Source organism: Saccostrea cucullata, unplaced genomic scaffold, assembly GCF_032062105.1.
Source record: "Saccostrea cucullata isolate Sc308-1 unplaced genomic scaffold, CSIRO_AGI_Scuc_v1 ctg1376, whole genome shotgun sequence".
Lineage (NCBI taxonomy): Eukaryota > Metazoa > Mollusca > Bivalvia > Ostreida > Ostreidae > Saccostrea > Saccostrea cuccullata.
This window is the reverse complement of record NW_026921539.1, coordinates 128,579-189,948: the sequence shown is the minus strand read 5'-3', so window position 1 is coordinate 189,948 and position 61,370 is coordinate 128,579. Positions and strand designations below refer to the sequence as shown.

General features: G+C 33.4%; 4 protein-coding genes, 3 long non-coding RNA genes and 1 pseudogene across 9 annotated transcripts; 5 read left to right on the top strand and 3 right to left on the bottom strand.

Annotated features, from left to right (window-relative positions):
• The first annotated feature begins 7,648 nt into the window (after positions 1 to 7,648).
• LOC134260233 (uncharacterized) lies at positions 7,649 to 9,694 on the top strand. The gene is made up of 3 exons (XR_009990498.1): positions 7,649 to 8,705; positions 9,060 to 9,186; positions 9,468 to 9,694. It is a non-coding gene; the product is annotated as an uncharacterized LOC134260233 (long non-coding RNA).
• A 3,232-nt stretch (positions 9,695 to 12,926) lies between these two features.
• LOC134260240 (uncharacterized) lies at positions 12,927 to 15,274 on the top strand. Its single transcript, XM_062742814.1, has 2 exons — positions 12,927 to 13,563; positions 13,833 to 15,274. Exons 1-2 carry the CDS (start codon positions 13,028 to 13,030, stop codon positions 14,968 to 14,970), a joined length of 1,674 nt encoding a protein of 557 aa, XP_062598798.1. The 5' UTR covers positions 12,927 to 13,027; the 3' UTR covers positions 14,971 to 15,274.
• Positions 15,083 to 17,559, bottom strand: LOC134260234 (uncharacterized). The gene is made up of 5 exons (XM_062742810.1): positions 17,013 to 17,559; positions 16,267 to 16,400; positions 15,879 to 16,042; positions 15,445 to 15,727; positions 15,083 to 15,138 (listed from the first exon to the last, which is right to left on the bottom strand). Exons 1-5 carry the CDS (start codon positions 17,381 to 17,383, stop codon positions 15,083 to 15,085), a joined length of 1,008 nt encoding a protein of 335 aa, XP_062598794.1. The 5' UTR covers positions 17,384 to 17,559.
• Positions 17,560 to 18,120: 561 nt separating this feature from the next.
• LOC134260232 (uncharacterized) lies at positions 18,121 to 25,672 on the bottom strand. Its single transcript, XR_009990496.1, has 2 exons — positions 25,263 to 25,672; positions 18,121 to 18,178 (listed from the first exon to the last, which is right to left on the bottom strand). It is a non-coding gene; the product is annotated as an uncharacterized LOC134260232 (long non-coding RNA).
• Positions 25,673 to 29,701: 4,029 nt separating this feature from the next.
• LOC134260243 (uncharacterized) lies at positions 29,702 to 31,978 on the top strand. The gene is made up of 2 exons (XM_062742817.1): positions 29,702 to 29,727; positions 30,265 to 31,978. The coding sequence occupies exon 2, from the start codon at positions 30,281 to 30,283 to the stop codon at positions 31,964 to 31,966; it is 1,686 nt and encodes a 561-aa protein (XP_062598801.1). The 5' UTR covers positions 29,702 to 29,727; positions 30,265 to 30,280; the 3' UTR covers positions 31,967 to 31,978.
• Positions 31,979 to 43,077: 11,099 nt separating this feature from the next.
• Positions 43,078 to 45,522, top strand: LOC134260239 (uncharacterized). The gene is made up of 2 exons (XM_062742813.1): positions 43,078 to 44,448; positions 45,373 to 45,522. Exons 1-2 carry the CDS (start codon positions 43,078 to 43,080, stop codon positions 45,520 to 45,522), a joined length of 1,521 nt encoding a protein of 506 aa, XP_062598797.1.
• An 864-nt stretch (positions 45,523 to 46,386) lies between these two features.
• Positions 46,387 to 61,370, bottom strand: part of LOC134260238 (nuclear pore complex protein Nup133-like) — a 115,551-nt pseudogene continuing 100,567 nt past the window's right edge.
• LOC134260246 (uncharacterized) lies at positions 48,798 to 52,942 on the top strand. Of its 3 annotated transcripts, none has more exons than XR_009990500.1 (6): positions 48,798 to 48,908; positions 49,321 to 49,449; positions 49,602 to 49,688; positions 51,789 to 51,867; positions 52,692 to 52,775; positions 52,875 to 52,942. It is a non-coding gene; the product is annotated as an uncharacterized LOC134260246 (long non-coding RNA). The 3 variants fall into 3 exon arrangements; XR_009990501.1 differs by having other exon boundaries at positions 48,798 to 49,144; XR_009990502.1 differs by lacking the exon at positions 49,602 to 49,688.

Sequence of the window (61,370 nt, the reverse complement as noted above, 5' to 3'; positions counted from 1 at the left end):
CAAATCGAGGGCATTTCACTTAAATTTCATACATCCGCATTAGAGAAAGGGTGTTAAATCTGAGAGGCTTACTTGAACGAGATGTTAAACTTGACTTTAATACCTGTCCTGGCACTGGAGACAGAAGAACAAGAGAACTAGTGGTGGTAGCCAGCAGACATCCAAACGGCTGAAAAATTGATATGTTTTATAAATTACAACTGTTCTCTTCATTATTAAAACAAACGTTTAGTGTTAACTTTATAACATGACTTTTATACACAAAAAGACTTTACATTAAGAGTATAAATTCTTCATGCACAAATTCCCGAGAAATATTGACCTCAAAGTTAACGACCATCAAATCTGAGCTCTGCGCTGATTTCTGTGGACGAGCCTTCGTAGGCGATGTTCAGCTAGTACCTGACGACGCCCTCTGGTGACACAGTGATACAGGACGCCGACTGTTTTCCGTGTGGCATGAAATGACACAGACTCGTTTGCTCTAACCAGATGAGCTTTGTTCATTGTATAAATTTATCTATCAGTGTTTACTTCAACATTTAAACCAGCTTCTTCTAAGCCACATGAAATATGATGGTAACAGTTATAAAACATTGAAGTCCTTTCTAATTAGAGGTTAGCTATAAGCAATTTGCAAATTGGAAGTTTGAATATGTCAGAAAGAAAAAACTTTCCCTGTCCCCGTAATGAACAACATAGTACAGATAACTTATAATGTATACACTGTAGTTTTATCATAACCTTACCAACATTTATTTGGACAGAAACTCTTTAAACATCCTCTCTACACCAATCTGGTAAAACAGCTGTAAAAAAAGAATTAAAAATTATAACATTACATTAACATGATTGTTTAATATACTCTAGCTGTAATCCAAACATTATACTTGTCCAATGTGTTCATATAAATCATAACACTTGTCCAATATGTTCATATAAATCATAACACTTGTCCAATGTGTTCATATAAATCATAACACTTGTCCAATATGTTCATATAAATCATAACACTTGTCCAATATGTTCATATAAATCATAACACTTGTCCAATGTGCTCATATAAATCATAACACTTGTCCAATATGTTCATATAAATCATAACACTTGTCCAATGTGTTCATATAAATCATAACACTTGTCCAATGTGTTCATATAAATCATAACACTTGTCCAATATGTTCATATAAATCATAACACTTGTCCAATATGTTCATATAAATCATAACACTTGTCCAATATGCTCATATCCAGCCTGTATCAAATACTGAAAGCCAGCATTATATTTAAGTTCTCTAAGTTCATCACAATTTAACACTGCCCTCAATTCTGGCATAAATGTCTTCACATCCATTCCTGAATAAAAAAAGTGAAGGCACCAGGCCCCAAGACCATAAACGGAGAACAGACTTAAGTCAAAATTTCAAACCAATATAACTTTTGAAATAATTTTGATAATAAAACAAGATTTTCATCATAATTTTAAATTTAAATGTTAAATATAATTGCAAAATTTTAAGCAAATACATTAAAAAAAAGCTCAAGATATTGAAAATCAAATTTTGACTTAAGTCTATTCTCAGTTTATGGTCTTGGGGCCTGGTTTATAAGAATATTACACAAAGTTGTTTGGCAAATTTAAGTTGTTTGCCAGAAATAAAACAGTTGCCTGTTTTGTATTACGATCTTAAAACTTAAACGACTGTTTACTGCAATTCCACGATTTCAAAATAACATTGCTTTCACAGCCATCTGGGAAAATTATGATTTTCTAAAGAATTTTTTTATATAGTTTTGACATATAAACAAGAGGCCCACGGGCCTTATAGGTCACCTGAGAATCATGCGACAACTTTCCAACAATTGAATTTGATTCATGTTTTAAACTAGAGGCCATGAAATTCACAATTTTGAAAGAGGCACCATTGCTCATCATAATTATGCACTCAGCATGCTTATTTTGGTTACTTAATACCCAGAGGTAGATCAGAGTAACACACAGAAAATGCATTTCCACTTTTAGTGAATTTCAGGGTCCCTGGGTCAGGGCTACTTGTGTTAGGGTTGGTCGACAGTTTAGCCCCCCATCCCAAAGGAACCACTGACCCCGGGGCCATATCTTTCAAAATTTTAGAATTTTTCAAAAATTTAATTTCACAATGCTGTTGATTAATACCAAAGTGCAGATTTCAAAGCATTAAATTATTTCAGACTATGTAACCACCCAACCACCTTCAAAGTACCTCTATCCCAGGGGCCAGGAAATTAACCATTTTTTGAAAGAAGCAGGTTTTTTGTCATAAATATATGCTAAGATCATTTGGCATTGTACCCTACAACAAAGGAAAAGATTTTCAAAGGATTCGTGCATTTTCACTATATAAACATTAGAGCCCTGTCCTAACACAAAAAACCCTTACCAAGGGACCCTGAAATTCAAAAATCTCAAAAAGACATCTTTACTCCTCATAATTATGCGCAAAGTTCATTGTTTAAATACTCAGGTGCAGAAAAGAAGAGTTTTAAAGAATTTATGCATTTTCACTTTATAATCAATACAGCCCCGCCCTAACACCAGAACCCCAAAGCCAGGGGCCATGAAATTCACAATTTTGGAAGAGGTAGCCTTATTCAACATAACTATGTACTTGGTTAGTTTATTTAATACTCAGGAGCGAAGAAGAACATATTCAAAGAAAGAATTTATTTTTTACTAAATTATCTATACAGCCCCGCCCTAACACCAGAACCCCTGACCCTTGGGCTATGAAATACAAAATTTTGGAAGAGGCAGCTTTATTCAACATAGCTATGCACTTGATTAGTTTATTTAATGCCCATGAGCAGAGAAGAAGAATTTCAAAGATTTTTTCATATCACTATATAATCTATATAGCCCCACCCTACCACTAGAACCCCTGATCCTGGGGGGATTAAATTCACAATTTGAGAAGAGACTTATTCAACATAATGTAATGGCCTGGGGTAGACTTTTATTAATTAGTTTATTTTCTTTATGATTTAATTGTGTCAACATTTATTGAAAATATTATCTTGGTTGATTTTATTATGCATTAACTACACTACTACATTTCAGTCCTTTGAATATTTACTCAACGTGGTATTGTCTATTTTTAGCACATTTGACATACTTGTTGTTTGGATTTATACAGGATATCCTACATTTTATGAATTCATGTGCATACCTTCAGAATCTTTGCATGTTGTATTTTACTTGATTATTTATGAGTCAAATAAGCGCTTGACATAGCCATAATTGCACACGATTGTTGGAGTCATGGAAGTTGTTTACATCCCGCCGACATCTTATTTGTGTTAGCCAGAGTTTCGTATTTGAGCAAGTTGTATTTTGTTATGCAATTCGTTGTTATATTATTTGCTTGTGAATATCCACAGAATTAACTTTAAACGAGATTTAATGGTAGTTACACATTTTTACTATGACAGGGCTATTTGAATATCGTCTGCTATACGATTGTAGTTTTCTATCATTAGTCAGCCCACGGGCTGACTAGTTATGGTACGAAGAACTTCCAATGCGCTTGCGTGACCTGGAATTCTGGGAGTGGTTCTGCAGTAAATCACGCCTGCTAATTTTATTTCAGTAAAATCAATTTAGATTGTAAACCAACAAATCCCTATTAAAGACCAAAGTAATCTGTAAATTTAATTCAAAAAGGAATTTCCCGATGCTTACTTTTGTAAAGAAAGTTTCAAACAGTTAACTGGTTCGCAGTAATTTATCTGGTTCGCACATGTGATCATGTGTTCTACGCAGTGAAGCATACATTTGCTACTGTTGGATGAATTTAGTGTTTGACGCGTAAAATGGAGCTCTTTTATAAAATATATTGAAAGTATTTTTACTTATGTATTTAAATCTACAGCACAAACATTGGTTTATTACATATTTTTAGCTTTTCAGTTTTTACTGCTTTTACTTTCGTTTTCACTACAAATCATTTCGATCCCGATGCTAAATAGTGGACAGACTTGTTAAGTCATACATCAGATACTTCGGAAAGAAAATACAACTGGCTAAGCTTGCTCGTTTGTTGCCCCCGCTGAAATTAGAGAATATCAATTTCAGTCTGTCGGACAGTCCATCTATAGTTCTGTCTGTCTGTAACATTTTCACTTCCCGGCAAAATTGCGTGAAGTCTTTGAGCTATTGCAGTGAAATTTTATTTTAAGGTTCAAACGTCAGTGTCATAAATTCATACTTCTGTGTGACTGTGTTAAACTTTCATTTCCAGTCAATATCTGAAGAAGGTTTTGAGTTTTTGCAATTAAATGTAAACCATAACTCCCTATGGCCCCGCCCTGGACCCCCCCCCATCTTAGCATGCTTTTTTTTATCCGTAAATTGGCTTGTTTTTCATAAACTACGACTTGATAATCTAGGTTGTGGCAATCATAATTATGAACTAATAGGCTTATTATATTATAAGAGATTTGATAAATGAATTTGTTTGTCTAAGTAATGTTTGCTTTATTTCAATTCTAATTTTTATGAAACAATTTTAAGCCAAAATTCAGCTAGTTACTAGTAAGTCAAATGACAATAGTTAATAAAATTAGAAAAAGCTCCTAAGCTATACCGTCAAAGCTTACATGTTACCTGTTTGAATGAACAATAAATGTTTATTTTTTATTATTCTAAAATGTACAAGAAAAGAACGAGGGCGCTTTTGAACCTGGACGTAATTGAAAAGTGAAAATTTTATTGACATGTCACATGAAATTTTAACATTTTTTTAATTTATCGGGTTCCTGTGCAACAGGAACGGAAAATAATTTCCCGAAATTGAGCTTTGATTTGCTAAAAAATAACTTGAAAGTTGGCCATATCAGACATTTGGTACAAAATTGTACATTTTGAAACACATTTTTCTAAAAATTTTCTATTTCTGGGTCTTCTCTCCATGATTTTGAAACGTTAGTTGTGTGTATTTTAATTCAAAGAAACGATTACACTTTTTAAAAAAATGGAGAGAAGACCCAGAGACCACAAAAAATGAACTTTTCCCCAAAAAATCCAAATGTGTCAATGTGGTGCGTCTTTGTCCTTTTAAAGACATATGTTTATGTGTATCGGTGATAGCTCAGAAAGTTAGGCTACCTGATCAGTGCACTCGAAGCGAAAAGTTTTTGGTTCGAGCCTGGCATGGGGCGTAATTTTTTTTTTTATTCAGGCAAGCAACCATTTGTTTTGTCAGTTTCGTTTTAGGTACTGATGTATTAAAATTTTGAATTAGATAAATTTTGGTTCAGTTTGGTTCTCAAGCGAAATCAATTCTTATCTTCTATTTTATAATGCACATGTACACGTACCATGCATCTATGCATTAAATATATTTTAGGTTTTATTTTTTGTGAAATATTACTATGTTATAGTACCCCCTAGAAAAAAATGGACATAAATGTTACAATTTCACAATGTCTTTCAAACTAAATGAAAAAAAAAACGATGGACGTGTTTGTAAAACCTGACCAGGTATGTTCAGCCAACCAAATCATGGACATTTAAACCATAAATGTTTCGTACAAATGATTCCTGCAGATCACCCGCCAAATGCGCCCATCTTCTTTACTAGGTATTTCAACAATCCTTTATTTGTATTCTCAAACGAAGGTTCAGTATGGCTGTTTAAGTATCGCAGGGACAAGGGTGTTCCCTTTTCTAGACGCCAAGAGTGATCAACCGGCGGCATGATAAACTCTAACAAGGATGATAGTGAAGCTCATTGGGCTCCGTTTTGTTAAAAATGGCATAATGTCCATATATCCCCTCCCCCTAAAATCTTATAGATCTGATAATGAAATTGTAGGTTTATATAACTTCTTTGATTAATGTTACGTGAATTGGAACTTAAATGTTTATACATGCTTTCCGTTCTTTTGATTTTGAGACAAAAATGCAAGAATCTGCATGCACAAACGCTTCTGTTCCTATGCAGAAAAAAATATGAAGACGATGTTTTAATTTTAGTGCCCAACTCTGCTACTGATTAAAAATTTGTTGAAGGCATTTTTTCAGTTCTCTATGATTGTTTAAAACATTATCACAGAGAAGAAAAATCCACTGGCTGACTCTCTAAGCTTTTTTCAAAAGCTAAACTTGTGGATACTTACAGTAGATGAAACATCTTTTGTAATCCATATTTATTGGTCAATTTGTATCACATGACTACTTCCGAAGGTTATAAATATAAGTGCCTCGCCAGTCTTTGGCAGATAAGTTGCATTGGCAACATAGAGCAGTTGTAGCCTAGCCCTAGGTGAGACAACTGTAAATTATCTCCCAACACACCTAATGTTAGATTTCTAGAGCTTTTTAAATTCAAATCAACTTTGTTACCATTTTATCCTAGGAAGTATGGTTGACAGTATGGACCAAAAATGAATATGTATCCAATATAGATGTGTGATTATCTACTGCTATTTCCTGTTTGATGATCAATTAATAAATAAATTATTCAACTGATACCAAGCCTTGTCCTTATTGAGAAACATGAAACAAGAAATAAGGAGTGACCTTGAGAAGTGTTATGTGTAATTACTTTGTATAGCCCCTCATTCCAGGATGGCCATCCGTGGGGAGCTTACAATAACTATGCACTTGGTTAGTTTATTTAATGCCCAGTTGCCCACAAACAGAAAAGAAGTTTTTCAAAGAATTAATGCATTTTCACTATATAATCTATAGAGCCCCGCCCTAGCACTAGAACCCCTGACCCTGGGGCCATGAATTTCACAGTTTTGGTGGAGGACTCAATGCTGATTACAATCATTTAAACGGTTTGACTGCTCGATGTCCAGGAGTAAGTAAGAAGATTTATAAAGATTGCACTGACTTTAGTGGTTTTAGCCCCACCCCAAGGCCCCAGGGGGGCAGGGACCATGAAATTCACAATTTTTGTTCCCCTCCACCCATAGATGCTGTGTGCCAAATTTGGTTGAAATTGGTTCAGTGGTTGCAGAGAAGCTGAAAATGTTCAAATGCACAACGCACGACGACGGACGAAAACAGATGGCAATAGGTCACCTGAGTTTACTCAGGTGACCTAAAAAAAGCAGGAAAAAGAGTAGATTCGTGTCTTTTATTGCAACAAATCCTTCCAACAAAATTTCAACTGACACTTTAAAGGTACTTGGACACAGATTTGAAGTTAATATTTTCTCATTTTTTCTGTATAATATCACGAATTATATATTTCAATAGCATTTCACACAAAAAATGATTAAAAATCTTTTTTCATTTAAAAGTTATTAAAACTGTTATTTTTTTTTTTGGCGGGTTTGATTAACACATCCTTGCACTTTCACAAATTTTAACTTTATTCTTAATCCTTAAGAAAAGTGGCACTTTTGATGTGTTTTAATGAGAAATATTAAAAGTTTTATCAAGAAAAATAACTTTATTCAGAATAGAAATGTTAGAAAGCAAAACACCTTCACAAGTATCGTAATTCTGTACTAAGAGATGCGTACAAAGTTTAACAAATCGAGCACACTCGTGTTATGTACACAGTTTTTGTAAACAGGACTCAAGTACTGTTATTGTTTATATTTAGAATTCACTGGGTGCGTTCAATCGTCACAGTCTGCTTCCCAGATAGCATGACTACGTTGGCCCAACGTTGGCCAATGGTTGGACCATTGGCCGATGGTTGGCGTTGGGTTTACAACGTTGGCCCAATGTTGGGCCAATGTCAACATCACACTATTTACTCAGAGGTCAAGGTTGGTTGGGGACACAACGTTGGCCCAACGTTGGGCCATTGTTGTTAGCTTGTCACCACTAAGTTGACGGATTTTGTTGGGAGTACAACATTGGTCCAACGTTGGGCCAACATGGTGAATCACGCTCTTATTTTGCTATAGTTTGTTGGACATACAACGTTGGCCCAATGTTGGGTCAATGTCAAGATAACCCTATTTTACTCAGAAGATATGAGGTGAGGACACTACAATGGCCCAACGTCGGACTGCTGTTTACAACGTTGGTTTAACAACGTTGGCCCAATGTTGGGTCAATGTAAATATTACAATATTTTACTCAGAGGTAAAGGTTGGTTAGGAAAACAACGATGGACCAACGTTGGGCCACTGTTGTTAGCTTGTCACCACTAAGCTAAAAGATTTTGTTGGGAGTACGACATTGTCCTAAAAAACACGCATAACGATGTATATCAAATTATATTTTTAGTTTGTGAAACTTTAAAATATGTGTACATGTTTAAACACTACTAGTTCTATGAAGTAAATGTTTAAGAGAAAAAGATAACATAAATTTAACTTAAAGTTAAACAAAATTTAGTATGCATAAAATTAACTTGTATATTTAAAAAAAATACATGTATAAGACCAACAAGACACACACTTTCTAAAGTGTTGCATTTAGGGGGCATTTTCTGAGATAAGAGAACATTTTCTGACCAAGCAATTAGGAGAGGGTTTTTCACAGCGTGAGACTGGCCAGTTTCTATGGTAATCGTGATATCTGATAGCACAGGATGGTCAAATCTGCAATCTTTTAACACGCGCCTAACATTTTATTCCCGGATGTTTCCTACAGGAGAACGTTAAATTGAAGTTTTTATGCTAAAAAGAAAGCTTTGATATGTGTGTTCTTGAATTTGGATTTTTAGAACTATGTCCAGACATTCACATACGGAAATGTAAGTATTATTTCAGATTTTTAAACACAAAATATAAATTTTGTTTCATGCAATCTTTATCTTTTTCTAAGCTTGCTTTCGTCAGATCAGTCGCTAATCACTGCATGTGTCCTATCTGTACAAAACGTATAAATAAAATGTATCATTGATCTATGCTAATTATTAGCTTAATCAAAATCTAATTTGTAAATTTTATTTTTAAATATCTTTGAAATTTTGGCTGGGTCAGTTTCATAAATTTCTCTTGTATTTTCTACCGTTAGGAAAAGAAAGTTTCGAATTGTTACTTTGTGTTTCACATGTTTCAGGGAAATCAAATCTCTTAAGATTAAAGTTCTAATTTTATTTAATTAGTGGAAATAACTTGGTAAATGAAGAGGAGAGTATTTGCTGCCATGTTTCTAAAACAAAATTGCAAAGAATTCCATTGGAAGACAGATAGAAAAATCCGGCTTTTTCAAAGAAGACCGGGATTTAAAAAGTAAGTAATAAAATTAACGTGCTCTGTTCCCCTGAAAAACATTATTAGTTATGCATTTTAATAAATGCAGAAAAAATTATAAAAAATATATCTAAGTTAAAAAAGAAAATGACACCCAAAATTAGTTTACACATGTTAAATCTTCTAATAATCGAAAATTCTATGTAGTTATAGCTTCGAATACACTGAATCAATTAAAAATACTATAAACTTGTGTAAATTAAGTACTGCATTTCTCTTTCTTTCTTACTGAATAAAATTGATTTATTTTTCATATATAGGAGCTGTTTGAATTAACCGCTTGTATGCCGAAGCAATTTCTATGGAATTTCACTACGTACGATCATGAAGGAAGATTAAGAACAGACAGGAAAAGAAAGAAGAAAATTCAAAAATACAATGGAGGACAGTGATTGGTTATTAACCTGTTAATAAAAAGTGTATATAAATAAAAAAAAAAGTGAAATACTTTGGAAATTTATTCTACTATATATATACAAATTTCAATCTAAATGATAAGGGGCAACTTTTTTTATTGTTTTAATTGTATAAAAAAATGTTATTTTTATACTTAGGAACAATAAATTTATCATTGATTATTTATTTTGTTTTGATACATTGTAGGAAGTTTAACAAGTCCGATAATATGTTGACGGTGCGACCGTTAGAGCGAGTGCAAACTCTTCTATATTGTGTTTATTTTGATCGGGCTCGTCAAACCGCACGTGACATTTGGTGCGTTTAGACTCTGACGTCACATAACGTATGTAAGTTGCAATATTCCGAGAAACAGCCTGAACAGTACTGAAAGTAAATGAAGAACGTTTTGTTTTCTATGTATCTTCAATATATATCCATTAAATCAATGCGAGTAAACTTTTTGTTGAACATTTGCCGTGATTCTCGCAAGAACGTAACTTAACAAGTGTTGCATTGTGGAGGACGAAATTCGGCCTGTTAAAAAATTATATAAGAATTAATGTGCTTTAGTCCGATATATATCTCTTCGCACAGGCGTTGCTTTAACTGTATCAAAAAAAAAAATGTTATTTTTATACTTAGAAACAATAAATTTATCATTGATAATTTATTTTTTTTTTTTCGATACATTGTAGCTCGCTATTACTTCTAAATTTACTTAAGCTATCTTGTATTTTCAAGTAGGACTGGTGGTAGATATTTTTCTGATTGAAGAGACGATCGGATTTGTTAATATACAGATTTGTAACAATAAAATGTTTATACACATTGGGCCAATGTTGGTCCAATATATTGGGCCAACATTGGACCAATGAGCAAAATGACATTGGGCCAACGTCATTTGCCAACATTGGCACGACGTTCTTGATGACGGTGGGCCAACATTTGCCCAATGTCGCATTCATTGGGCCAATGTTGGCGCAACGTTGGGCCAATATCTGTAGAAATAACAGTCTACATTGGGCCAACGTTGACCCAACATATCGGGCCAACATTGGGCCGATGAGCAAACTTACATTGGGCCAATGTCATTTGCCAACATTGGCCCAATGTAACCGATGACATTGGCCCAACGTTGGCCCAATGTTAGCATGCTATCTGGGTTACCACAACTGCACGGACTGACAATATATTGTGTGTTTGTTTTGCTTGCGAACGTGTCTACTCTGAATTTTCTGGATTATAGTATTAATATTTTTCATTTATACAAAACGAGATTGCCACTTTTCCTAAATCATCGTTTTCTTGAAAACTATTTGTGGTTTCCGTATGTACTTGACTTCGTCAATGCAGGGGTGGGTAGTTTTAGCCAAACCGGATGTTGGCTTTTTAATCGTAACTGCTAAAACCTATAATGGTTTTGACTTTTCCGGAATTTTTCACCAATTTTACAGATTCATTTTAAAATTCCAAGTGGGGCGCATTCCTCTCGGAAAAAAATTCAAGTATAAAATCAACTAGTGCTAAAAATCAATTATTGGTATCTTACGCGTATATTTGAACATTTTTTTTTTATCTCCGAGAGGAATGCCCCCATGTTTAAAATTAATATTTATGAATGTCGTTTGGTCAGCTGGTGCATGCAGAAGCAAATTTACATTCAATAATTTCATGTTATTAAAACCTTACATTGCAAGAATTATATCTTTCATAAGAAAAATTACTGTAAATTATATAAACGACCATAAACCCATTTTAGCATTAATACATTATTTATGCATGGTAAATAGCGTAGGCTAAACAGATTTCATATACCTCAGTTGTTATTTCAAATAAAAACATTAAAGAATGTAAAGAAATGTATTAGCGTTAGTCTATGCTTTCCATATCTGCATGTCTGTTCTGTACCATTGTTTAACAGAAGCCCTCCAAAGTAGCCAGGTTATAACCAGAATAGGTGTATTTATTTTCGTTTTTATGCCCCCGTTAACGAAGTTTCGAGGGCATATAGTTTTTGTCATGTCCGTCTGTCTGTCTGCCTCTCTGTCTGTTTGTCCGCAAACACTTTATCCTTGCCCATAACTTTTGATTTAGTGGAGTTATGACTTTCATATTTCATATGTGTATTCCTTGTGACAAGACCTTTCTTTGGGTACCACCAAATTTGACCTTTTGACCTTGACCTTGGAGTTTGAACCACTTTTACATGAAAATGTTAAAATTTTACTTTGGCCATATCTTTTGAACTGTAGATAACAGGACATTTATACTTCATGCAAGTTATGTTTGTTAAAAGACCTTTCACCGAAAAACAACAACCTTGACCCTTTGACCTTGACGATTTCCGTACTTGTGAAAAAACTTTAATCTTGGCCGTAACATTTTTATGGTAAAGGATGGGGCTTTCATACTTCATGCATGTAATCCTTGTGAAAAGACCTTTCATTGGATACCAAGAAATTTGACCCTTTGACCTTGACCTTTGAGATTGACCTACTTTTAAAAAAGCAAACCTTGACCATTACTTTTAAAGAGTTAGGGCCAGTGCTTTTATACTTACTTTAAATATTTGATCCTTATGACAAGACCTTTCTTTGGGTACCACCAAATTTGACCTTTTGACCTTAACCTTGGAGTTTGACCCACTTTTACTTGAAAATTTTAAAATTTTACTTTGGCCATATCTTTTGAAAAGTAGATACCAGGACATTTATACTTCACATATGTAATGTTTATTAAAAGACCTTTTACTGGATAACAACAACTTTTACCCTTTGACCTTGACCTTGTAGATTTCCTTACTTGTAAAAAAAACTTTAACCTTGACCATAACTTTTGAACGGTAAGGGATAAGGCTTTCATTCTTCATACATGTAATCCTTATGAAAAGATCTTTCATTGGATACCAAGAACTTTGACCCTTTGACCTTGACCTTTGAGATTGACCTACTTTAAAAAAGCAAATCTTGACCATAACTTTTAAAGAGTTAGGGCTCGTGCTTTCATACTTAACATATTTGATCATTATGACAAGACCTTTCATTTGATAACAATAACATTGACTTTTTGACCTTGACCTTGGAGTCTGACCTACTTTTTAAGAAATTGAACGTTGACCATACCCTCTGAACGGTTATATTAGGGCTAGGGCTTTCATGCTCTACAAAAGTATTTTATGTGGCAAGACCTTTCATTTGATACTAATTACATTGACCTTTTGACCTTGGAGATTTTTGTATTTAAAAAACTTGAACATTAGCTTACTTTCAAATTTCACAATTGTTTTCCAATGAGAATACCCTACTTTTGGTACTAATAGCGAATATCGGAACTCCAAACTTGTGGAACTCTTTTAAAAAAGAAGTCACGAAAATGACGCGTAACTTGGGCAACTTTTGTAAACAAATCGGTAGCTAATCTAATGGCAGAGAACGAATCATTTCTTGTGCAAAAATCTTTGCCCGATTTAAAGAAATTTTTGACAGATCGTGGTATAAGGGTATCGGGCTACAGGAAACATGAGTTATTAGACTTAGCTCGCGAAGCATGTAGACAAAATTTGCAGCCAAAATGCGATTTAGCACAAGAATCTGCAGATCGACTGAAACGTAGGACTGTCCATGGCGTAACATATCCACATCCCAATTCCCAAAATATTAAATGGGATGATTGTTTAGATAAAATACCGTCCATTGAGGCTTATGATATTCAGTATTATTTAAAAACCAGTTGCCTGTGGACAAATGAAAGACTGAAAAATTACAAATCCGACAACAGCTACCGCTTGCATTCAAATGGTCACATTAGTAACGTGGCCATGTCCAAACTCGACTCTAATCTCTGCTATATCAGAGGTTCATCCACTCCAGAGGAACGACAGACAGCCGAGCCCTACAAAATGTGGTTGTTGGTACAAGAGAATGGAACAATTGTCTCTGGAGAGTGCACATGTGTTGCGTATGTACTTGATTTTCTATCCAATGTTTTTAAAAGAAAAAAAATATCAGATTGAGGAAATAACTAACTGTTCTCTAGAAGAAAAGCTGTAATGATTTTTTAAATAAGTATAATTATTTTTTAAAGCATTTAACAATTTGCAAAATTAAAATTCTGCATGTATAAATGGTAATTTTTTTAAACGATAGCAAAGTTATCAAAGCATGAATAAAGATGGCAAATTTTGACTTCATATAAATATAAATAGCAGTACTATAAATTTTTTGTAGTGGTGATGGTACATGTAAGCATATTGCTGCTTTGCTGTTTGGACTTCAACAATTTTGCCTAGGACTGAATGATCGAACAGAGATTGGTGTCACTGATAAAAAGGCTAAGTGGACAAAACCTGTGAGGTCAACAAGACCAGTAAAAATTACTGACCTTGATCTAAGACAGCAACCAAACAACCAACCTCAGCCCATGGCATGTGATGAAGAATACACACCTGTTACTAATGAACAACTAAACAATCGAACTGAAAAAGAGATATACAAACTTTTAAAAGCAGAAAAATTGGCTGCATGTGCAGCATATACCCTATCTGATAGTTCTGATTCTGAGTATGAATTTGAAGAAGGTGTGTGTGAGAATGTGACTGAATTTGCTCAAAATTTTTATATGATAAATCCAAATGCTTCCTTTGAGGAATTTGTTGATGGTCTTAGAGTTTATTTTGACAGAAATCTTGCAGTCAAAATTTCAAAAAGTACAGTTGCTCAAAACTCATCAGATGTATGGCATCATCAAAGAGCAGGTCGCATTACTGCATCATCTGTGTTTAACTGTCTGCATTTCAGTGGTCGGAATGAAAATGGTAGCCTTGTTACACAAATTCTTTGTAAAAAATATGCTACTTCAGAATCTAATTGTATTCCTGCACTTGTACATGGTAGAAAATATGAAGCAAAAGCTAGAGATATGTATTTAGAGTTAAATGGGAAAATTCACACTAATCTTAGATATTCCAGTGCAGGCCTGATAATCGATGATGAGCTTCCTTTCATTGGTGCCTCACCAGATGGTTTACTAGAGTGTGATTGTTGTTTACCAGGGTGCCTCGAAATTAAATGTCCATACAAGTGTAAAGATAAAAATCCAAAGGAGGCAGCAGCATGTGATTTAAAAAATTTTGAACTAAGAAATGGATTTCCTGTTTTAAAGAAAAACAGTAACTCACCATATTATTGTCAAATGATGTGTCAAATGGCTGTTACAAAACGTACCTATTGTGATTTTATTTTGTACACACACTCAGGCATTTTTTCTGAAAGAGTGTTCTTCAATGGACAAATATGGGGATGTATGAAAGAAAAAATTGTCAAGTTTTATAAGACATTTATATTTCCAAAAATCATCATCAATTGAATTTATTATTATGCAATTTTATATTTAAAAAATTAAAGAAGTTTTTCAAAACATATCCAAATCAGTCATTTTTTTTCCTACATGCTTAGAATATTGCAGACTTAGTGCAGCATTACGGAACAATGATAAAAAAGATTTGTCCTTCATATAAACTTTTAATCAGTAAATCTGTAATAATAGATTTGTCAATATAACAGTACATAACACTAACATAAAACTTCCTTCATTCAAAACAGTGAACTATATAAATATCAAATAAATAATGTGAAAGAATGAACTTTTGCAACAAAATTTAAGTTGTTGCACTTGTAATGTTATAGCACTTGCAAACAATAATCATGGTATTTTGTTTACTTAGTTAGAAAATCTATTTTTTCTGAACTTTGCTGACAAGGGGAGCCATAAAATTACAAAAAATACCCGCTACTTGTAAGGCTTGATTTGCAACAGACAATGATTTTATGTACATAATACCATCAAAGAATTTGTAACTTTCCAGTCTCTGAATTGCACGCTCCACATGAATGCGCAATGAGGCAATGTTTTTTGACTCCTTAATTTGTTTAGATGTCAAGTATTTGCCTTTTCCATACTGACATGGCCGACAAAATGGTGGCATATTCAGCTGGGCTCCCCTTTGAAGAAGTTTGGATTCGACTTCCTTTCTTTGTCTTTCACTTTCATTTAACTGATTTTTCAGGAGTGTGTTTTCCTCTTTAAAAGCCACTATCCTCTCCTCGAGTTGTTCACAATGAACCTACAAAGTTAAGCACACTTTAAAATTTTTTTAAACAAACATTAAAAATATAAGAGAATACATATTTGCTCTAACATCCCTTACATGTATTTATGTGACATAACATATGAAATAATGAAAAAAAAAAACAATTGCTCTGCTGTAAAAATACCTTCAGATGCCTATTTTCATGTTCCAAATTTGTTATTTGGGTATAAGCATCTGCCCAGTCTGTGTCACTAAGATGAGATGAACCTGACACAGGACTCACTACATATGGGTGGTCATGTTGCATGATACCAGGTAGGGAATATGGTGTATCAGTTGTAATTGGAACTGTGAAAGAAAAATACAAATAAAAAAGCATATTTTAATGCATATGAAAATATACTGGTTATGATCTTTTTGGGTATATTTGTTATTATTGATTATGCAAGTTTCTTTAATCCAGACATTTCTGATAAAAGAATAAAAAATCACAGATAAATGACAAACTTTTTAAACAAAATCAAAGAAGTGTTATGTTTTTAGTTATTTTTAAGAAAACTATGTCTTCCAACCCTTTCCTCCTTCCTTGGCAGGAATAATGATTTCATGCTGTATGCCTTGATATAGCTCTGCCACTGGTACTGGCTGGACAAATACACTAGTCTGTGAAGTCCTTTGTTTTTTCCCTTCAGAGTGACTTTCATTTCTGCATGTAAAATGGTTGATTAACAGTTTTAGAGGCACAGTTGTTATTATAACATAATTCATACAATATAAAAAAGATATTTTTGTGTGTGTCTTTCTAAATGAAATTTAGATATTGATAATTCATGTAAATTATATTGAATATATTCTTTAGGCAAAAAATTTATATGTACTCTTGTTTCCTGTCACCGAGCTACCATAACTTTTTACCCTGCAACCAAAATTTTTTTTTTACATATTCATTTTGGGGGGGGGGGGGAGGGGGGCTATTTTCCTGAAATACTGAAGTCAACCAACAATATTAACAGAGCTAATACATCTTAAGTGCAAAGGATACCTTTATTTTATAAATCTTTATTAATAAACTTGCTCTGTAAAGTGTAAACATACTGTTTTCTTGTTATTAGATAATACAAATTCTCCATCCATTGAGCTTTGAAAATAATTTTTCCCTACCTAGCTATCCTATTTTTTTAATTTAACCCTATTTCTTTTTGATCAGGGAACAGGAAACAAGAATATATTTTCTTTTGGCCTTAAAAGCTGATAATAGAAATATGGGTATCACATTTTTATGTAAAATTATCATTGATCGAGAAGCCAAAATACAAACCCCTGGGAAGATGAGGTACTGTTGTATTTTGAAGTCAATGTTTTCCTCTTTCCTTGACCCTGGACCTGGTCATGCATGTAGTTATTATATTCAAATAAAGTTGGTATTGGGTTTGTGTCAGTGGGTCTTACATCTACAAAATGCCTGGAGCATACAGCGTGCCAATGATCTGTGTTACTAGGTTTGAAATTTTTACGACGTACCGCATTTATCCACTGGCGCCGAAGTTTTGGATTTTTAGTTGCGGAAGGCAATACATAAAAATTGACAACATTTCCATTTTGATCTACCATATGCGGGTATTTACTGAGTCTGCTAGATTTCCTGGAGTCATTGTTACATCCCACGGCAATACAATGGTAATTTACCATGGTTATTTGCAGGTAAGACGCGGTTATTTGACATCATAAGACATGACAAGTTCAGCAGCGCGTCCTTGTTTACAAAATGTTGCCCAAGTTCACGCCAAAAACGAGATCTCGTTAGACACACTAAATATTAAAACCGCGACGGAATAAAAGACGAAATAATGGTTCCGATGTTGGCTATTAATTAAATTTGCATTTAAGACAGACAGACAGATACACAAGTTTACCCTTTCTCCTTTGGAGTGGGTGTATAAAAATTTTTCACTATATAATCTATAGAGCCCAACCCTAACACCAGATCCCCTGACCCTGGGGCCATAAAATTCACAATTTTGGTAGAGGCACTCATTCTCATTATAACTATGCACTTAGTTGGTTTATTTAATACCCAGGAGCAGAGTAGAAGATTTTCAAAGAAATAATGCATTTTCACTATATACTTATTTAGCCCCGCCCTAGCACTAGACCCCTTGACCCCTGGGCCATGAATTTCATATGCACTAATTTTAGTGGTTTTGGTCCCACCCCTCAGGCCCCAGGGGGGCAGGGCTCATGAAATTTTTGTTCCGCTGCACCCATAGATGCTGTGTGCCAAATTTGGTTGAAATTGGTTCTGTGGTTGCAGAGAAGCTGAAAATGTTCAAATGCACAACGCACGACGCACAACGCACGACGACGGACGAAAACAGATGGCAATAGGTCACCTGAGTTTACTCAGGTGACCTAAAAAAAGCAGGAAAAAGAGTAGATTCGTGTCTTTTATTGCAACAAATCCTTCCAACAAAATTTCAACTGACACTTTAAAGGTACTTGGACACAGATTTGAAGTTAATATTTTCTCATTTTTCTCTGTATAATATCACGAATTATATATTTTAATAGCATTTCACACAAAAATTGATTAAAAATCTTTTTTCATTTAAAAGTTATTAAAACTGTTATTTTTTGGCGGGTTTGATTGACACATCCTTGCACTTTCACAAATTTTAACTTTATTCTTAATCCTTAAGAAAAGTGGCACTTTTGATGTGTTTTAATGAGAAATATTAAAAGTTTTATCAAGAAAAATAACTTTATTCAGAATAGAGATGTTAGAAAGCAAAACACCTTCACAAGTATCGTAATTCTGTACTAAGAGATGCGTACAAAGTTTAACAAATCGAGCACACTCGTGTTATGTACACAGTCTTTGTAAACAGGGCTCAAGTACTGTTATTGTTTATATTTAGAATTCATTTGGTGCGTTCAATCGTCACAGTCTGCTTACCACAACTGCACGGACTGACAATATATTGTGTGTTTGTTTTGCTTTCGAACGTGTCTACTCTGAATTTTCTGGATTATAGTATTAACATTTTTCATTTATACAAAACGAGATTGCCACTTTTCCTTAGGATTAAGAATATAATTAAAGAACAAAAGTCAGAAAGTGCAATATACGGCCAGTGAATCTCTTAAAAAATAAATCATCGTTTTCTTGAAAACTATTTGTGGTTTCCGTATGTACTCGACTTCGTCAATGCAGGGGTGGGTAGTTTAAGCCAAACCGGATGTTGGCTTTTTAATCGTAACTGCTAAACCCTATAATAATTTTGACTTTTCCGGAATTTTTCACCAATTTTACAGATTCATTTTAAAATTCCAAGTGGGGCGCATTCCGCTCGGAAAAAAATTCAAGTATAAAATCAATTATTGGTATCTTACGCGTATATTTGAACAAGTTTTTTTTCTCCGAGAGGAATGCGCCCCATGTTTAAAATTAATATTTATGAATGTCGTTTGGTCTGCTGGCGCATGCAGAAGCAAATTTACATTCAGTAATTTCATGTTATTAAAACCTTACATTGCAAGAATTAAATCTGACATAAGAAATTATATAAACGACCATAAACCCATTTTAGCATAAATACATTATTTATGCATGGTAAATAGCGTAGGCTTAACAGATTTTATATACCTCAGTTCTTATTTCAAATAAAAACATTTAGAAAATAGAAATGTATTCATGTTAGTCTATGCTTTCCATATCTGCATGTCTGTTCTCAGTGGCGGATTTAAGGGGGGCGCACCCGGCGCGCGCCCCCCTAAAATTGTCAAAGTTACCGTAAATCAAATATGTCTACTTGGTAGACCTCATTTTCACCCTTCAAAATCTCTAGAATCCAGGAGCTTCCGGGGGCTTCGCCCCCTGGGCCTCCATCAGGGCATTGGTAGACCTCATTTTAACCCTTCAAAATCTCTAGAATCCATGAGCTTCCGGGGGCTTTGCCCCCTGGGTCCCCACCAGGGCTTTGCCCTGGACCCACTGGGAGCCTCAAGGCGGCCCCCAGACCCCTTGCCTATTTTGGCGCCGCCCCCCCTAACTTCAAATCCTGGATCCGCGCCTGGTTCTGTACCATTGTTTAACAGAAGCCCTCCAAAGTAGCCAGGTTATAACCAGATTAGGTGTATTTGTTTTCGTTTTCATGTCCCCGTAAACGAAGTTTCGGGGGCATATAGTTTTTGTCATGTCCGTCTGTCTGTCTGTCTGCCTCTCTGTCTGTTTGTCCGCAAACACTTTAACCTTGCCCATAACTTTTGATTTAGTAGAGTTATGACTTTCATATTTCATATGTGTATTCCTTGTGACAAGACCTGTCTTTGGGTACCACCAAATTTGATCTTTTGACCTTGACCTTGGAGTTTGAACCACTTTTACATGAAAATGTTAAAATTTTACTTTGGCCATATCTTTTGAACTGTAGATAACAGGACATTTATACTTCATGCATGTTATGTTTGTTAAAAGACCTTTCACCGGATAACAACAACCTTGACCTTTTGACCTTGACGATTTCCGTACTTGTGAAAAAACTTTAACCTTGGCCGTAACATTTGTATGGTAAAGGATGGGGCTTTCATACTTCATGCATGTAATCCTTGTGAGAAGACCTTTCATTGGATACCAAGAAATTTGACCCTTTGACCTTGACCTTTGAGATTGACCTACTTTTAAAAAAGCAAACCTTGACCATTACTTTTAAAGAGTTAGGGCCAGTGCTTTTATACTTTACATATTTGATCCTTATGACAATACCTTTAGTTTGGGTACCACCAAATTTGACTTTTTGACCTTAACCTTGGAGTTTGACCCACTTTTACTTGAAAATTTTAAAATTTTACTTTGGCCATATCTTTTGAAAGGCAGATACCAGGACATTTATACTTCACAAATGTAATGTTTGTGAAAAGACCTTTCACTTGATAACAACAACTTTGACCCTTTGACCTTGACCTTGTAGATTTCCTTACTTGTAAAAAAAAAACTTTAACCTTGACCATAACTTTTGAACGGTAAGGGATAAGGCTTTCATTCTTCATACATGTAATCCTTATGAAAAGATCTTTCATTGGATACCAAGAACTTTGACCCTTTGACCTTGACCTTTGAGATTGACCTACTTTAAAAAAGCAAATCTTGACCATAACTTTTAAAGAGTTAGGGCTAGTTCTTTCATACTTAACATATTTGATCATTATGACAAGACCTTTCATTTGATAACAATAACATTGACTTTTTGACCTTGACCTTGGAGTCTGACCTACTTTTTAAGAAATTGAACGTTGGCCATACCTTCTGAACGGTTAGGGCTAGGGCTTTCATGCTCTACAAAAGTATTTTATGTGGCAAGACCTTTCATTTGATACTAATTACATTGACCTTTTGACCTTGACCTTGGAGATTTTTGTATTTTAAAAACTTGAACATTAGCTTACTTTCAAATTTCACAATTGTTTTCCAATGAGAATACCCTACTTTTGGTACTAATAAATTAAATTTGCATTTAAGAAAAGCTTAATCTTTTCTATGTTGCCATACGGGGGCATCAGTGTTTTACAAACACATCTTGTTTCTTGTTTGTTTCAACATTTGACAAGTCGTCAATTTTTTTTTCTCTTGACGTCACAATGTGCAGAAAATGAGGCCAAACTTTTTAGGGAACTTCAATATTTTTCGTACTCGTGATGATTGAGATCAATAACTCTTGATATTATAAAAAAATGTTAAAAATCTAAATAAATAACATTATTACTATTAAAGTTCGTACACATTTAACCTGAGGTGCAAAGTATTGGTAGACAAGGAGTTTCCTTTCGATAGGTATGGGAGATTTTAAAAGGGGGCATATTTTCAAACTCAGACATCTACAGTTTTAATTTGACCAGTGAATTTATTTTGTACATATATTACAGTTTATATCATGATGTGAAAACTACATAACAAAACTGAAAACTTAATATCTTTTTACTCGATATCTGCTTAGAAAAGAAGGAAATTTCCTTACTGAATAATCAAAATTCGACCAAAATGTTGAATTTCCTATTAACAAATATAAATAAATGCGTTATCATTTTTGTTTCCTGCAAATATTATGGGATCCTGTTGTTTTTGATCAAATTTTCTGATACGGACTTGATATATAAAACTCTTGTGCTTTGCCTTAAAAAATGTCAAGCTAAGGCCAATAGTTTTGTCCTTAAATACAAAGCAAAACTGTAAATATATTGGATAGGTATATAAAAGTGCGAATTTCTAGGATTGTTTTTTTTTTCATTTCCAACAAAATAAATTAATAGGTACGATTTATTATCAAATCCCCGCCCCTTTATTCAATCAATTTTTTTATTCTCGAGAAAATGATGTGTAGGCTACAGCCTTTTTGCCTACATGGAATGTACGCCACTGATTGGGGATGTCTATTAGTGACAAACAAAACAAGCATCCTGTTAAAAAAAACCCAACATAATATGTAATAGGTATACTGTAATATTTAGCCAGCCTTTACATAAATAATGAATTTATCATTTTATTATCAAAATAATCTCAAAAAGGAGGAATTGTTTCTATTCTATGTTTAATGTATAAATAATAATGAAATTTGTTATAAAAGAGTGGTAAAAAACTAGTTTCCGACATCGCTCACCATAGGATGTATTTACTTTGACAAAAAATGACTTATACGAGAGAACAATTTCCCGAAAAAAGTGACATTTAGATTTGATAATTTTGTCCTAGAAGTCTTTCAGGGCAGACCTGTCCCTAAATAAAATTGTGATATTTCGATAGATCGGGATGTAATAAATAATTCATGAATAATTCAAGTTTAAAAAAAAATCAGGGCACCCTGCCCTAGGGTTAAATTCACGAACACACACACCCTCTTCCATACATAATAAGGAAACCTGATTTTAATAATGTGTTTTAGTATAGAAAATCTTGCTTTAAACATTCGAAAAGGGGGGAGGGGATGCACACACCCGAGGCACCGGCCCTGGATCTGCCTCTGATTACGCGGCGTTCTTGCATTAGAAGTTTGCTAATGCTGCTCTCGGAAGTATTAGTTCAACGAAGTATAGGTATTGCTCGAAAATGCACATTGGTATGTAAAAAATCAAGTCCATATGATAAAATCTTGAATTTTTACAACCATTTTTACTATGGGGTCATGGGATTCACTGAGCAATCACTTGACGTAAGCGACGTGACAACTAGATTTCAACGCGTTAAGGTTTGTCGCAATTCTATATCTTTAATTTCTTCAGATTTGTTTTATCTGTTTTCTACTTTTAAATTGAATATCTATATCAAGACATATTACCTTTCTACTAAAATATATTTGTATTGATTCGGATAATTGAAATCTTATAAAATAAAAAAAAAGTCTATGCAGTTAACATAGTTAATCATGTATGGAAACTATGCAAAACCATATAGGCGCAACGCAACGTCCATGCGATAAGGGGGGTATTGAAGTATCGATGAAGTTATGTCTTTGCGCTACAATTGTTCAATTTTTAATTTTAATAAAGAGTCTTTGTAAACTGGACAATATGTGGCATGCTCCGTGAAGCAAGTTTTATCAAAATATAAAAAGCTGTATATTTTTCAATAATCACCGGAGAGCACCAAATTCTTGTATATCAATTGGAAAAAAGGTTAAGATTTTATCTGGAAAGTTTGACCGGTTTCGTGGAAATAGCGCGCTTACAATAGAACTTATCCGCAAACTTTTCTAATACCCCTCGTGCATGTATATATGAGGAAATTAGGAAATGAGGAAACATTAAACGCAGCACTTGTTCTCTACGTTATATGTGGTACCTATTTCTATTTTAACATTTATTATTTTAAAACATTATCAATGTCCATAATGAAACGTTACAATGTATCTAATTATTTACGTGTGCCGCGATAAACACACAGGCGCTAAACGGACACGCTGTCATTTTCACTTGTTAGTGTACCTAAGCTTGTTTATACCTGACGTTATAATTTCAAATTAAGTTATCTTTCATTAACAAAATATTAAAGTACTATTTGAATATATTGTAAAATACTTTTTTGTCAAATTCACATTAATTAATAAATACGAGGGCCGTTCAAAAATTACGCGGACTGTGCTATTATCAACTCTTACAGACGTCATAGAGTTATGAAATTTCACAGAAATATGTATCTCAAAGATTCCAATAAATTTTGGGCAAAATTTCTGTAGTTTAAAAAAATTATACTAAAATTATCGGTATATTGATATCGCTGATTTAGAGGTACGGAGCACGACAAAAAATTTGAAGCAAAAGCATGCGAAATCCAAAATTTAACTCATTTATTTTCTATAATTCGCAATATTTTTCGACAATTTTCTCAAATGTATCTTTAAATTGTTCTATTATTATGTATTTGGATTTCTGGCGTGATATTTGAAGTACTAATAGAAATGTAGTGATTTTCCTCTGATGCGATCCCCGTAAAAACGACTGTGAAAATGACGTCTCGTGAATTGACGGCGCACCACACTTTAGTTAAATTATGTGTAATGCTCGAGATATCGCCAAAATAGATCCAAAATATGCAAAATAAAACATGTAGTAAACTAGGGTATTCGTGACATTCGTCCACAAATAGTAAATAGGAATTTTAGACCATTAGACCTCTGTAAAATGGCTATACTGGAGGACGGGAAGAGGATTATCGACGAAAACTTTATCTGGAATGTAAAGAACGTGATTGAGAGTCATCAATATCACACTATATCTCATAAATACCTGCAGTTTTTGGTTTTAAAACAAAAAAAGAATATTCTTTACTTGTTTAATAGATTTAAACTTGACGCGAAATGGTGTTTTGATGTTGAGTAGATAAGATGACTCAAACTGTACAGATACTCTTGGGAAAATGTTGAGAAAATGAAAGCTCAATCACATATTTTTTTATAATGCCTGTGACGTCAAAGATTTTGCTGCTCCGTGACTTAATGATATGTCCTGAAAAATCACTCAAAATTGATACCGATTTACAACATTTTGATATAAAATTTTGTATACCATATAAGTAAAGATTCTTTTATATTATGTGCAACATTTTGCCCGATTATGTCGTCAAATATTTTTTCTGTGCAGCAAGTCCGCGTAATTTTTGAACGGCCCTCGTATTTAACACTTTATTTATGAGAACTCAGAAGTTTTAGAATTCACAACGTCATTATGACGTTCCGTAAAATGTACGAAATTCAGCCATATACATATGCTATTTTGAAGACCTCTTACAGAAAATATGAAAGAGATATTGAAAAAATAAAGTTGTTCTGAAAATATATAGTCAGTAGATATATCCAGGGGCAAAACTGTCCTATTTTGAAATCGGGCCAATTTGTGTAATTTTTGACTTTTCCTCTTTGTGAGAGTTCAAGGATATGTCAATCAAACCCGCCGAAAAATTTAAAATTTCAATATCTTTTAAACGAAATATGATTTTTAAATAATTTTTGTGTGAAATGCTATTAAAATATATAAGTCGTAATATTATAAAGAAAATAATAACTTCAAATCTGTGTCCAAGTACCTTTAATTCTACTGAACATTTCATTATTACTGTGCTACCTATTCATACTTTGAACATTAACTTTATTCCCTGAACACTTCTATTTCACTTAACATAAATCACAACACTTCATATCCAATATGTTCATACAAAGCTCGTATCCGATGCAGACTCATCTGTGACTCTACATAAATCATAACACTTGTCCAATATGTTCGTATAAATCATAACACTTGTCCAATATGTTCATATAAATCATAACACTTGTCCAGTATGTTCGTATAAATCATAACACTTGTCCAATATGTTCATATAAATCATAACACTTGTCCAATATGTTCATATAAATCATAACACTTGTCCAGTATGTTCATATAAATCATAACACTAGTCCAATATGTTCGTATAAATCATATCACTTGTCCAATATGTTCGTATAAATCATAACACTTGTCCAATATGTACATATATATACATTTGTGGTATCTTTCCATTATATAAACATACAGAGAGAAAATATCTTCAATTCTGTATGAAGTTTGTCAGAGGTCAGAGGTCAATACGTGACCTAATCACACAGTGCAATAATATCTACCAGTAATAGATTATAAACTGACCTGCTGTACCTGCTTTTCATGTATAAAAATGATCAAAATAAGGAAATAAAATGATAATTATTTTATTTAAAATGTAAACAAGTATTTCATACAGTTTTGTGGCTATCGATTCAACCTGTGTTACAGTATAGGCCCTTGGTCCTACATAGAGAAAACTAACGTTTGTTTACATTTTTTTTTTCACTTTTGTCAGCTGCACAGTCTCTAACGTTCATCCTTATTTTTCGGGTAGACCTTTGGTTAAATTTTCATGATAAACTATTATTTCATCTTTAAATTCTACTCACGATGAATGTGTAAATCTATTGGAAAATATTGCAATCGTGCCATGAACAGCTGCCAAACACCTCGGCGTTCTCATAGTTCAATGTAAAGCTGTTGCCACGCAGTATCTCTGTGTTTAACAGTGTTTGACGAAAAGTATGCTTTTAGTTACTGAAATCGTAGAGTGTTTTTGATCAAATTGCAAATTAACCGGCTCGGCCAAGTGTCTCAATCCATCGGATCCATCCCTCCTTTTCCAGCGACCGAAATTCCTCCAACTTTTATCATCAAACTTCGGACGTGTTTCTTGTGCCATTTCAGCATAGATTATCAATTTTCACATTTGAAATCAGGGTTCTCCACATTTGAAATTTAACCATGGAGGAAGCTGCGTGAAGACAAAATGTGACCGAAAACACGAATGCGTGTTACGGTGTTAGACTTCCTAATCTTCATTAATCAATGACTGGTTTTACAATTTGTAAACTTTACCATTGCAACACAAAACAATGGAATAACTAACTCTGTTTAAAGTAAAGAAAAAATTTGAATTAAAATTGAAAAGGATTTATCCTGTATTTTACCTCACAAATGTATCAGAATTTGCCAAAAATAGTAGTAATCTTCCGAAGGAATAAAAAAAAATACCAGGGCAATATTATTCAGAAATTAATAATTATAAGAATTGTTGAAGCCTGTTGTATGAAATATGAGATATGACTAAAACTGATGAAACTGATGAATGGGTAGTATTTTTTATGTAAACACACAAAGGAACAATTGGATAAGTGTCCTTTTTTCTAAGCATTCTATTTTTCTAGATAATCCGTTTTTCGCCAAGTTTTGTTTACTTCTCCACGTGCCCAGCGCTAAAAATAGCGCCACGCGACGTCTCATAACAAGGGGAAGTAACTCTAAAAGTAAGACGGCGATTGACACTTAGGTCCTATGCACATTTTATCAAAAACTATAATAAAGTTAAAGCTTAAAAAACATAACATGGGAAACTGATTAAATACAGAGGAATATGATTTTTTTACAGAGTATTTTTGGGCTAATATCATCAAGATTGCCGACATTAAAAAAACTAACTATTTTAAGTTATGACTGCCCTGGCTCGGATGCTATGTCTTTGAATTCTTGTAAATCTTTTAATTATTATGTAGTGAAGTGAAAACAGTTAGAATTCAACAAAATTGACCTCGGATTTTTTCCCGTTATTTCCTGATTATGACAACGAGCGCACGGCGGGTGTGACCGGTCGGCAGGGGATGCTCACTCCTCCATGGCACCTGATCCCTCCTCTGATGTTTCGGAGGTCCGTGTTTGCTCTGCTCTTATTTTGTATATTTGTTTAATGGACGTTGAGATTGAATACTGTTCGTTATTTCCATATCCTTCATGTAATACAAAAAATACAGAGCCCCGTTAACAGTAGTTTATATAGTAGATAACTACCCAATACTGTTAAAACAGCTGGCCAACCGACCTTCAATTCATGAATTCTCACGCTTCATGGCACATTCGCAGCTGACCGACCGTGGGTAATTAGCACTATTACCTGTTCCCGTGCGCTTGGGGGGGCTTCACACCACGTTGTGTAAACACAATTAACTACTCAGATAGTATATTGCAGGTGTCATGTCTGAAAATGCAAGTTTTAAATTCTAAAATTTAACCATGGCGGGCGAGGGTTTTAACTATGGTGCAGCAGATTTAACCATGGCGCACACAAATTTAACCATGGCGCACCTCCATGGTAAAACCCCTTGTGGAGAACCCTGTGAAATTATTCCCAGACAACAATCTGTTCACTTTTTCTGATCACAAGAAGTCTTTCACAAAACATTCCCTTCGAAATAGATCCTTTAACCTAGTGAATTCGAAGCGTAACCGCCATACAAGCCGATTTACACCTTGCGTCATTTTTCAAAATCTACGACGGACGGTTAGTGCAATAAATTGAATTCGAAAATATTCAATTGTCTGTCTCAAATGCATATATAAGTAATAAATAACAAGTTTTTAAACTTCAATGGGAATTGAAATGGGTCGGTACGTGATCAAATCTTCTGAGAAGGCCTTCGGCCTTCACAGGATTTGATCACGTGACCGACCCACTTCAATTCCCATTGAAGTTCATAAACTTGTTATTTATTTCTTAAATAAATCATAACACTTGTCCAATGTGTTCATATAAATCATAACACTTGTCCAATATGCTCATATCCAGCCTGTATCAAATACTGAAATCCAGCATTATCTTTAAGTTCTCCAAGTTCATCACAATGTAACACTGTCCTCAGTTCTGGCATAAATGTCTTCACGTCCATTCCTGAATAAAGAAAGTAATGCCTTTAATATATCAGAATATAAAAAAAGATTGTATCTTATATTCAACAGGTAAAGAAAATGTTTGCAAAAATATTGTTTCTTCACCAAAAATTCAAAAACAAAAACATTACAATTCCAATGATGCATACACAAAAAACCCTTGCAAAAAAGCTATTAAAATTACATGTATTAACAAACCTTATAACAAGATCAACACATCTTCACAATAACCTACCTTCTTTGTAAGCCAGGTCCACTGTTTTGAAGAGCACAGTATTCATGATGGTGTCCATAACATCCACTGAATCATCTTGCCAGCTGTTAATGTAAAACACAACTTTTGTTCTTTAATTGTATTTTGTTCAATAATAAAAAATAATTAATGCAAAGAAAATTGGTCATTTATAGTCAATCTTATTATCTTGATAATGAAAACCAAAGGAGACTAGAAATTCCACTCAATGTCTCCGGAAACTAAACAAGCAAAGTGGAGCAAAGAAACTTAACAACTTCAAAAAATACATGTATCTTTTCTATAGATCTTCCTGAGACTTTTTTTCTCTTCTTTTGTTCATTCTTTTATTATTACTATTTGTTTTGTACCTTGATCTAAATGTAGGGAGAGGGCTATAACAGGCTGCGCCTGCTGCCCAATCCCATTCACGTTGACATCAGTGAATAAAATATTGTTAAAAAAAATACCTGAGACCTTACCTGTCTCAGAAACAACTGGGCCCAAATGTGCATCCTTAAGATTTCATAGTTTATTGATGGGTCAGTCTGAAAGATTTTATTTAAATAATACAGACTAAAGTAGTGTACTTATCGTTTTACATTTGGATATCTTTGTTCTTACCAACCATGTAGTTTCAGATGTATACTAATTTATACTTATTGAAAAAAAGTGCTAGCTGTTCTTTAAATCTTCCTGAAAATCTTCCTGAAATGCTTCAAAGAAAAAATCCTCTCAGACATCTGATACAAAGACACTGTCTACCTTGTCATGCTTGTCTTTGTATAAATAATCATCTTCTTTGTTTTTTATATACTCATTATTATACCTTTATCTTATGCGATATATTTTTCTCCAAGTTTAAAAAGCACTTTTTACAAGTGTTTAGAGCTTCCTTAAAGTAACCTTGGCATAGTTTACACAAGGCAGGCTATAATTCCTACTATATATAGACCAGGAAGTTAAATAACTAGGTCACGCGACCAGAACACATAACAATACCCACTTTATTGGCAGCCATTGCTCACTTACACGTCAGGTAATGTTTATATTTTCTTTTAACGTTTTGATTTTTTGGTTAAAAGTTACCTAGTGAACAATAAATGCATGGAGAAAACATTTGATATCTAACTACTCGTATATATTTTTTATGAAAAAGAACCCTTCCAAGGATTTTTAAAGTGAATAAATAAAGAATGATTCATCTTGCTCAGAGATTAATGAAGTTTTTTCATGAGTCCAAATCAGCTCCCTCAGCCCATAATTTATAATTAAGTACAGGGAGAAGTGTTAATCAAAATAATAATGATGCAAACAGTTTGCTTTATAATAGTTCTCGAGACAAGAAAGTTTTAAAGATGCAATCAATGTATTTGCAATACATGTATGAGACCAAAACGGTTAACCCCATCCTAAGGCATGAACCCATGAACTTATGTATTTTCCAGTTGATCAACAATTCAAAATAAGAATAAAATAACAATAAAACTCTGTAACAAATAATTTTTCAAACAAATACCCCTCAACACAATAAAAAGTATGTATGTTATTTTTATCCAACTTAGCTTTTTTTCAGAGTCAAGAGTTAAACCATGGACCCCCGTACCAGTGCCCAGGACGTGTTGCGATGTGACCTGTGTAAGACCGCTGTGGTACAGATGCACTGTGATACGTGTCTTGTCAACCTGTGTACAGCTTGTGTAGGGAAACATATGATGTCTGATGAATCCAAGGACCACAAGGTCGTCAAATTTCAGTCAAGGAAATCCACCCCCCTCTACCCTGGATGTAAATCTCATTCCCCAGACCAATGTAAAATGTACTGTAATAAATGTGGCATTCCTGTTTGTACAAAGTGTCTAGTATCTGATCAACACCTGGGTCATAAGTTATCAGAAATCGTACAAATCGTGGAGGAGAAAAAAGACAAAATCACCAAAGAACTAACTGAATTAAATGAAACAATTTACCCCACCTACCATGACATTGCCTTTGATGTACAAAATAGAATGAGTCAGTTAGAAAAGGAATTTGGAGAACTCTCAACAGCCATAACAAAACATGGAAAGGACTGGCACAGAGAAATTGACAAACTTGTCAAGGAACTTAAAGCAGAAATTGATGAGATGAAAAACACACAGTTACAAACTCTACAGAAACATCTGGACGAAATAAACAAGACAATGTCGGACATCAAGGAAGAAATCAAATCAGTTGAAATGGCAATAGAAACACATGACTTGTCAAAACTGTTTAGAGTCGCTTCCAATGTAAATAGATACAAAAACCTACCACAAAAACTAGCATCTACTTTATCAAAATTCATTCCAGAAAAAATTCAAGGAGAGAAACTCAGTAAAATGTTTGGAACTTTATCATTTAGTTCTTTGACTTCAGATCAACATGGTTACAGCATGAAGACAACACAGAAATTACCAAAAGCTGGGTCCTCTCCTTCAGTCAAACAGCTGCTCGATGAACCAGAGACTGTCACCACCATAGACACTGAGTATGAATGCCTTTATGAAGTGGCTTGTCTGAATGATAAAGAAATCTGGACAAGAGGAAGTGGCTGCATGATGAAACTCTACAGCATCAATCAGGGATCACTACTCAAGTCAATCACAACCAAGTCAGGGAACATGCCATCTGACATAGCAGTGACAAACAGTGGAGATCTAGTTTATACTGATTACTGGGATAGAACTGTGAACATTGTGAAGAATGAGAAGATAGAGGAGATCAGACTACAGAACTGGTTACCTCGCAGTGTCTGTAGTACCTCTTCTGATGATCTCCTGGTTATCATGTACAGTGATGTGTACAAACAAACAAAAGTTGTCCGTTATTCTGGCTCCACAGAGAAACAATCCATTCAGTTTGATGATAAAGGTAAACCTCTCTTTTCATCTGGTACGTATTACAGATACATTACAGAGAATAGGAACCTGGATATCTGTGTGTCTGACGAGGGAGCTAAAGCAGTTGTGGTTGTCAATCAGGCCGGGAAACTGAGATTCAGGTACACTGGACATACTCCTACTCCAAAGAACAAACCATTCACTCCGGGAGGAATCACCACAGACAGTCAGAGTCACATCCTTACAGCTGATATGAATAATGGCTGTGTCCACATCATAGACCAAGATGAACAGTTCCTCCGTTACATAAACTGTGGACTGTTTCGACCATGGGGACTGTGTACAGATACAAATGACAATCTGTTTGTTGCTCAATGCAGAAACAAACAAGTGATGAAAATTAAATACATCTGTTGATTTGAGGGCTGTGTAAAGATCAAATACCCTATAAAAACACAAAACCTTGTCACTGTGTGGTAGAATACACAGTAGGAGTAGTATGCATTTTCAAAAAGAAACAAGAGGCCTATGGGCCTTATTGGTCACCTGAGCATCATGCAAGATTTTTCCATATGATTGAATGTGATACATGTTTAAACTAGATGCCATGACATTCATAATTTTGAAAGAGGCACCATTGCTAATCATAACTATACACTAAGCATGTTTAGTTTGGTTACTTAATATTTATAGACAGAGTAAGGGGAACAAAAAATTGCATTTCAACTAATCAGTTATCTTGAGCAATAATTAGTTGTGTCCTCACCTTTACAGAAATTACTGACTCTGTGTCAACTCAAAATAACGATTTTGGAAAAGGCACTTTGCTTAACAAAAATGTTTGATTAATATCAAGGAGCAGATTTAAAACAATTAAATTCATTTCAGTATATAAGTAGAGTTGCACCCCCTCTCTGGCACCCCTGACCCAGCAGCCTTGAAATTAACAATTCTAGAAGACTGGCCCTTGCTCATGATAGCTATATAGGTGGCGGTTTATAGAGAATTGACTGTATAATCAATAGAGTCTCACCCTTAAACCATAGCCCCTACCACTGGGGCCATAAATTTCACAGATTGAGAAGAGGCTTTCTTGCTTATCATAAATATGTACTTATTACATGTAGTTAGTTTGTTTTTAGGATCAACAAAAAATTGTCAACAGCGGGAATGTAAAAAGAAGAGAAAAAATTCATTTTATCTATTTTTTTTGTCCAATGTTATACAGAATCGGTTCAGGACATCCGCAAAACAAATTTAAAAAGGGCCTTGTTAAAACACTTTAAGTACTCTCAGTTTTCAGAATAAATTGATAGGTTTTCTCACCTAATCCAAAGTGTACAGTCAAGTCGACGTCCATATTGACACCCGCACCAAGAAATACAACACCCTGTCTGAAAAAAAATAGGAAAATAATCAGAGTTTTTTTATGCTATGGACTTGAAACAAAATTTTTACAGCTTGGCTAGAGCTAAATACTCATGGATTCATGATCACATTTTTGAGCTTGTTTCATAGGAATTATTTTTAGTCCAAGGGGCATAAAATTCTTGGCCGAATTAATCGATATAACCTGGTTTGGGTTAGTTTAGCTTTATAATCCGCAAAGGATTATAAAAAAAGAGTCGAGAATACCATGAAATGGAAATAACCCATTATGCAAATTATTCCAGGTTTCAAGCTATTATTGATGCCCTGGCATACTCTTCTTAATAGACTGTGATTCCTAAAATAACAAGAATAAGACAGGAAAACCCCTGACTTACTGAGTGGGCTGCATGTCTAATAACCAGGTCTTTAGTTGAGTCAGCTGACGTGAGTCCTGGTTCTACATAACAAAAAACAAATGGAATTTAACCTTTTGCATATTAGTTTTTTTTCCTTTTGCAGAAAATGATTGTCTATTGAATTGTTTTTACAGAAATGAAACTGGCTTAATGGAATTGCTGTATGTATATTTTTCTATCTATTTTTAATACTTTAAAGTTGAAACAAGCTTTCCTTTCTTAGCTACATAAAATATGGAGAAAACAAACAGTAATCAAGTACATTACCGACCAGACCCAACCTGACACAAAGCAATCCCACAGCGGTCCCAAAGCAGTCCCACAGCAGTCCTAGAGAGCAGTCCCAGCAGTCCAAGTGGGCGGGGCTTATTAATTTAATGGGCGGAGCTAACTCAGAAATGAAATTTGCAATAAACAATGGAACTATAATAAGCAGCAGAAATTGATTCTGGGTAGTATGCCAGGATTGTTACATGTATGTAAGCCTTTCAACTAATATTTCAAGTTGCACATAAGGTAAAAACATTTCGGAGATTGATTTACAGGTACATGAAATTATCAAAAAAGATATTAACTGATGTCTACCTTTAATTAAATCATTAAAACGTTTCATAATATGTAGTTGACTAGTTCGATGTTGTGTTTTAAGGACAAGTAACTCAGGTGTGAAAAAGGACCAACAAAGTGTCGATTTATGAGTAATCGTTTATAGGAATGACATATAGGCTGCTTCAGCATTGGTATTGTTATGTGCACAAAAGGGTAACCGGCTCCTTATATTGTTTTGTACACAAAAGTGTTGACCAAAAGAAGGAGAATGTCTTCACTCTATACCTGAAATAACAGGATCACATGAATGGAGAACAGACTATATTCAACATTTTTAACTCTCTTTGACGATTGTTATAAAGAAGAAAATATAATGTCATGTTTTTTTGTTCGCGCTTTTGCGCTTCTTGTATAAACATACATATTTTTACAAGTAAATGCAACAATTAATTATCTTATTTGTGTTACTATGCACGAAGAAGAACGACCGAGTATGAAAATCAAATTAGGTTAGAACTAACAAGGAGGGCAGATTTCACTTTTTATTTTAATTAAAAATTTTACTTATATGTACTTAAACGATGTCCGCAACTATATAGTAAATTAGTCTAACATTAGTGTTCAAGTTTAAAACGAATGGACTCTACTGACAGCATAATGCTAAAAACTGAAATGTGTATTAACTGTTTGATACCTCAGACCTGCTCTAAAAAAGTTTCAGCAACGAGTTATCATTCATAACAGCGAACCCTAAGGCCTAATGTATGCGAAGGTCATTTATAAACAGTACGTGGATAGACACAAATTGATTCATTATTCATTAAAGGAAAAAGGCTTTCACATGTACGTGTATGAATTTAACTGAACATGAACATGCTCTGCTCTTATTTTGTTTATTTGTTTAATGGACGTTGAAATTGAATACTGTTCGTTATTTCCATATCCTTCATTTAATCACAATTATCGGGTATATTAAATTATTAATTTAATTTCATTATTTCCTGTAATTTATACTGTTTCTCATTTATTTTTAATGCAGAAAATTACCATGAATTATTTTCCTCCAGTAAGAATTAGCTTTAAATTATATATGGAATTAAATTTAATTTAAAAAAAAGAATTAGCTATTTAAATAGATATCATCAATATATGGCCAATTTCCATACTATAGATATTCAAAAGGAATTTGGCTTTTAGAAAATTTTTTGTTAATTTTGCCAAGTATTATTTTTCAGTCATGATTATTTTTACTGACATATCAATTTAATTATTGTTAATTTCTCTATCTCTATAATACTCAGTTTTGAGGGTTTTATTTGTAAATGTTAGTATGCACATCTGTAAATCACCAGAATGAAACCATCAGATTATGTTCAAAATTAACTAATGCTGAAACAGGTCGAGGAAACTACCTTATATGGATATTGTTGCGATTGCGCACAGAGGTGCCCACAGCAAACAATTGTCCAATCCAGTGAATGAGCCGAAAAGCATGATGGTCTACTACATGTTTATTTTTACTACAAACACGTGGCTCGGGGAATTTTAGGACGCAATTTCAAACGACTGCAGGAAAGTCAGCTTACAATTTATTTTGAAATTTGTCATGAAAAATACGAATATTGGGTACTTATTAAGATTCCCCATGCTCACATTAACAAACAAAGTAAGTTATCCTTGTTAAATAGTACTTTGAAATACCGCTCACAAAATCATCACAAGTAAATAAGACAAGTTCTTTAACTCGATATATTCTTTAATTTGCCATGTTACTGGTTATATTTATTTAATTGTTGCTCAGTTATTTGTTACCAGAAATTAAAACTTGCATTTTATAAACTAAAAAAAGATTCTTAAGTTGCATTTTTAAAAAAATTATTTACCTGTTATATAAACCCTCATGCACATTGATCATAGAACATGAGAAGCATATATTTTGAAGTTCTGTACGTTATAAACATTGACAATACGTGAGCACACCTCAGAGTTGATTGTTTTGGACCAAGGAATAGTCACGTGAAATTGACTTTTCACCAACAGTACAGCTATACAGCACGGGGAAAGCTGTCAACAAACGGACTTGTACAACGGAGTGGAGAAACCCCTAATTTTTATCATTGTAAATCATTTGTATATAAATGTGAGCATGGAATCAGTAGATAATAATGCTCATATTGTATTAAGCGTGTAAAATGCTTGGAAAAATGCATCACGTTTTTCCGAGAGCGATTTTAAAAAATTAGTCTTATAGAAACACGCGTGTAGTATTTTTGTAGTAGACAATAATGCAACTCATTGAGCTGATTGGTCGATTTGTCAGTCACGTTGGTTCCACACTTAACATGTAAATTTATTCCGACGTCACAGAAAATAGTTTCCTCGACCTGTGAAAGAAATTCATACACATTTCATTCATCAATTTAAATTCTGCATTATATACCGGTAGATGGAAATTAGCGTCATTGTTGACCAGCATGTTCAATGATGTGAAAAGCTGATACGTATACCAAAATAACAAATAAACTGCGGGTGTTGATACCATGTAATTAACAGTGCATATAATTTTACATTAACTAATAAAATAGACCTACATGTAGATTTTTTTCTCATGAATCTGTAGTGTATTTTAGGGATAAAAATCTACTTCTAACTTCCTTATTTACTAACTTAATTTATTAAAAAAAATATTCTAACTACATTTGTGTTAAAGTACAGTCTCTGAAAATATTAATTAACTATAATATTCTCTACTTATCAAAAATTGTAAGAAATCCTTGCTATTTTAATAGTTTAAACTCCTCTCTGCTGTACGTAAACAAAACAACTGGGAGCCTGCAAATTCAGAATGCACAAGCTCCCACACACCTCCCACTCACAACGGCCTGCAGTGGCTAAAACAAAAAACAGTCCGTCAATAAAAATAGGGAGCTTAAATTTTCAATGATAGATTAGTAGTAATTTAATCAAAACATACTTATTATTAGAATGCTTAGAGGTCATTTATGTTGTTCTCTCGAACTTAAAGCATGACTTATGTACGTAATCAAATCATCTAAATGGAGTTCTCTGTTCACATGGTAGTTTAAGTCAGCCTTATTCCAATCTGGGAGCAAATCAAATAATATATCAGAACAGACTTACTGCCCCTGAGGGTTGTAAGGTGGAGGCCCCGAATATAAAGGACGACATTCGTCTCCTGATTTCTGAAAAATTCCTTGTGACCCCTTCAGAGTGTGGCAAGTCAACGTGTTCTACAAGACAAAGGTGTTAGCATGATTATTTATTATCCCTAGATCTTGTTCAATATAACTTAGGCCAAAGAAACATCAAAAGCATACCAGTGCATTTAGAAACAATAATTTAATATGATGCTACAAACATTAACGAATGGTCACAAGATGAATCTGAAAATGACTTGATTACATACCATTAATGGTGTGAATCATCATGACTTATCTGTACTAGAAGATAAATTCAACTTTCCTTCCCTGACTCCAGAGAAAGGGTATGTAATTCATAAAGGCTTACTTGGACGAGTTTAATAACTTTGATAAGATGTTAAACTTCACTTTCATACCTTCCTGGCACAAAGAGACAGAAGAACAAGAGAACTTGTGGTAATAGCCAGCAGACATCCAAACTGCTTAAAATTTTGATGTATGTTTTATAAATTACAACTGCACTCTTCATGGCTATAACAAAAGGTAAGTGTTAACTTTATAACATTACTTTTATAAATGAAAAGTTTTTACATCTAAAGCATAATAATATTTATGCAATAAATTCCCCAAAAATATTAACCTCAAAGTTAACGACCCTGGCACACTCGTCACCTCTGAGCTCAGCGCTGATTTCTGTGGACACGCCTTGTACGCGATGCTCGGCCAGTACCTGACGACGCCCTCTGGTGACACAGGGATGCAGGACACAGACTGTTTGTCCATGTGGCTGGGAATGACAGACTCACTCTAACCAGATGAGCTTTGTTCATTGTATCAATTTATCCATCAGCTTTTACTTCAACTTATAAACCAGCTTCTTAAACCAAATGAAATATGAAGGTAACAATCAACATGAAGGTAAACATTGAAGTCTTTCTAATTAGAGGTTATATTATGAGCAATTTAGAAATTGGAATATGTAAGCAAGAAAAAGAAGTTTTTCTTTCCAAGTAATGAACAAAAGAATTCAGATCACTTATAATTTATACACTGTAGTGTACCATAACCTTACCAAAATTTATTTGGAAAGAAACTCTTTAATCATCCTCTCTATATCAATGTGATAGGACAGCTGTAAAAAGAAATGAAAAATGTAACAATACATTAACATGTTTAATATAATCTGTAATCCAAACATTATACTTACTGCATTTTATTATGAATTTGAATTCATTTGTAAATCAATAAACAAAATCCATTTCTTGATGTTTTAAATTATATTTATTTGAATGAGTTAAAATATAGGATACACCTCACCAAACTAGATGAATCTTTTCACATTAAGTAAGATTCTGGACTATCCTCCATCCATTGCGTTACACATGTGATTGGCTGTTTTCCTGGATGCTGATTAGTTGAAAATTAATTTCATAACATGTACATGGTATTAGGCAGAAGACTTGATAAACTGCCTTGCAATCAAATTGCAGAGGGTGAAGATAGTAACATCTTTTATCTACATCGTCTATATCTACATGCTTTTTATTAAAATTGTCCATTAAAATGAGACTTGATGTAATTTACATTTAGGGGCCTACCTCATTTAATAAAACTCGTCACGAAACATAATAATTGCAAACTACATGTATATATAGAGAAAGCAACAATCTCTTCAAAGGTTAGGCTCGAAATTTACAATTTTCGCACGTTTTACAAAATACAACATTAATAATTATTAAAAATAAACAAGGTTTCTCAAGGATTCTCCTTTTATATGCTATAACCGATATAAAATTACGCTTATTGTTTGAACTCCATGTTTGGAGAAACTCATTTGCATGAACCCTTTGTAAAGAAATAACCGTCAAATTTTGCACCTGCATAAGAAACCGGCTATAGAGTTTGAAAGAAAAAAAGCAAGATAAAGAGTAAATTCGTGTCTTTTATTACAACAAATCCTTCCAAAAAAATTCCAATTGAAATCCTTAATTCTACTGCACACATTTTATTATTGCTGAGCTACCTTTCCATACTTTGCAAATTAAACTATATTGCCGCCTGTACACTTCTATTTCACTTAACATGGATCATCACACTTCATATTCAATAAGTTTATAAAAACTCGTATCCAATGCAGATCGACTCATCTGTGACTTAACATAAATCATAACAATTGTCCAATATGGTCATATAAATCATAACACTTGTCTAATATGTTCATATCCAGCTTGTATCAAATACTGAAACCCAGCATTGTCTTTGAGTTCTCCAAGTTCATCACAATTAAACACTGCCCTCAGTTCTGGCATAAATGTCTTCACGTCCATTCCTGAATAAAGAAAGTAATGACTTTAATTTATCAGAATATAAAAAAAAACTTAATAGTAGTTCACCCAAGACAAAACTACTGTCTTTGTCAGTAAAACTCATTGTTTTCAGCAATTTTATAATAACATTGCTTTCTAGAAAAAAAGATTTGTTTCTTATATTCAACAGGTAAAGAAACTGTTTTCAGAAAGATTGTTTTTTCACCGAAAATTCAAATACAAAAACATTAAAATTCCAATGATGCACACAAAGAAAAACCCCTGTGAAAAAGCTTTTAAAATTACATGTTTTAAAATAACTTATTACAAGACCATCTTTTTATCTTTATAATAATATTTATGCAATGAAAATTTGTCCTTTAAAATAAATCTTGTCATATAGAAAACCTCAGATGACATGAAATTCCATTCAATTTATCCATGTACTGCATCCTCAGACTTTCATTGTTTATTGATGGGTCAGTCTGCAAGAGAAATAAATCCTGAAAACTCCCCCAACTTTTAAACAGTTATCACAGAGAAAAAAAAATTAAAAATGGAAATATAAATCTATCATCCTTTCATTATTTATTATCATTGTTTATAATAAGCACACTGTTGTTTATTGAAGAGGTGGGGAAAACATTTCCTTTTTTCATAAGAGAACAGGTTTTAATGAGTAATAAGATATCAATTAAATGATTTATTATCAACAAAACCCTACCTTTTTCTTTGCCAGGGAGCCCTGCTCCATTTTGCCCAACTCTAAAAGAGTGGTGTGTGCCTGAAAATAAAAGAAAACACTAGATCAAACTTTCCATAAACACACAATGACACACTGATGCACTGTTAGGGCAAAACATTGCTAAGATTTAACCCCTAAGTCATATATGGTAAAAACAAATATTGGAAACTCCGTAAAATCTGCTGAAAAACCAACCTATCTAAAGATCTGGCAAACGTTACAATTTGTTTATGTTTTTAAGCAGGTCAAATTCCAGGATTAATTTAATGGATTCAGATGGGTTTCTTTGAGTTCAAAGGTAATTGGATGTCCAGATATGATTTACCTTAGAGAAGTTGTTGGTTTGTATATTTTTGTATATTGTGAAGCCAGCCAAGAGATTTAATGTAGAGGTGTGGTTTACCTTATAGAAGTTGTTGTCAGCTAAGATATTTAATGTAGAGGTATGATTAACCTTAGAGAAATTGTTGGTCTGTATATTACAGAGCCAGCTAAGAGGTTTAATGTAGAAGTTTGATTTGCATTAGAGAAGTTGTTGATCTATATTTTATGGAGCTAGCTAAGAGATTTAATGTAGAGGTAAGATTTACCTTAGAGAAGTTGTTGGTCTGTATATTATGAAGCCGGCTAAGATATTTAATGTGGATGTAGATTTACCTTAGAGAATTTTTGGTCTGTATATTATGGAGCCAGGTAAGAGATTTAAAATAGAGATATGATTTACCATAGAGAAGTTGTTGATCTATATTTTATGGTGCCAGATAAAAGATTTAAATTAATGTAGAGGTATGATTTACATTAGAGAAGTTGTTTGTCTGTATATTATGAAGCCAGCTAAGAGATTTAATGTAGAGATATGATTTACCATAGAGAAGTTGTTGGTCTGTATATTATGGAGCCAGATAAGAGATTTAATGTAGAGGTATGATTTACATTGGAGAAGTTGTTGGTCTGTATATTATGGAGCCAGCTAAGAGATTTAATGTAGAGATATGATTTACCATAGAGAAGTTGTTGGTCTGTATATTATGGAGCCAGATAAGAGATTTAATGTAGAGGTATGATTTACATTAGAGAAGTTGTTGGTCTGTATATTATGGAGCCAGATAAGAGATTTAATGTAGAGATATGATTTACATTAGAGAAGTTGTTGGTCTGTATATTATGAAGCCAGCTAAGAAATTTAATGTAGAGGTATGATTTACCTTAGAGAAGTTGTTGGTCTGTATATTATGGAGCCAGCTAAGAAATTTAATGTAGAGGTATGATTTACCTTAGAGAAGTTGTTTGTCTGTATATTATGGAGCCAGCTTAGAAATTTGATGTAGAGGTAAGTTGTACATTAGAGAAGTTGTTGGTCTGTATATTGTGGAGCCAGCTACGAGATTAAATGTAGAGGTATGATGTACCTTAGAGAAGTTGTTGGTCTGTATATAGTGGAGCCAGCTAAGAGATTTAATGTTGAGGTATGATTTACCTTAGAGAAGTTGTTGGTCTGTATATCATACAGCCAGCGAAAAAATTTACTGTCCTCCTTTATGCAGAAATCTTCAAAGTCCTATCTGTTGAGAAATTTACTAAATATACATTTCAAATGTTTGATTTTCATATACATGTACTCAACACTACATTCATTTTTTAAGAATAGATAAGAAAGATTTTGAGTGATTAAAGTGACTTCTTAGTAATGCTGTTCTCCAATTATTGATCTTCCATTGAGCAGTTTTGAATTCTGTTACCTTTAATATTTAACCATGCTGTGAAAGTTTCGTAATATTTATAGTGTGCTTTAACATGTTTAAATATCAAAATGTTTGCAGTTAGCTGTAGTAAGAAAAATTAAAATGGCAGAACTGAGAGCTTATATTTAAATTTCTACTGCACACAGACCAGGAAATCAATATTAAAAACAGTTAGGTAACACAGAGAAACAGGTCATGTGGTAAGAACTCATAACAAAACCTACATTATTGGCAACCATTACAGTCTTAGACGTCAGGTAATGTTTACACATTAAATTTTACATTTTGATTATTTTTTATAACAGTAAATGCACTACATTTACCATTGACTTTTAGCTGTCAGAAATTGGAGCGAGAAATTAAGCGATACCTAGGATTACATGTAAGATCAATGAATAAAGAATGACTGATTCTACTCAGAGTTTAATGTGGTTGTTTATAAGACCATGTCTTATGAGTTATGATGAGTCAAATTTTCAATCTCCTGTAAAATGTAAAATATTACTTATTGAATCAATCTTAAACTTTACAGATATCATTAGGATGTTTCACGATACGGGGGTCTGAATTAATACAAACATAATTTAACACGTCTACAACCATTCAAGTTTTATATCACATTGTTTTAAAATTCATTTACAATTCTGATATTTTACTTGATATATTGACCCAAATTACAATAAATTGAATAAGTTTGGAATTAGGCACAGATGTGTATGTCCAAGGCATGATTACTTTCAGTAGCAAAAATTTTAAATTTTACTATTGGTGATTGAAAAAAAACAACAATCATTGTTTGAAATCCAGCAAAATTTTCCTCCTACATATCTCATATCGATGAAAGATTAATTCATTTCTTAATATTATACGTACTTTATCTCTACCTTAAAGCCTTATTAACTCTTTACTTCAGAGTCAAAAGTTTAACCATGGACCCCCGTACCAGTGCCCAGGACGTGATGCGATGTGACCTGTGCGAGATTGCTGTGGTACAGATGCACTGTGATACATGTCTTGTCAACCTGTGTAAGGCCTGTGTGGGAGAACACATAATATCTGATGAATCCAAGAAACATGAAATTGTTAAATTTCAGTCCAAGAAATCAACCCCCCGATACCCTGAATGTAAATCTCACAATAAACAAAAAAGTACAATGTTCTGTAAAAAATGTGATATTCCTGTTTGTACAAAATGCCTTGCATCTGATCAACATCTGGGTCATAAACTATAAGAAATAATGCAGGCTTTAGATGAGAAAAAAGACAAAATCACGAAACAACAAACTGAATTAAAGGAAACAATTTATCCAACCTACGAGGACATTGCCTTTGATGTACAAAACAGAATGAGTCAGTTGGAAACGGAATATGGAGATCTCTCAACAGCCATAACAAAACAGGGAGAGTACTCGCATAGAGAAATTGACAAACTTGTCCAGAAACTTAAAGCTGAAGTTGATGAGATGAAAAACACACAGTTAAAAACTCTACAGAAACATCTGGATGAAATAAACATGACAATGTCTGACATCAAAGATGAAATCAACCTAGTTGAAATGGATATAGAAACATATGACTTGTCAAAACTATTTGATTTCACATCAAATGTAAATATATACAGAATTCTTCCACAAAAATTTGCACCATCTTTACCCAAATTTACTCCAGGAAAAATTCAAGGAGAAAAACTTGGTAAACTGTTCGGAACCTTATCATCAAGTTCTTTTACTTCAGATAAACATGGCTACAGCTTGAAGACAAAACAGAAATCACCAGAAGCTGGATCCTCTCCGCCAGTCAAACAGCTGCTTGATAAACCGGAGATTGTCACCACCATAGATACTGAGTATAAACAAATTTATAGTATGGCCTGTGTGAGTGATAAAGAAATCTGGACAAAGGGATATGATAGCATCATGAAACTCTACAGCATCAACCAGGGATCACTACTCAAGTCAATCAGAACCAGGTCAGGGAACATCTCAACTGACATTGCAGTGACAAAAAGTGGAGATCTAGTGTATATTGACGGAAGGGACAGAACTGTGGACGTTGCAAAGAATGAGAAGAAAGAGGAAGTGATCAAAATACAGAAGCACTGGGATCCAATTCGTGTCTGTAGTACCTCCTCCGGTGACCTGCTGATTATCATGTATAGAGATGATGAAACAAAAACAGAAACAAAAGTTGTCCGTTACTCTGGCTCCACAGAAAAACAAACCATTCAGTTTGATGATAAAGGTAATCCTCTCTATTCATTTAGTTATGATTATTATGGATACATATACATGACTGAGAACAGGAACTTGGATATCTGTGTGTCTGACTGTCTAGCTAGTGCAGTAGTGGTGGTCAATCAGGCCGGGAAACTGAGATTCAGGTACACTGGACATACTCCTGCTCCAAACAACAGCCAATTCACTCCACTAGGAATCACCACAGACAGTCAGGGTCACATCCTAACAGCTGATAATTACAATAACTGCGTGCACATCATAGACCAGGATGGACAGTTCCTTAATTACATACAGTGTGAATTATGTGGACCCTGGGTACTGTGTACAGATACAAATGACAATCTGTTTGTTGCTCAAAATAGCACAAGTCATGTAAAAAAAATTAAATACCTGAATTGATTGATTGTATATTGTTTAACGTCCCTCTTGAGAATTTTTCACTCATATGGAGACTTCACCGATGCCGGTGAAGGGCTTCAAATTTTGACCTATACTCGGCACTCAGGGCCATTGAGCAGTGAGGGTTCTTTATCGTGCCAACGCCTACCGTGACACGGGACATACGTTTTTAAGGTCATATCCGAAAGACCCGTGACTTTCACTTCCAGTGCCGAGCGCATGGCGAAGGAACATTCACTACCTTTGTTTACGTGTTAGGTATGACGCAGCGCCGCGATCGAGAATCGAACCCGGCCCTTCCGATCACGAAGCGACCGCTCTACCACTAGGCTACTGTGACCGGTAATACCTGAATTGAATCTATGGTAGTGTAGTGAGCAAATAAAATCCACACAAAATATAAACCATAATAATGAATTAAGCAAAATTTAGTAGAATATTAGCACTCATAACAATAAGGCGCAGAAAATTTTCAAAGAATTTGTGCATTTTCACTATAAGATCAATAAAGCCCCGCCCTTAAACCAAAACCCCTGACCCTGGGGCCATGAAATTTTCAATTTTGAAAGAGGCAGCATTATCCAACATAACTATGTACTTGGTTAGCTTATTTAATGCCCAGGAACAGAGGAGACTTAAAAAAAATAATGATTTTTACCTTTTATATATGTAGTCCAGTCAAATTAAAGTAATGGAACCCCTAACCCTGGGGCCATGATTTTCACAATTTTGGTAAAAGACTCAATACTGATTACAATCATGCAAACAGTTTGGCTGCTTGATGTCTAGGAGCAAAGAAGGAGAATTTTAAACATTGCTTTAATTTTACCCCTCAAAATTTCCCCGGGGGGGGCAGGAACTATGAAATTTACAAATCTTGTTCCGCTTTACCCATAGATACTTTGTGCCGAAATTAGTTTAAATTTGTTGTGCAGTTCTCTATGCAGAGAAGAGGCTAAGATATTTAAAAGGTTACGACTGATTGAGAATGGAAGACAACAGTTAGCAATAGGTCACTTGAGTGACTCAGGTGACCTTAAATCATAGAAATCCTTTCTAATTAGAGGTTATACTGTAAGTAATTTTGATAGTTGGATTATGTTAGCAAGAAAAAACTTTCTCTGTCCATGTAATGAACAAAATAGTTCAGATATCTTATAATATACTTATAATGTATATGCATGAATATAATATATTTGCATGAAACACTCAAAATAAAGAAAAGAAGATTATGACGTACATGTAGTGCATTGTGACATCATAATAGGCATGTACAAACATGATTGGAAAAGGTGAGGAAACATTGGAAATAATATTGTCGTTATCTATTCAACAGTAAGCATAATAAATACAACCTCCGGCTTGTGCATCATGTGTCAAACCCTGACTACTATTAAGGCAAAGTACATATCAAACACAACACTTTTATGTAAATCCAAACTTTTTACATGTATCTATTATGTCAAGAATTTATATTCATTTGTAAATCAACAAACAGAATATTCATTCCTTAATGTTTCTGATAAAGTCCACATGAAAAAAGAACACTAAAGTGGAGCTTTAATTTACATTTTCCTCATTCGGATAAAACTTGTCAGCATACATTAAAACATCTATATGCTAGCTATACAGACAGCAGCATCAATTTCTTCAAAGATGAAGCCCTAAATTAACTATTTTCGCAGGATTTCACACTAAGTACAAATAAACATCAAATTTAAAAAAGATTCCTAAAGCATTTTCCTTTTATATCTTTAAATAAAATTACACTAATGGTTTGAACTCCATGTTTGGAAAAAATACTTGTATGCACATGTACATGAAAACTTTAATCAATGAAAAAAATTAAAGTCAAATTTTTCATCTGCTCAAGAAACCTTCTATACAGTATAAAAAAAGCAGCAAAAGGAGTAAATTTTTGGCTTTTATTGCAACATTCCTTATCAATATTCCAATCTTCACCTTAATTCTACTGCGAATGGCATTATTACTGTGCTACCTTTTCATATTTTGCACATTTACTACATTGCCTGTCCTCCTCTATTTCACTTAATTATATCAGAATTGAAATTTTGGTTAACAACTATTCATAAATCCTAACACTTATCCAATATGTTCATACATGCAAAGCTTTGTATCTAAAACAGTCTGTCTCTCAATATAATTCATAAAACTTGTCCAATATGCTCATATCCAGCCTGTATCAAATACTGAAATCCAGCATTATCTTTAAGTTCTCCAAGTTCATCACAATGTAACACTGCCCTCAATTCTGGCATAAATGTCTTCACGTCCATTCCTAAATAAAGAAAAAAAGACTTTCATTTATCAGAATATAAAAAAAACTTAGTAGTAGTTCGCCCAAGACAAAACTATTGTCTTTGTCAGTAAAAATCATTGTTTTCAGCAATTTTATAATAACATTGCTTTCTAGAAAAAAATATTTGTTTCTTATATTCAACAGGTAAAGAAACTGTTTTCAGAAAGATTGTTTTTTCACCGAAAATTCAAATACAAAAACATTAAAATTCCAATGATGCACACACAAAAAAATCCTTATGAAAAAGCTATTAAAATTACATGTTTTAACATACCTTATAACAAGATCAACATATCTTCACAATAACCTACCTTCTTTGTAAGCCAGGTCCACTGTTACATGTATTAACATACCTTATTACAAGATCAACACATCTTGATAATAACCTACCTTCTTTATAAGCCAGGTTCACTGTTACATGTATTAACATACCTTATTACAAGATCAACACATCTTCACAATAACCTACCTTCTTTATAAGCCTGGTCCACTGTTACATGTATTAACATACCTTATTACAAGATCAACACATCTTCACAATAACCTACCTTCTTTGTAAGCCAAGTCCACTGTTTTAAAGAACACAGTATTCATGATGGTCTCCATAACATCCACTGAATCATCTTGTTGCCAGCTGTTAATATTAAACACAACTTTTGTTCTTTCATTGTATTTTGTTAAAGTATACAAATAATTTATGCAATGAAAATTTATCCTTTAAAATAAATCTTTATTGTCATATTGTAATCATCAGATGACATGAAATTCCATTCAATTTCTCCATGTAATTGAGGCAAATGGAGCAAAAAACTTAAATACCTTCGCAGCACTGTTAAGGCCTACTATGAGAAATCAAGGGAAAATATATGTGCTAAAAGGGGGATTTTATTTAAAATTGAATTTATATCAATTAAGCTGTTTTATTATCACAGAAATTAAATACCTATGGAAATAGCATAGCATAACCCACTGTGTACTGTATGAAGTTTAGTCCCATCGATGGGCAGTCACGTGATGAATGCATAGTACGTATACTGAATGTAGGTCAAAAACATATTTCAATATAGCAAGGGCAAACCCTAGTTTAAATTAAAAATTCAAGCTTTTAATTGTTTCTGCATACTTTGTAGTTTCTGAAAAGTGCTGCTGCTTTGAATAGAATTCGCGTTTTGATAGATAAATTTTCAAGCTTTTAATTGTTTCTGCATACACAGGTAAAATTGCAACGTATGTTCACCATATGTTTTGAGAACCATATGTTGAACATAAGTTAAACATATGTTGAACATATGAATTTTCCGCAGTATGTTTAATATATGTTTTAATCCTATGTTGAACATATGTTTAAAACATATGTTCAACATATAGCTGACTCAAAACATATGTTAAACATATGTTTGTGGTAACCATATGTTTAACATATGTTTAACGTATGTTCAACATATGATTATTTCAAACATATGTTTAACATATGTTTTGAGTTTGACAATTTTTACAATAAAACATCTCCAATGTCAGGAAAAGTTCAACAGCTCATTTTTCCTGCCAACAAAGTTGAGAGTTACCTTACATTTTAGATAAATCATAAATTAAAATCATAATAGACTAAGTTCAGCTATTCCATTAATTTCTGGGTTACATATTTTGGACTGGGTATACCATTCGTAGACACCCCCCCCCCTCCCGGCCTAGAGAGAAAGTTGTGGCCTGCTTTAAAGTCTAATATAAATTACACAAAATTTATTTTATGTTAATTTTAAGCAAATGTACTTCAAGTAAAAAAAAATTAAAAAACATATATATCAAGATGAATTTGAATGTATACAAATAGGCCTATTTATTTACAATCTTGAATGTAGATAATCATTTCTTGTAGACGCTCGCATAAAAAAGAAGGATGTCTACTCTGTTACTCTGCACCCCACCCTCTTCAAATCTTCAAAAATATTTTACTTTTTTAAAACTAAATTTATCAAGTGGAAACAAAAATTATTGTAAATTTTAAACCGTTTTCATTTGGTTTATTCCGGACCGGTTTTGGTTTATATCGGATGGAAGTGTACGTCACATTTGACGTCATTGCTGCAGCAGAAGTCTTGGGTGTTGGAAAAGGGTAAGTGCTCTCAGATATTTTTTGAAGACTTTTGGCCTAGTTCATGGTGTTAAAATCATTTCATTACGGTTACAGAGAAGCGAATAAACTTTGTGTATAGCGCAGCATTCCTATCAACAAGTACAGGTGCAGTTCATAAAAGCCGAACCTGCCTTACCTGGTGATCAAATAAAAAAAAGTGGATTTGTTTATGATAAATGAAAAACCATACGGATCCAGCATTACCAATTTTTCATGTAAATTTGTTTTCCTTTGGGCAATAATTATGCTGACATACATTGTATTATACAACGATCTCGATATGAAAGTGAAAGTAGAAACTTTGTGTAGCAGTTCAAGTAAAATGTTATGTTCAGATCGCTATCCATACGGCTCTTTCGTCAATTTAATGAAAACTTTTTGTATTTATTAGGCCTATGTATTGAGCAACCTAAGTTCAGCGTCCCAGTGCCGTTTTTATTCAAAGCCGATTTGAGTGATGATTGAACAAAGTTATTGACCCAATGCCGATTTTAGTAGCGATTGTGTGATTACAAATCAGGTACATACAATAATAATCATAGTGATTACCAGTAATGAAGTAATGACTATTCAAGGAAAGAATATTTCCTGAGAAAATTCTTTTTGTACTTGTATCTAAATTCATGATTTAATGGCTTTTTAAAAAATATATCCAACTCTTTTTTTTCACAGAGCAATATTCCAGCACATTTTCTGGCCATAAGACAACAAAATATCTACATGTTGGGGATAAATTTTCATCTAAAACAGACATACAAGGTACTACTTTATGCGTTCATGATTTACAATTGTCAAAAGAACAATAAGAAAAACAAGAGGCCCATGGGCCACATCGCTCACCTGAGTAACTTGGGTGATGCAGATCTTTTTAAAAGGTTTGTTCTATATATATTTCTATGTAAAACTTGGATTCCCTATTGTGGCCCCGCCCTACGCCCGAAGGTCATGATTTTAACAATTTAATATCTACACTACCCAAGGATGCTTCCACATAAGTTTCAGCTTTCCTGGCCAAGTGGTTCTTGAGAAGAAGATTTTTAAAGATTTGTTCTATATATTTCTATGTAAAACTTGGATTCCCTATTGTGGCCCCGCCCTACCCCCGGGGGTCATGATTTTTACAATTTAATATCTACACTACCCAAGGATGCTTCCACTTAAGTTTCAGCTTTCCTGGCCAAGTGGTTCTTGAGAAGAAGATTTTTAAAAAATTTGTTCTATATATTTCTATGTAAAATTTAGATTCCCTATTGTGGCCCCGCCCTACCCCCGGGGGTCATGATTTTAACAATTTAATATCTACACTACCTAAGGATGCTCCCACATAAGTTTCAGCTTTCCTGGCCCAGAGGTTCTTGAGAAGAAGTTTTTTAAAGATTTATTCTATATATTTCTAGGTTAAACTTGGATTCCCTATTGTGGCCCCGCCCTACCCCCGGGGGTCATGATTTTAACAATTTAATATCTACACTACCCAAGGATACTTCCACATAAGTTTCAGCTTTCCTGGCCCAGTGGTTCTTGAGAAGAAGATTTTTAAAGATTTGTTCTATATATATCTATGTAAAAATTGGATTCACTATTGTGGCCTCGCCCTACCCCTGGGGGGTCATGATTTTAACAATTTAATATCTACACTACCCAAGGATGCTTCCACATAAGTTTCAGCTTTCCTGGCCAAGTGGTTCTTGAGAAGAAGATTTTCAAAGATTTGTTCTATATATTTCTATGTAGAACTTGGATTCCCTATTGTGGCCCTATCCTACCCGAGGGTCATGATTTTTACAATTTAATATCTACACTACCCAAGGATGCTTCCACATAAGTTTCAGCTTTCCTGGCCCAGTGGTTCTTGAGAAGAAGATTTTTAAAGATTTGTTCTATATATTTCTATGTAAAACTTGGATTCCCTATTGTGGCCCCGCCCTACCCCTGGGGGTCATGATTTTTTCAATTTGATATCTACACTACCCAAGGATGCTTCCATATAAGTTTCAGCTTTCCTGGCCCAGTGGTTCTTGAGAAGAAGTTTTTTAAAGATTTGTTCTGTATATTTCTATGTAAAACTTGGATTCCCTATTGTGGCCCCGCCCTACCCCGGGGGTCATGATTTTTACAATTTAATATCTACACTACCCAAGGATGCTTCCACATAAGTTTCAACTTTCCTGGCCAAGTGGTTCTTGAGAAGAAGATTTTTAAAGATTTGTTCTATATATTTCTATGTAAAACTTGGATTCCCTATTGTGGCCCCGCCCTACCCCCGGGGGTCATGATTTTAACAATTTAATATCTACACTACCCCAGGATGCTCCCACATAAGTTTCAGCTTTTCTGGCCCAGTGGTTCTTGAGAAGAAGATTTTTTAATGACCCCACCCTATTTTCGTATTTTCTTGATTATCTCCCCTTGGAAGGGGTCTTGGCCCTTGATTTTTAGAATTTAAATTCCCCTTCACCTAAGGATGCTTTGTACCAAGTTAGGTTAAAATTGGCCCAGTGGTTCTTGAGAAGAAGTTGAAAATGTGAAAAGTTTACAGACGGACGGACGGACGGACAGACGGACGGACGGACGGACGGACGGACGACAGACGCCGGGTGATCAGAAAAGCTCACTTGAGCTTTCAGCTCAGGTGAGCTAAAAATGTGTGTATTCAGTTTCATGAAATTAAAATAAAATACTGAAAAAAAAAACTGAATTAAAAAAACTCCAACAAGTATCAGTTAATTCATTGATTATTTATATATCAATTAACATTTTTTTTTTTTTTTATCAACACTAGTAGAGAAACCACAGTCTGTGTTGCAGTTAATTACTCACATGATAAACTGTGTAAATTATTATTTGATATTTTTACAGGTGTAATATACAACCTGCCTTTTTCACCGTGAATACATTGAAGAACAGACACCATGACCCCAAGCTTGCTTCAAAATAGGTAAGTAAATAATCTGTTATGAACTAAAAACTTTTTTATATATTCTTCCCATGGAAGTTTTAGGATTATAATGTATTCAAAATGTCTGGTTTTTTTTAATTGTCTGGTTGTTTTGTAGTATTTATTTTTTGGTCAAGGGTTATACATTTGTATCTTGATCATTGTGAATTATGCCTATAGCATGTTTTGCAATCTGTATTTACTAATTAAACATTCCAAATTCAATTGTCAAAATTTTGAAAAAGTTATTGCTTAAGAAATAAGCTTAAGTTATCATTTTTGAACATATATCGGGATATAAATACAGGTTGGTCACGAGATTAAATTCCATAAAGCCCGAAGGCTTTTATGATGAATTTATATTCATAATTTATGTTTACATGATTGTGACTTTTAACGTGTGAAATGCATTATTTTTCAAACCCAACGGCATGTATGTTATTCACTGAACGCACGTCGACCTTTTATGATGTCACTGAGATATTACGTCGAACGATTATCTATACGCACATCTATGACCTCTTGACCCAGTACCTGCATGTCATTTATACAGTTATAGTTACGCATTGCTTTCAGTAGTGTTATATAAAGGCTAACATTTGCAAATGTAAATATTATTGCTTCAAAGCTCACCTGTGCCTAAGACTAGAATGAGCTTTTTGGATTGAAGTCTTTCCCTTGTCTGTCGTAATCGTTGTCATCGTTACCTTTTCACAATTTCATCTGTTATTTAGTTTCAAATCACATTACATATACCTTAATTACTTGCAGTGTTTTATTTTTGTATTTCCAAGAGCTCAATCAACAGAAACTTTACATTGTAGGCTCCACCCGTGCCTTAACATGAGAAGTTTTCAAACCGTTTGACCATTATCGAAGGGGCTGAAGAAATTTCTTAAGTGCTCAAGGTAATTTCTTTTTTTGTAACATATTTTAATTAATAATACATTTAATCATCATGACATTGGGACTTCTTGATTACTGAATCATTTTCTTCATCATTTCAGAAGCTATGCAGTCACTGTCAGGGATACAAAGCCAGAATTGTGTAAAAATTTGAAAAATAAATACAGGATTAATGCTTACAATTTTGATTTAATTTCTTATTGTTTGCTTAAGGCATTTAAGGCCAAGTTTAATATTAGGTTCACATCGCAATCCAAAGAAATACCAATTATTAATAGGAAAATGTAAGGAAAGAAATAAAATTAACATATGCTCAACATATGTTCAACATATGAACACAAACATATGTTCATCATATGATCATACAAAACATATGAATAACATATGTTAAACATATAATCAACATATGTTTAGAAACGTATGTTTAACATATGTTGCTCGTTTTTTATGGCGAACATATGTTTCGGAACATATGTTAAACGTATGTTAAACATATGTTCAACATACGTTGCAATTTTACCTGTGTACTTTGTAGTTTCTGAAAAGTGCTGCTGCTTTGAATAGAATTCGCGTTTTGATAGATAAATTTTCAAGTAAATAGGCCAATGTAAAAAAATATTAGACTTTTACCAAATATTTTGTGTACTTATGAAATCACGCCCTCAATTCAAAGAGAGCAGCAGCACTTTTCAAGTTAAGAATAATATCCTCTATCTATATTCAAAAAATGATTAAGATCTATGCAGTGTATGCCCTTGCGAAAGTACGATTTTATGGTACATCACGATGTAAAATATATGTAACCTGTACATAAAAACACAACATAATTTATAAAATACATTCTCTGGAAAGTTAATCAATAATCGCACTAAACAAAGGATCTACATTGGTATAAATCGACTATTTAAAACCTGTAAATAATATTCCGTTTTATTATAAAACGCATTTTTCATTGTTAAAAAAATTCCTCAATCTGCCTCTCAAAGTACATGAAATACGTCATGTTTACCAAAATGACGTCATATATACAAGTTCATCGCAATCACTGCTTTGTTCAAAACCAGCTGTACGGGATTTACCTAGCAACTTTTTTTAATGCATTGATAAGTTTAATTGTTTTTTATTATTCTAATACAGTTAAAAGTTGCAAATTATTTCATTTTCAGGTAATATTATGATAAATACATAAAAGTCATATTTTTTGTGTGACGTCACAGTAAACTTTTCCCGTATAAATTAGGCCCCGCCCCCTAATTCAAGCCTTAACAATGCTGCGTTACAGGTATCATGATTCTATAGTTCTACCTGAGCCCTTACCTGTCTCTAAGAATAGACTGGGCCCAAATGTGCATCCTCAGACTTTCATAGTCTATTGATGGGTCAGTCTGAAAGAAAATAAATGCTGAAAACTCTGGGGTTTAATATAGTCTTCAATAAAAAATTAAAGGCACAATTCTTATCCATATTTGAATATCTCTGTTCTTATATTTTCAGAGGTATTCAAAAAATACATTAAACTGGAAAAGGAAGCTATCTGTTCTTAAAATCTATCTTCTACAAAAAAATTGAATCTTCTGAGACATTAATAAGTAAAGATACCCCCGTCTGTTGTTTATTTATTGCTCAAATTCCTATGTACATGTGCATTTAATTAACTTTTTTTTATTATACTCACATTTTTATACATTTACCTTGTCTATGTATTGTAAGAGATCCAGAGCTTTCTTGAAGTCATATTCCGTGGCATCAATGTTTGTTCCTGAGATGTATAACTGGAAAAAAAATAAATAATACAATAAAATTTACAATATAAGCATTTAAAGGCAAGAGAATACTAAATGTTTTGTACAATTTTTCTTTATGGTCTACAATCAATAGAGACAGAAATTAAGGTGGAAGTCCCCACCGATACACACCTCTATCAGCTGTACAGGGGAGAGAACTCTCATATTGTTTGGCTCCATGCCAAGGTTCTACAAGAAAACTGATTTTTGTTAAAATTTACTATTTCATTATTCCAATTTTTGTTAAATTGGATTTGTGAGTTAATTGATATAAGATGAACATAAATAGGTGAAGATAAAAACATAATGTTATAAAACAATAGTTAATATATAAGTTAACCTCTATGACAAGGGCAGGTAACTGCTGCTGATGGGCAATTAATTCTTGTTCTTCATTGATGTCTGAAATTAACAAAAAGTAAAATAAATTTAAACATAAATCCTGTACAATAGTGTACAGTAAATACATCATTTTATACTTCAGGCAAAGAAAGCAAAAGAAGAAAATGTTTTTTTTCTGTGTCAGAATTCTTTAGTATCTAAGGACCATTCAAAAATAATTTCAACCGAGCTAGTTTTTTGGTTGCTATATTAATTTGTAAATGGACTACAATGGCTGGAACGTTATTGTTGACAACTTACACGAACGATCGCGTAACACGAACGCCGCACGATTAACGCACAATTAAACCTGTTACACGAACGATCTTTCACGTTCTTGATTCTACACGTTATACGATCTTGCACGATTGTTAACGCAAACGCACGTTTTTTCACTCAAAATAGTTCAAAATATTTAGGAATTAATATTTTCAAAACGAAATAAAGCTTAATACTTATTTAAGATTTCAAAGAATTATTAATATTATTTCATAGACTTTGAAAAAAAAAAACGGAAAATGATATTTCTGTAACTAAATATATGCAAGACTGAATATTTCAGATTAAAAATAGTTATTTTTAAGGTAATTCTCCGTCAAAGAAAACGGATTTTGTTCGTTTTATTAGATTAGACGATATACATGTATGTGGGTCGTATAATTTGATTAAATTGGATATCATGATATGCAGAAAGGAGGATACGATTCAACAAAAATGGCAGCATTGAATGACTTAATTTATAATTACAAATTTTATCCTTATGATTCCATTTATTCAATGTGTGATAAACTTGCCAATTATTCAACTTTTTATTTGCAGAAATTTAAATTTATTAGTTTCAAATAAGCTCAAGAGATAAACACAGATAATCAAAACTCCCGAAAATCATGCCGTGTGCATGTATATTTGTCGACTAACTATACTATGTAGCAATGTAAGCATTGAGAAATGTTTATTTCTTTGTAAAAAAAAAATATTTATTTTCAATGAATTGATTTCGAGATTATCTTGAACACAATAAGAAATAAATAATAACTAAATCAGATTTTTCAGAAAGGCGTAAGAGATCTAAGTACGGTTTAACACAATATCAATCGGCTTATTTGACGAGGACTTAATATTGTACGACTTACTATATTGCTTGTTTACGAGCGATAATTAGTTCGTTCTGCATTCTATTATGTAAATTGCACTTTTTCATTTTATTTTGATTTTATATAATTTATTAAGAAAAACAAACAAGGGAAATGCATATTTTAGAAATAACATTCTGATAAAAACTTACAAAACGAAATTTACACGATTCTAAAAGCACGATCTCGCACGATTAAAAACGCACACGATTGAGTCTGATACACTAACGAACTTAAATGAACGTTCACTCACTATACACGAACGATTCTGCACGATTGGTTTGTCAACAATAACGTTCCAGCCACTGTAAAATGCAACTTTTTAATAAGTAAATTACTGTACATTTTAATAACAATGTTATTATTTTTTTTTGGTAAACAATAGCAACCTCTTCCTGATATTATAACATAATATTATAATAGAAATTAGAGCATACGACTTCATCAAAGGTTCTTAAAGGTTCGTTTCATGAATTAAATGTTTTACTGAACCCATGTGGTAAGAATAATGTCTTATACACTTAATTTAAAATACGAACCTCCATTATCTGACTATTAATACCTACCTAGTACATGTATGTTATTGTCTATATCTCCATTATCTGACTACTAATACCTACCTAGTACGTGTATGTTATTGTCTATATCTCCATTATCTGACTACTAATACCTACCTAGTATGTTATTGTCTATATCTCCATTATCTGACTACTAATACCTACCTAGTATGTTGCTGTCTATTTCTCCATTATCTGGGTCAGCTGCTAGTCCGGCCAATTTACTTAGACTTAACAGTGTCTACAAAACAAAACGTACGACTACTCAGTCAGTCAGGGACATAAACACATAACTGAGGTGTTATACTGACAAATTCGATAATGTTCTTAAGCAATCTTCTACACAATACATAATATTAATAATTTTATTATATAATTAAACACTTACCTGTCCAGAAGAAAATTCAACTTTAGATTACATGATTAAAAAGCATGATAGCATCTAAATGAAAAGTCCATCTTTCTTTCAGTTTATTATTAAACACTCTTGTTTATTCAAGAAAAAAAGGAGGAGGATCAAAAGAGAAGTATTCCTGACTTAATAAGATACATGTACCAACTAAATGTTTTATTAACCACAAAACCTACACAGTCAAAATATAAATGAAGTGTTTTGCTAATAAATTTGATAATGTATATATACATGTACATGTAAAAATAAAAAGATCAAACAACATTTGTCTTCAGCAATTTTTAAGCAATACTTGTGCATTCACATTTAATTGTAACAATACCTGTCCAAAGAAAATTAAACTAGTTAACATTGTCTACAAGTTTATAAAGCATGATAGCATCTACAAATGACAAGTCCATCTTCCTTTCATTATTTATTATCATTGTTTATTATAAGCACATTGTTGTTAATTGAAGAGGTAGAGAAAACATTTCCTTTTTTCATAAGAGAACAGGTTTTAATGAGTAATAAGATATCAAATAAATGAATTATTATCAACAAAACCTGACCTTTTTCTTTGCCAGAGAGCCCTGCTCCATTTTGCCCAACTCTAAAAGAGTGGTGTGGGCCTGAAAATAAAAAAAAATACTAGATCAAACTTTCCATAAACACACAATGACATACTGATGCACTGTTAGGGCAAAGGGAAGGATATGGAAATAACGAACAGCACTCAATCTCAACGTCCATTAAACAAATAAACAAAATAAGAGCAGAGCAAACACGGACCTCCGAAACATCAGAGGTGGGATCAGCAAAACATTGCTAAGATTTAACCCCTAGGTCATATGAGGTAAAAACAAATATTGGATACTCCGTAAAATCTGCTGAAAAACCAACCTATCTAATGATTTGGCAAAGGTTACAATTTGTTTATGCTTTTAAGCAGGTCAAATTCCAGGATTAATTTAATGGATTCAAATGGGTTTCTTTGAATTCAAAGGTAATCGGATGTCCAGATGTGATTTACCTTAGAGAAGTTGTTGGTCTGTATATTATGGAGCCAGCTTAGAGATTTAATGTCCTCCTTTTGTAGAAATCTATCCAGTTCTCTCTGTTGACTGACTGGTAAAGCCAGGAGCTTTCCTCTCTTACCTGAACATACAAACATTAACAAATCACATACATGTGAAATTTTATAAAAATCAAATATGTATAAATAACTTCTTACATGTTCAGGTTTTATATTTATTCGTTAGGATTATGCTACCTACCTTCTTTCATGTACCATGTGTATAGGAAATTTGCAAAACCCTGAAAAAATAAATATTTCAATTAATTATTTTCAATAATTGTTACCATTCTTCATTATATCTAAAACTCTTTACTCTCAAACTCCATTAAAATAAATTGAAAATTATTTTTATTAATTGCATGAAACATCTGTATGTGTAGATAGAAAATGTGTACCTTGCGAGAGAACTGATGTAGATATTTCTGTATCCTGTCTATTTATAGACATACTGTAAACCAACTTATTCGCGCAAGAGAAATTTTTTTCTCGAGATTCGCTAAAGCTTTGTCATCGTGAATATATCTCGTCGCGAACAGGTCCTTAAAGTCTTTTTTTTTTTAATTAAAAACAGTTCCGAAAACGGCTTGATCGCGAAAATTTATTGTTGCGAACTAGTTTACTCCTGGTAAATGGAGAAAAAAAGTTGTCGCGAAAAAAATTTGTTTACAGTACCTTGTCAGAGAACTGATGTAGATATTTCTCTATCCTGTCTATTTATAGACATACCTTGTCAGAGAACTGATGTAGATAATTCTCTATCCTGTCTATTTATAGACATACCTTGTCAGAGAACTGATGTAGATATTTCTCTATCCTGTCTATTTATAGACATACCTTGTCAGAGAACTGATGTAGATATTTCTCTATCCTATCTGTGTTGTGTGATAACTCACACAGTTGAATCAGGATTTCAAAGTCACAATATTTCTCGGCTAGGGACCTGCTAACTTACTGCTTCCCCTCCACTGTCAACAAAGAATGGTTAATCGAGTAATTATTATGAAAATAAACCATGCAGTGATCAAGTTCCAATTAGTTAAACTTTTATAGAAACAGTAATACTTTATGAAATACAAGAATGATATACATTTCTCTTGACTCATCAGTAGTTTATAAATAATAGACAAATTAATATGTAAATAGAATTGCATTTATACTTTAAAAATTCTACTTTTAAATTATTTATAGATAAGGATGAAATAAAATTTTCTGATTTGTAAATATTTCTCTATTATTTCAGTAAGTTTTATATTTCTGATCATTCTCTTTTTACAGACATACATGTACTCTACTCTTCACTCCATATAACAATAAGAACTTACTGAGAGGCATAATCAGCTGTTGTCTGTCCTGTTCGTACCGTCGCTGTAGTTCGTTGAAGTGCTGTCGTCTACTGACGTTATTTTCTAGCGACTCTAACTGACTGACGTAACCGTCCAGGACGATATCAGCGATGGCGGCCAGCTGCTGGTAAATCCTCTCCTGACCTTCAGGGTCACGGAGTTCAGGGATCACGACCTCTATTGTCTTACTGAACTAAAAATAGACAGTCATTTAATAAACACTAATCACCACCTCTTCATTTATAAAATAAAATAAATAAAAAGAACTAAATGAATCACGATTCTACCATCTTACTGAACTAAGATAACCCAGAGACTAATGCTAAACAATAAACACTACCTCTATCGTCTTATGAACTAAAATAAATATAGTAGACATTTTCTCACTCAGTAGGTGAATATCAATTTCTTTTCTATCAATTTCTTTTTAAGGATCCCTCAATAGAGCATTTAAAAGTTGTGTGACTTTTTTGTAAAAAATTAATTATGTAAACCGTATTAAACCTGTTTAACAAGGAATGTCCTGATCCCATGATCTCCTCCTGTAGATGTCCAGGGTATGTATTCTGGGACGTCCCCTTGAGGGGCCTCACATTCATACATTGTAGATTTGGTCTGACGATACTGTAGGGCTTTATGTAACATTTCCTGTAAATTAAACACAACAGATAAACAGCATATTCATGTCTCTATATTTTAAATTAAAGTTATTTTAATCTTCTCAAAAAGATGTGATGGGGTCTAATAGTAGGGTAACTTAAAAACATGGTGCGTTGATAGACAAAAAATCCCATGTTTTCAGGTGTTATGAAAATTTAATAAAAGATGTACAGAAATATACATTGTACATGAATACCGCAAAAATAATATGGGGCAAACTAGATTCTATCAATATTTACCTGTAATATTGTGTTGACTGATGTAATGACGGTGAGAATCTCAAACCGTGACGTCAGCCATCAGTACTTCCTCCTGATACGCCAACAAACACTCGACTACTTCCTGTATCCTTGACACCTGTAACAGGTAACACACAAATAGAAAATCACCAAACGATAAACAGGTAACACACAAATAGAAAATAACGAAACACGCCCACTTCTCTATAAAATAAGTCTAGTGTGAGGTTTAGTACATACCTCTCTGTAAAGCAACTCTTGTGGTGTCAGATTTAATACATTTATATACCTCTCTATAAAATAAGTCCTTTAGGGTCAGATTTAGTACATACCTCTCTATAAAATAAGTCCTGTGGGGTCAGGTTTAGGGAAATGTTGACGTCTCGTCTCATCTCCAACACTTTCTTTATGGCAGCATCCACTATACCAGTAAACCTATAGAGGTATTTGTATTCCGTCAATTAACTCATATAAAGCACACATTATTTTTGCTAAGTAACTTCTTTAAGATATTGGTATAACATAAAGAAGGTTTCAATTTGTGGCATTAAAAAGTCACATGTCTTTTTATAGATACATGAAACTCCCTCATGGTTCATAAATTATGTGTCTATGACACATACTATGAAGTATTATTGATACTTACTCCCCGTGTAATTGCTGTTTTGCAATGGCGGCCTGTACTTTTTCTGCATGTTGACACATCACATGTCTATACAGAATGATACTCATACTTACTACATGTCTATTTATAGATACCTACTCCCCATGTAATTGGCGTAATGCAATGGCGGCCTGTACTTTTTCTGCGTGTTCACACATCACATGTCTTGTCAACATCCGTGTGTCCCGTATGGTTACTAGATTCAACTGCAATTCATAAGAATTCATTCTTTAGATAAAAAAGTAAGGAACCCCTATACTTAGTTGTTATAACATCATCTTTTGTTGAAAATGGCATAAAATACAAAGAAAGTCAACTACCTCATGGCAAAAAAAGTTTTCCCTAAATACTTTAATTAATTTAACTT

Excerpts from the sequence above, each read along its gene's own strand:
- LOC134260240 (XM_062742814.1), top strand. The coding sequence starts at position 13,028 with ATGGCAGAGAACGAATCATTTCTTGTGCAAAAATCTTTGCCCGATTTA. Across the intron at positions 13,564-13,832 it reads GGAGAGTGCACATGTGTTGC|TGGTGATGGTACATGTAAGC; the intron begins GTATGTACTTGA and ends AATTTTTTGTAG.
- LOC134260234 (XM_062742810.1), bottom strand. The coding sequence starts at position 17,383 with ATGGTAAATTACCATTGTATTGCCGTGGGATGTAACAATGACTCCAGG. Across the intron at positions 16,401-17,012 it reads AGTACCTCATCTTCCCAGGG|AAATGAAAGTCACTCTGAAG; the intron begins GTTTGTATTTTG and ends TTTTACATGCAG. Across the intron at positions 15,728-15,878 it reads ATGAAAATAGGCATCTGAAG|GTTCATTGTGAACAACTCGA; the intron begins GTATTTTTACAG and ends TTAACTTTGTAG.
- LOC134260243 (XM_062742817.1), top strand. The coding sequence starts at position 30,281 with ATGGACCCCCGTACCAGTGCCCAGGACGTGTTGCGATGTGACCTGTGT.
- LOC134260239 (XM_062742813.1), top strand. The coding sequence starts at position 43,078 with ATGCAGGCTTTAGATGAGAAAAAAGACAAAATCACGAAACAACAAACT. Across the intron at positions 44,449-45,372 it reads CTCAAAATAGCACAAGTCAT|ATACTTTGTGCCGAAATTAG; the intron begins GTAAAAAAAATT and ends CTTTACCCATAG.